At 35.8% G+C, this 71,534-nt stretch overlaps 6 protein-coding genes across 8 annotated transcripts in view; 1 reads left to right on the top strand and 5 right to left on the bottom strand.

Moving 5' to 3' along the window:
* Window positions 1-1,886, bottom strand: part of LOC112791557 (mitogen-activated protein kinase homolog MMK1) — a 4,032-nt gene extending 2,146 nt beyond the window's left edge. The window contains exons 1-3 of one of the 2 annotated variants that reach the window (XM_025834434.3): window positions 1,643-1,886; window positions 1,112-1,403; window positions 804-933 (exon numbers count right to left, since the gene is read on the bottom strand). In XM_025834434.3, coding sequence (XP_025690219.1) covers window positions 804-933; window positions 1,112-1,353 — 372 coding nt within the window. In that variant the 5' untranslated portion in view covers window positions 1,354-1,403; window positions 1,643-1,886. Of the gene's footprint in view, window positions 1-803; window positions 934-1,111; window positions 1,404-1,588 lie in introns of both variants that reach the window. The other variant, XM_072233519.1, reaches the window with a different exon arrangement.
* Window positions 1,887-20,651: 18,765 nt separating this feature from the next.
* On the bottom strand, window positions 20,652-21,194 carry LOC112782506 (uncharacterized). Its single transcript, XM_025824920.1, has one exon. It carries the CDS (start codon window positions 21,192-21,194, stop codon window positions 20,652-20,654), a length of 543 nt encoding a protein of 180 aa, XP_025680705.1.
* A 1,272-nt stretch (window positions 21,195-22,466) lies between these two features.
* LOC112791559 (uncharacterized) lies at window positions 22,467-25,660 on the bottom strand. The gene is made up of 7 exons (XM_025834437.2): window positions 25,105-25,660; window positions 24,946-25,015; window positions 24,600-24,759; window positions 24,326-24,407; window positions 23,621-23,837; window positions 23,401-23,465; window positions 22,467-22,891 (listed from the first exon to the last, which is right to left on the bottom strand). Exons 1-7 carry the CDS (start codon window positions 25,192-25,194, stop codon window positions 22,637-22,639), a joined length of 939 nt encoding a protein of 312 aa, XP_025690222.1. The 5' UTR covers window positions 25,195-25,660; the 3' UTR covers window positions 22,467-22,636.
* A 296-nt stretch (window positions 25,661-25,956) lies between these two features.
* On the bottom strand, window positions 25,957-27,012 carry LOC112791561 (uncharacterized). Its single transcript, XM_025834440.2, has 2 exons — window positions 26,518-27,012; window positions 25,957-26,437 (listed from the first exon to the last, which is right to left on the bottom strand). The coding sequence occupies exons 1-2, from the start codon at window positions 26,670-26,672 to the stop codon at window positions 26,176-26,178; spliced, it is 417 nt and encodes a 138-aa protein (XP_025690225.1). The 5' UTR covers window positions 26,673-27,012; the 3' UTR covers window positions 25,957-26,175.
* Window positions 27,013-27,229: 217 nt separating this feature from the next.
* On the bottom strand, window positions 27,230-36,926 carry LOC112791560 (probable phosphoinositide phosphatase SAC9). 2 transcript variants are annotated; one of them, XM_025834438.3, is made up of 13 exons: window positions 36,591-36,926; window positions 35,833-36,437; window positions 35,491-35,623; window positions 33,966-35,188; window positions 33,525-33,632; window positions 33,205-33,375; window positions 32,711-32,953; window positions 31,504-31,926; window positions 30,200-31,003; window positions 29,250-29,447; window positions 28,688-29,146; window positions 28,365-28,592; window positions 27,230-27,809 (listed from the first exon to the last, which is right to left on the bottom strand). In XM_025834438.3, exons 1-13 carry the CDS (start codon window positions 36,601-36,603, stop codon window positions 27,528-27,530), a joined length of 4,890 nt encoding a protein of 1,629 aa, XP_025690223.1. In that variant the 5' UTR covers window positions 36,604-36,926; the 3' UTR covers window positions 27,230-27,527. The 2 variants fall into 2 exon arrangements, with proteins under 2 accessions (XP_025690223.1, XP_072083464.1); XM_072227363.1 differs by having other exon boundaries at window positions 35,491-35,613; window positions 36,591-36,892.
* Window positions 36,927-59,903: 22,977 nt separating this feature from the next.
* Window positions 59,904-65,594, top strand: LOC112791562 (cysteine synthase). Its single transcript, XM_025834442.3, has 10 exons — window positions 59,904-60,408; window positions 60,651-60,760; window positions 61,146-61,203; window positions 61,319-61,582; window positions 62,335-62,472; window positions 62,710-62,761; window positions 62,861-62,940; window positions 63,933-63,992; window positions 64,470-64,550; window positions 65,197-65,594. Exons 1-10 carry the CDS (start codon window positions 60,136-60,138, stop codon window positions 65,287-65,289), a joined length of 1,209 nt encoding a protein of 402 aa, XP_025690227.1. The 5' UTR covers window positions 59,904-60,135; the 3' UTR covers window positions 65,290-65,594.
* Window positions 65,595-71,534: the final 5,940 nt, after the last annotated feature.

Here is a 71,534-nt window from a genome sequence, read left to right on the forward strand (position 1 = left end):
ACACATAAAGAATAAAAGAAATATTCGTAATGCTAATTCTAAAATTGTGAAATTTCCACTCATGAGGTTATCCGGTCACCCCCTTTCACCACCTCCTTTCCAGACACCTCCTTCCCGGATATATACGACAACCTATTTCAAACAGGGCTTTAAATCAAACAAGATTTAAACCACACGTGCTTTTGTTGTTACCGGAACCACAACTCGGCAAATGTTGGTAACCATGCAGTAAATGCGACATTCTTAACTGAATATCTAGAAAGCACATTGTTGTCACCTGGTGCCGCACGGGCAACAAATTAAATAAGAAACGCTTGTGTACATTCATTAAGACAGGGTAGTTATGGAAAGTAACGACACCGTGTTTGAGGATAAAACTCTAAGCTGTTCAATGATAACTACAGGATATCAAACAAGAACCCGAATCAACCAATTTGGATAAAATTCTGTCGTTTACTTGTAGCCATTACCCATTAAGAGTTATTAACTAACTAGCAGCCATTTTTGCGAAAACATGGTCATCAATGATTTTACTACTAGTAATCTAAATACCAGCCATGAAAATGATGATGTATAAACCAATTGGATCTTTCATCTTTAGTTACACATCCAGTAAGAAAAGTTGTTCTGTGAATAGCTTCAACAAGTGAAAAATTCAAAGCATCAAGTACAGAACACATTAAGCAAGATCTAATCGACAAGCAAATCTCAAACCCGAAACATACACACCCACACCAAACAACAAACAATAAAGGGGATTCATGTAAATTCAGAGATGAAAAATAAAACTATCATTCACTCACATTTTCATGATCCATGTGACGAAGCAGCTTGATTTCACGGAGGGTCCTCTTGGCGTCAATCTTGTTGTCAAATGCATTGGCAATCTTCTTAATGGCAACATGCTCATTCGTCTCCGAATTTAGAGCGGAACTACATACATATTACATTCACATTAACAAAACCCCATGACACAGAAATGGAAAGAAAAGATCAGATTTTTAATTTTTCCGATTTCCATTCCGAACCCAATAAGAAAGACCAATTTTTTATGGAAGGAAAGGAACAAATCAACACAAAAACGCAAACTTTAAGGGTTGGATTTGCTTACCAAACGATGCCATAAGCGCCTTTCCCGATGGGCATAATGGGGGGTTTGTATTTGGCGGTGACTTCGAATATGTTCCCAAATATGTTGTATTGGATGAACCTACCGCCGTGGCTCAGCGTCGCCGGAATATTCTCCACACCCGTGGGCGCTGCCGGCTGCTGGTGCTGCTGTTGATGGTCCTGCGGCGGAGGCGCCGCGTCGGACATGACAGCGTCAGCAGGTGGGGCAGCTCCTCCTTCCATTCCTGTCTTTCTCTCTCTTCTCTTTCTCTTCTCCTTCTTCTGTGCTATGCCTATAAATGGGGTTTTGGTTTTTTGAGACAACAGAAAACAAAACCAAAATAAGGGTTAATAGGTAATATCCCTTATCAAATGAATTGGTTTGTGTATCAAATATATATTAAGTATATACAAAGAATAAATGTAAAAATGGAATATCATAATATTAATATGTATTGGATTTTGATGAATAATATACGCAGGATGATGCAACTGCACTTATAAACATTGGGAGTTTGGTGTGAGTTGAAACCTGATCTTCTGTCTTGTTTTGTGTTTTTGGTCAAACAGATCTGTGATTTATCATATGCTTCTCTCTCTCTCTCTCTCTCTCTCTCTCTCTCTCTCTCTTATGTGTGATCTGCCCAAAGTTCTTCTCTTTATTGTAACGCATTGCTTAGTCCATGTGTATAACACTTCACTAATATTGTGATAGATTTTTAGCTTAATATATTTATGATGTGCATTCAAAATGAAAAGGAAAACATTGAAGGAGCATTTTTTTTCCACTGAAGTTTATATGGTGTTTGTAATAAATGAGCAGGAACTTGTATATTTGGTTTACTAAAATAGAATAAATTTTTAAAATATTATTTAATACAAATAAGATAATTAGATAAATATGCCAAAAATATAAATCTGCTAAATATGGCTATCTTGATTTATATGTAGATTCTAAACTTTAATGACTTACTAAAATGAGCAGGAACTTGCATATTTGGTTTATTAAAATAGAATAAAATTTTAAAATATTATTTAATACAAATAAGATAATTAGATAAATATGCCCGAAATATAAATCTACTAAATATGGCTATCTTGATTTATATGCAGATTCTAAACTTTACTGGCTTACTAAAAAAAATATCTTATTGCTTACCCAAAAGACACCTTACTAACCGTATTAAATTGTACTTCCTAGTACATTAAAAGGACAATTGCTTTGTAGTAGTTAACATAGTAAATACGTATCCTTTTTTTTTTCCTTTTCTTTTCTTTTGAGTTAGATAAGTACGTATCATAATTGAACGGCATTAATATCCAAAATACTGTACTAAAATAGTAAAATTAAATTTCTACCCATGTTATCGTGATTAGAAAAAATAAAAAATAGACATCTAATGTTTCATGTAGTTTATGTCTGTTTTTTTTTAAATGCATGAAGAGAATATTATTGGCTTTTTGATTTACTTCATTTTGCAACATATTTATTGGCTTCACTTAAATTAGCCACAGATAAAATTAAGTACTGTGCATTAATAATGGTGATGTTTTTATGTCTAGACATTTTTAATAATTTAAGTTTAATTAAGTTGGTATAAATCTAAAAAAAATAAAAACACGCGTTTATCACGTGATTTTTTGTTTTTATGCTTTTTTCAGCACAAAAGTTATTACAAAGAATAAATATTTTGTTATAAAATATAAATTTTTACATACAATACAAAAAATTTTATACATAACACGTAAATTTTTAAATATAACAAATTTTTGTACATAATACAACAATTTATTAATATAGTATATATATTTTTTATGGTGTGCATTAATTTTTTTGTATTATATATCAATTTATGTGCTTATTATATTTGTTGAATATATATAGAAAAAGAAGAGGAAGAAAAAAAAAAAGAAAACGATGATGATGGATGAAAAAAAAAAGAATAAATTAAATAATAAAAAAATAATAAAAAAAGATGATAATAATTATGATAACAAAAGAAGAAGTAACAATGACAACAATTTTGTTACTTGATTGAAGACTTAATTTAAAAAATATTTTAAAGGCTTAATTTTATTGCATTAATAATAAATTTGAAATGAGTAAGTGAAATACAATTAAATAAAGCGTCATTAACTCAAATTTTATTTTTGTCACTCTCATAAAGTGAGCAGAATAGTTTTACTTCTACTAGGGACATAGGGTGTGTTTGAAAATTCGTTGGCAATTTTTTTCTCATGAACGTAGAAGTGATTTTGTTGCCAAAACCACGTTTACAAGAAGCAACTATTTGTAGCTTCTGCGTTTTTTTAACTGGCTTTTAGCCATAGATACTAATAATTTATTTACTTTTTACAAACTTTATCCTGTATATATGTTATTGTATTATTTATAAAATTCTTGTTATTTCTATTTGTATGAGTTCTATTTTCTATTATTTATTATTTTTTTAACTATTTGTTTGACATTATACACTTTTATAATTATGATTTTTGTGGATTATGTTTGTTATTATATTTCTATAATATAATTTATTAATTCTATTAGGTAAAGTAAATTAAACAAAAAATTAACTGTAAATAATAATAATAGTAAAAATTATAACATACTAAAAAACGAGTACTAAAAATACTAAAAATATATTATATAAAAAGATCACCAAGAACTTTTAGATTTGTTTCAATCACTATAAAGTAAATATTTAATTTTTTTTATTATTTTCAATATTCTCTTTTATAATTGTAATTCTCGTATACTATGTTTTAGACTTTTAGTGTAATTTTTTATAATATAGATTATGATTTCATTAAAAAAAGATAAATTAAATAAAAAATTAATCATAAATAATAATAAAATCATAAACGTTGGATTCCAAATTAATATTAAGAATAAGATTATTGAGAGTACTAGAATAAGAGTACGATGTAAAAAATACTAAAATAACATTTAATACTTAAAAAATGTAACATATTTGATTAAATATTCTTTTATATATATATATAATTTATATTTTTTATTTTTATTTAAAAATATATTTTATCTATTTTTATATGTTATTTTTATTTTAGTAAGTAAATATTAATTTTATTATAAAATTAACTAATAAGATGTATTTAAATATCTAAATTAAAATAATAGGATAATATAAAAAAAATTTAAATTAATGTATATTTTAGTAATTTTTTATCTAAAAGTGATTTTGAATGGTATAAGCCAAATAATATTTATTTTACTATAATCTATTTTGATACAAAAATTACCAAATATAAATCACTTTAACACAAACTTACTTTTGATCAAAATCAAGTTTACAAAATTAATTTTATGCAAACTTTTATTTACAAACTGTAATCCAAACACACATAAATGTACTTCAGGGTAAATCTATTAGGGAATTTGGTGTCATTATTTATTAAGTTTTTTGGCGATCAACTGAATGACCATGGCACTTATATTTGTTGATAAGTTGACTAGATTTTAGTAACGGAAATATTTCAATTTCAATCATCTTGTCCTTGATTTTAAGGATTATTATTAGTCAATTTAACATATTCTTTTCTAGTGTATTTTTTTAGATTTGGCTTGAGCTACAAGACTGGCAACTCAACCATTCTTTCAAGTTTCAACGCCTCAAATGCATGCATTCAGCTTCAAATGAACAAATGATTCTTATTATTTTATATCATCTACTCCGAAATATGTAGAATTGGGAATTGCTCAAATATTTCAAAATGTTTACCACAAAAGGGAATTCGTTTGCATTTTTTTCCAATTAAAATATTATGTTACTTTCTAATATTTAAACTAAATATTAATTTTACTTGAATTAAATTTTAATTATATTTCTAATATTTAAAATATTTTATTTTATCCAATTTTTTCTTTTAAAAATATATTTTATCCGCTATTATTATATTCTTCTTTCTCTTATTAATTATTGTTTTGTCACTTTCACTATTAAATCACTATACTAACCGCTATTTAGAATAAAATGATAATGGAAGAAAAAAGGTGTTACGTTGGGTAGCCGGAGATTGATGGACTGGACTCGCGTGGTTGGCCCAATCGTTTTGGAAAGAAGGCCTTCAGGCTTTCTTCCGCGTTTGATACCTTCGTCCGACTTGTGTTCGGGGGAAAAAGGGAGTGGTACCTGCAAAGACACTCCGATGCCTAAGTCAGTAGGGGGTCTAAGTGAGTTTAGAGAGTATGAGAAGTTAGAGATAACTGAAGGTTGTCAGTGTACTTATAGTGGTGAACCCATAACCACCGTTGGAGTGGTTCTACCTTTTAAGGAGGATAACTGTCCCTTTATCTTAGGGAGGTTGAGGTATGACTCCCGGAAGTGGGTTGAGAGATTTTAGGAGCAGTTACTTATTTTGAATAAGTGTTATCTGCCAGCTAATCTGACTTCCGACTTCCTTTTAATGGAGTTTGCATAGAAACCGACCTCTTCGATGGAAGTCGGTCGCGAGCGGAGGCCAACCTTCGGATTGGGCCTCTTTATCTTATTTGGTCCTGGACCTTAGTGTTGGGTCAGGGTATGAACAGTGCCCCTACTCGAGTCCAAGCCATTTTAGGAGTTGGGCTCGAGTATACAACTCGGGGTTGTAGCCGACTTGCTGAAGAACCGATGTGATTTTCAGGAGCCGACGTGATTTAAATTTCCTTAACCGTCGCGTCTAATCAAACGTCGCGTTTCTTAGAGGTTTGAGCATTTATACGCGGGGGCAGTTACATTGGTAACGGTGCATCTCTTAAATGGTTGTGTCGTTTTACTTTTATGCCCCTAACGTGCTTATAAATACTTTTCCTCTTCTTCCCTTGTTTTATTTCTGAAAACTTACTTGCTCACTATGCACTAAAAGAAAGCTTCTTTTCTCTTTGATCAACTGCCTCTGATCCTTCGAAAGTAAAGGTCAGTTTTTTCTCTTATTCTTTTTTACAAATGCTTTTATTTGCATGTTTTTTTTTTAGTTTTGAGAGGAGTTCTGACCGTAGGTTTAATGATTTTGTTTTGTTGAGGATCTAACCCCAGGCCCCTTAGAAACCCTGTTTTTTATCCTTTTTATTTCCCCTTTGTAGGTTTCGCGATCCTTTTCTTTTTAGGAAAAAGATGTCTTCTGTAGAATCCCTCGCTCAATGGGTAGATATTACGGTTCTTGGGGAAGAACCCCTTATGGATACTGACTATGTTACCGATCTTCGTACGCATCATAGGATTTGTGCGTCTGATGAGGATGAGTCGAGATATGAACTGATAGCCTCGGGTCCGGAAGACTGGGTTTGCTTTGGAAGAGCTTCTGAGGGAGACCCCCATTTTATTTTTATGTATGAGAGTTTTTTCACCCGTTTGGGCGTTCTTCTTCCTTTTTCTGACTTTGAGATAGTCGTTTTATCTCATTGCCAGATAGCCCCTACCTAGGTTCACCCCAACTCTTGGGGTTTTTTGAAAATTTATCAATTCATCAGCCATGCACTAGATTTTTTGACTTCTTTGAGAATTTTCTGAAGGTTGTGGTAGGCTTAGAGAAGGGGAGTTGAATCTATACCTTCCTTTTAAGTTGCTATTATGACCCTTTTTAAACAAAGTTACAATTCTGATTCTGTTTGAACTCAGCAGCGAAAATTTATGAGACAGTTTATTTTTGTCTCATGAAAATCAAAAAACAGAACTCAGCAGAGAAGAGAAAAATGAACACCAGCATGTATCCTGGTTTGGTTGCCTTGTGCTATGCAACCTACATCCAGTCTCCTCCACAACTATGGAAGAATTTCACTATAGTTAACAGTATTACATATACCAATTTCACTCTCAAGTTCTAACCTAACTTGACATTGGCTATGCTAACACCTAACTATTCATTTTAGTGCTAACCCAACTAAGAAGGGGGTACCAAAAGGTACAAGATACAAGACACTTAACCAACCTAAAGAAATCAGAAAATAACTCTAGGCTTTTACCTCAAGTGTTTCACTCAGCCTTTTTCAACTCATGGCTTTTACTTGAGTTTTCTCACAATGCCTTTTCTCACAGAAATTACAGAAAGATAAACATAGAAAAGTACATTACAATCAGTAAAACATGAAGGAGATTGACTTCATCAGCAGCCTCTTTGCTATGTGCATAACCAGATTCGCAAACCTTAGATACAGTTCTTCAGTATTGGCCTAAGCATTATCCAAGTAGAGGAACTTCTCAGCAGAACACTGTTATCACTCTCTGGTTTTCTCTCCTTACCTTTGAATGAACAAAAATTCTTCTTTTATCTCCTTGCATGTTGCTAGGTTCTTCTTCCAAGGTCAACACCTTGAGCCTTGAGCTTCACCTACCCACAGCTTCACTCTTTCACCTTAATCCCCAGAGTAGAAACTTTCCCTCTGACTTTCTCATCTTGACCGAAAGTCACAAAGCAGCAACCATGGAAATCTTCTCATGGTCAACTTGATCTTAGCCATTGAAAGACTACTTGGTCCCCAAGTATCACTTGTGACCGTAAATGTGAAGCAGAATAGGGCAGAGAACAACTTTTTCTTGAATGCCATTTATGGATAGAGCAGAGAGTTGGAAAGAAGAGAAGAAAATTTGATGCAAGCAAGATGAGATGGATTACCTTTAACCTAAGCTTGATTTGGTTTGGATTTTCTGATTAGATTTCTGTGTGTCAAGCTTAGCTTTTCTCTCTCTTGCTTCTTTGGTGTTTTGCTTGGTGAAGAAGCTCTTTCTCTTTCTTACTTTTCTGAAGATTTGATTTGACTTGATTTGAGAGGAGAGGAACGTTGCTTTGGTTAGAGCAAGATGGTGGGAATTGAAAATCAATTTGGGCTTGGATCAGGTTCTTCTCAAGTTCAGCCCGTTGGTGCCTTGCCTTGCTTCTTTGAAGAGTTTTTTTTGCTTGAGATGAATGATTTTGGGCTTGTCTTTATTTTTGCTTACCATTCAGCCCATTAGCATATTTCATTTGTTTGATGTTGGGCTGCTGCAACACTTGTTTTTAGCCTGCATCACTAATCAAAGATAATCAAAAACTAATTGGGTGATTAGCCCACTAATCAAGTGTTTGTCATCATCAATTCTATTAATTAATTTCTTGACTCAACATTTTCTTCTTTCTCTTTCATATGACCAAGCCCTTTAGTGGGCAAAATAACAAATAGCAATGGGTGTCTTTCTGGGCCATACAAGGTCGGAGAGTTTTTACCCTTTTTGACGAATCTTTTCATCATTTCAAAAATTTCTTTTTTAAAGTGCGATCTGTTGAGGGTCACCACCCTTTCTTTCTGGACCAAAATTTTTCTCCTCACTTTCTCCTATACTGGCTGGAAGCATTTCCTTGTGAAAAATATAACTTGGACGATTTGGACGAGGTGGAAGTGGCCATTGTGGGGTTCCTCCAGGGGTCTCCGACCTTTGTCTAATCCCAATTAGGTAGTGTCCTATTTGTTTGTTTTTAGTCTGGTGATCGCCCGAGTTGTTTTACTCCGACTTGTTTATTGACTTTATTACCTAATGGTTTTTGCAGAGATGGCGAAGAAGAATTCTAGAGAATCTTACCAGAGAGTCTAAGAGGCCAAGACGAGGTCCCCCGCCAGGGCTGGCGGCGCCAAGGCTGCTGGCCCTCCCCCTCCTCCTGACAACCTGGGGACCCCCTCCCGACCTATTGTCATATCCTCATCAGCATCTTCTCTTCATTCCCCTCCTCCTCGACCTTCACCTGAGCTGGAGACGAAGAACTGCAAGACTTCAAGGTCTAGCTGTTCTTTTGAAGGTGAGGCTAAGTCTGATGCGCCTCAGTTTGTTCGGAATTATATCTATCCTCATACTCGTATAAGTATGGATGATGCTTCTGTTCGAAACCACCTTAATCTTCTGGTTCAGGGGAGTGTTAAGGCAGCGGGGGGTGTGACAAACCCCAAATTGACGGTTTATCTTGTATTGATTTTAGGGGATTTTATAACCTTTTACCCACATTTATTCAATGAAATAGCATGGTTTTGTATATTCTCCTTTAATTGTGCTTAAGAGTGAAAACATGCTTTTTAGGCCTTAAAATAGCTAAATCTAATTCACCTTGATTCCATTAGATGCCTTGATATGTTTGTTAAGTGATTTAAGGTTTAGGAGGCAAAGATTGGATCAAGGGAATGAAGAAAGAAGCATGAAAAGTTGGAGAACTCATGAAGAAATGAAAGAACCGGAAAGCTGTCAAGCCGACCTCTTCGCACTTAAACGACCATAACTTGAGCTACAGAAGTCCAAATGATGCGGTTCCAGTTGGGTTAGAAAGCTAACATCCGGGGCTTCGAAACGATATAAGATTTGTCATAGTTGCTACACGTATGGTGGCGCGCACGCGCCGTTGCTGCCATCTGGTTCACTTAATGCAACATGTGGCCAGCGATTTTAGAAGCCTTGTGGGCCCAATCCAACTCATTTCTGATGCTATTTAAGCCAAGGATTTAAGAGGAATCAACTAACTTTTAACCATTAGTCATAGTTTAGTTTTAGAAGTAGTTAGAACTAGTTTCTAGAGAGAGAAGCTCTCACTTCTCTCTAGAATTAGGATTAGGATTAGGTTTAGTTCTTAGATCTAGATTTAGATTCATCTCTTCTACTTCTATCTTCTCAATTTCTTGTAGTTACATTCATTCTTCTCCTACTCTTTTGGTGTAATCTCTTTTATGTTGTTCTTATATTTTGTTGTAGATCTAGTATTGTTCCTTCTACTTTCTTTCAATTCAATTCAAGGTAATTCATAATAATTGTGTTTCTTTTGATTGTTGTTGTTAACTTCTTTCAATAATTGTTGTTAGATTCTCTTCTTGTTGTCAAATTGCTTTGTTTTTCTTTTGTACCTTCCAAGTGTTTGATGAAATGCTTGGTTGGATTTTAGTGTAGGTTTTGTTCCTCTTGGCCTAGGTAGAGTAATTAGTGACTCTTGAGTTATCTAATTCCTTTGTTGATTGATAATTAGAAGTTGCTAATTGATTTGAATGCCTCTAAAGCTAGTCTTTCCTTTAGGAGTTGATTAGGACTTGAGGAATCAAATTGATTCATCCACTTGACTTTCCTCCATGGTTAGAGGTTGACTAAGTGGGAGCAATGGACAATTTGCCATCACAATTGAGGAGGATAACTAGGATAGGACTTCTAGTTCTCATATCTTGCCAAGAGCTTTGCTAGTTGTTAGTTTATTTTCTTTGCCATTTATATTTCTCGCCATTTATATTTCTTGTCTAAAATCTTAAAAAACACCAAATATAATTCACAACCAATAACAAGACACTTTATTGTAAATCCTAGGGAGAACGACCCGAGGTTTAAATACTTCGGTTTATAGATTTTAGGGGTTTGTACTTGTGACAAACAAATTTTTGTATGAGAGGATTATTGTTGGTTTAGAGACTATACTTCAACGAGATTTCATTTGTGAAATTCTAAACCGTCAAAAATCCAATCGTCAAAATGGCGCCGTTGCCGGGGATCGAACCCGGGTCGTCCGCGTGACAGGCGGAAATACTTACCACTGACGATTGGATTTTTTTTTTACCGACGCGTGCGCGTCATGCACGTTTATACGTCGATGGGTATATTGGTCGAAGGACGCGTACGCGCCAGGTGCGCGCACGCGTGCATCGAGTTAGTCCGGAGGCATAATGTCGGCCCAAGTCTGGCACAACTCTCGGGTAAAAGTACCAGGAGTGTGGATCGTGCAATCGACGCGCGCGCGCACAGTGTGCGTGCGCGTGCATTGCCAATTTAAGATCATGTGCGCGTACGCGCCAGGTGCGCGCACGCGTGCATAGACTTGTGCCTTAGGCCCAATGTTCGCACAGCGCAGGCCTAACTCTCGGGTTTTTGGCTGGGGTAGAATTTTTGCATCCACGCGTATGCGTACAGTGCGCGTCCGCGTGGGTGGTCAAAAAAATGCTCCGGTGCGCGTACGCGTCATGTGCGCGCACGCGTGGATGGTGTTCTGTTTTTTCAAAGAAAAATTTTTTTGCTATGTTTTTGCACCAAGCCAAGCATTCCAAACCTCCAAACAGCTACCAAAATACCATAAAACCTTATTTAACATGATAAAAAACTAATTAAACTCAACCAACTAATCTAAACATGCAATTAAACTAGTTCTACCAATATGTACAAAAGAAAGAAAATGAAAAGAAGTTACCATGGTGGGGTGTCTCCCACCTAGCACTTTTGTTTATTGTCCTTAAGTTGGACTTATGGGGAGCTTCTCTCAAGGTGGCTTGTGCTTGTATTCATCTTGGAACTTCCACCAATGCTTGGACTTCCAATAAGCTCCATCATTCAAGATCAATATCTCCAAACTTTGATGGGGTTCTTCACAAGCTTGTGGCTCCCAAAGTTGGTCTTCTTTTTGTGATCCGGGGTCCCACACTTTATTTTCACACCCGTCTTGAAGTTGATCATCATTATTGGTCCATCCGGGTGGTGAACAAGATGAATTCTCTATATAGTGGCCAACAATCCTCCTAGACCCATCTATTTGAGCACTACTCCAACCTTTATATCTCATGTTTGATGCATCAACCATAATGAGCCTTGATTTGCAACGCCCACCACAAAACCTTTTCCGCTTACGCTTCATCCCACAAACTTCCCTAAGTTGGCCATCCATTTCAAGTAAACCATATTCAAGTGGGATAATAAAGCTAATAGAAATGAATTTCACCCACTCAAATGAAGGTGTAGATGACAACCTAGGCAAAGATGCTTCAAAAGATCTTGACAAAGCATAACCAACCCCCGTTCTTCTATTTCTACGGACTTCCACCTCTTCACAAGATCTCTTAATCTCAATCCTTTGTTCAACAATTTTATCTAAACCTTTTCCTTTACTCAAATCATAATAGGGAGGGTGAGAAAAATTTACCTCCTTAACGCTTTCAAATCCAACCGGAGAAGGTTCTTCATGCTCAACGGATTCTTCACCACTAAGACTTGATGCTTGATCTTCATCACCAAAGGAACTCAATCCTTGCTCTATCCCATCCAAGTCTTCATATGGAGTATGCCTTGGAAGGTGTGCACTTTCCTCCCTAGCATCAATTTCAATCATCTTGGAGGGGTTTTCTTCAACTCTATGTTCCCATGGAGGCTCCGTATCTCCTAAGTCTTCTACCACTTCTTCCTTGTCTTCAACAATTAAAGCTTCCTCCAATTGTTCCAATACAAAGCAACTTCCTTCATTTCCCACCAAAATTTCCAATCTCTCCTTCATGCTATGTTCTTCATTTGATTCTCCACATGTAGCCATGGGAGTTCCTTGAGTGTTCAAGCATTGGGAGGCTAATTGATTTGTTACCGCATCCAAGGCGGCCATGAAATTTTGCACATCCCTTTTCATCTCTTCTTGCCCTTGAACAAGAACACCAAGGGTTTCATCCATTAGAGGTTGGGGTGGATGGAAGGATTCATCATGTTGGGGGAAGGGTTCATAGTAGGAAGATGATTGTTCTTGGTAGAATTGTGGTGGTTCTATGTTTTCCATTCTTTCCACTTGTTGCACAACACACTCCATGGTTGCTTGAAATTGATCCAACGCTTCTTTGAGATGATCCCTTGGCTCTTGTTCCTCTTGGATAATATGATTAGGATCATGTGGCTCTTGGTTCAATGGATATGAGTATTCTTCCATGGGAGGTTGTAGTGGAAAGTAGAATTTATCTTGTGGTTGAAAATTTTCATTTATTGAGGGTGGTTCATCTTGGTAATAATATGGAGGGGGTGGCTCTTGAAAGGGTTGATATTGTGGTGGTTCCATATATGGCTCATATAGCTCAAAAGTTGGTTGGTGTGATGGATATGAATTAGGGTCATATGAAGGTGGTTGGTAAGAAGGGGCTTGTGAGTATGGTTGAGAGTTATGTTGAAGGTATGGATCATAGGCATATGGTGGTGGTTCTTGAAAGTCACAAGGAGATTCACCAAAGCCATTTGATTGGTATGCATCATAGAATGGCTCTTCTTCATAGTGCATTGGTGGAGGTTGTTGCCATGAAGATTGATCATATGCATATGGCTCCTCCCACCTTTGGTTATCCCATCCTTGATACACATCTTCATTATAGTCCTCATCACCTACAACATAATTGTAATCACACTCATAGCCAAAATGAGAATTCATGATAGCAAGAGAGGGCAAAAAAAACAAAAAATAGGAACAATTAAAGAGAACAAACTAAAAATTAACAAAGAAGCAAAAAGCAAACATATTCACAATATTCACATATATACAATAACCAATAACACAACACCATTGCAATTCCCCGGCAACGGCACCATTTTGACGAATGGATTTTTGACGGTTTAGAATTTCACAAATGAATTCTCGTTGCAAGTATAGTTTCTAAACCAAGCAATAATCCTTTCATACAAAAGATTGTTTGTCACAAGTAACAAACCCCTAAATTTATAAACCGAAGTATTGAACCTCGGGTCGTTCTCCCTAGGAATTACAATAAAGTGTCTTGTTATTGGTTTGAGTTGTTTTGGGGTTTTGGATAAGAGACATGAAAGTAAATGGCAATGAAAATAAACTAGCAACTATAAAAGGCTCTTGGTAAGGTATGAGAACTAGAAGTTCTATCCTAGTTATCCTTCTCAATTGTGATGAGAATTGTTCATTGCTACCACTTAGTTAACCCTTGCTAATAAAGGAAAGTCAAGTGGATGAATTGACTTGAGCCACAAGTTCTAGCCAACTCCCGAGGAAAGACTAGCTTTAGTGCACTCCAAACCAATTAGCAATCTCTCCAATTATCAATCAACAAAGGAATTAGATAACTCAAGTGTCACTAATTACTCTACCTAGGCCAAGAGGAACCAAATCTACACTAAAACTAAAAGAGACATTTCAACAAACACATAAAGTGCAATGGAAGTAAACATTATTAAATGCAAGAATTAAAGAGAGATCTAACTACAAAAGCAAGAGATCAACAATAGAAAAGCAAAGAAGAACAATTATTATGAATTACCTCTTATTGAATTGAAAGAAAATGGAAGGAACAATAGTAGATCTACAACAAAGTATAAGAACAACATAAGGGAAATTACAACAAAGGAATGAAAGAATGTGAATGTAACAACAAGGAATTGAAAGGTAGAAGTAGAAGAAAGCAAAGATTAAAACCTAGATCTAAGAACTAATCCTAATCCTAATCCTAATTCTAGAGAGAAGTGAGAGCTTCTCTCTCTAGAAACTAATTCTAACTACTAAACTAAACTAATGGTAACTAGATGTCTCATCCCTCTTCAATCCTTGACTTAAATAGCATCAGAAATGAGTTGGATTGGGCCCACAAGGCTCCTAAAACCGCTGGGGACGATTTCTTTAAAGTGGGCCACGGACAGAATCGGCGCGTGCTCGCAAAGTGCGCGTGCGCGCCCCTGAACGCGAAGCAACATATGACAAAATTTATATCATTTCGAAGCCCCGGATGTTAGCTTTCCAACCCAACTGGAACCGCATCATTTGGACCTCTGTAGCTCAAGTTATGGTCGTTTAAGTGCGAAGAGGTCGGCTTGACAGCTTTCCGGTTCTTTCATTTCTTCATGAGTTCTCCAACTTTTTATGCTTCTTTCTTCATTTCCTTGATCCAATCTTTGCCTCCTAAACCTTAAGTCACTTAACAAACATATCAAGGCAGCTAATAGAGTCAAGGTGAATTAGATTTAGCTATTTTAAGGCCTAAAAAACATGTTTTCACTCTTAAGCACAATTAAAGGAGAATATACAAAACCATGCTATTTCATTGAATAAATGTGGGTAAAAGGTTATAAAATCCCCTAAAATCAATACAAGATAAACCGTCAATTTGGGGTTTGTCAGGGTGTGCACTAAGCTTCTAGATATTTTTTAGAAGACTCCCCTCAGCTCTTTGGGTTCATCCCTGAGGGTTGAGGAGCTAGAAGGGAGGATTCTTTTATATCAAGAAGGGGGGAAGAGGTTGAAGGAGGAGGTCGACGAGTTGGAGGAGGAGAGGAATCGTCTTCGGGAGAAGGAGAGGAAGCTGCAGGCCTAGTGTGCCATGACAGAGGGTCTGAGGGAGAAGGCGGAGCAGAGTTATACAAGTTTGTTCGAGGACCTCGTGGAAGTGAAGAAGGATTTAGTGAAAGCTCGGAACGCCTACGTGGAGATGGAGGACTCTATTGCCGAAGGGCCGAGGAGGCGTGGGGGATCTTCAAGAAACAGGTCGGGGTTATTGCTCCCGACCTGGATCTTTCTCCCGTGGATCCTGATAAGATCGTGGTCAATGGGGCTATTGTTTCTCCTCCCCAACCTGTGTCCGAATCCGAGCTGAAGACTCAGAGACAGAGGATAATAGAATCCCCTCCCCGACCAAGAGATGTCCCGAGTTCCTCGAAGGCTTCCGAGAAGGATTCCGACCAACTTGCCCCGTCTTCCGTTGATGTTGCCCCAACTTCTCTCCCCAGTCCTGATGGTGCTCCAACTGCTCTCCCTGGCTTTGGCGATTATCTTCCTCTTGGTGGTGGTGACCTTCCTTCTTCTAACTAATCTTATGATGGCTATATGGGGGCCCGGGTCCCCCGTTTTTAAACAATTTTTGTATTTATTATTTTTGTTGTGGTGGTTGTTTCCTAACATTTCTTGGCCCTTTGTGGCTGCAAACAAAATAAAAAATATCCTTTTTTGGATAAGGATTTTTAGGTTTACGTTTGCCTTCATGCTTTCTGTTTAGGTTTTGAAAAAACCTTTTTGATCTTTTTCCTTTGTTTTGGAAAATCCTTTGTTTTGGAAAAACTTTTACCTTGGTCAGCTGCCCTTTGTCTAAGTTATCTTGAACTTTTATTAAAGACTTGGGGACAGTTTCTGCCTTTGGTTTTTGATGGATTTTCCTATCTCTTTTTGGTATTCCTCGTACTCAATTTTCTTATTGAGTTTCTATAACTTAGGTTATTTCTGCGATGCATTTCATTCTTCTCGGACTCTACGACTTGTAAGTCGACTAGGTTCTGATTTCTTTCATGATCCACTTTTATAACCTCTTTGCACCGACTTGTACCTCGTTGCTTTATCCTGACGACCATCTAGGTCGGTTCATGGGATTTTCACGTTTTGTCGAGCTTAAGTCGGTGTGTTTCGTAGAATAATAACATATGAAGGAATTTCATAAAGAGATATTTTAAAGGAAGAGACCTTTTATTTATTTGCAGTGGTACCTTTTTGCTACTAAGGATTTTGACAATTTTGTTGCCCCTAGTCCCCACTTTGATGCCTCGTTAAAAACCCTACTTCAAGAAAACCCTTTCTTTGGGAAAAAACCATGAAGTGGGGAAAAGAGTACATCTGGGAGTGGAGTTCGCTTTTAGTTATAGTACCTTTTTATGTTACAAGCATGCCACGACCTAGGCAGCTCGGTGCCGTTTAAGTCGGTCACTTTATAGTAGCCTTTTCCTAAGACCTCTTTAATTTTGTATGATCCTTTTCAATTGGCGGAAAGCTTTCCTTCCCCAGACTTGTTGACTCCTATGTCATTTCTGATCAAGACCAAATCGTCTGGGGTGAAGCTTCTTCGAATGACCTTTTTGTTATATCTGTTTGTCATCCTTTGTTTCAATGCTGCTTCTCTAATTTGGGCTTGTTCTTGGACTTCGGGGAGTAGCTCAAGTTCTTCTTTGTGTCATTGTATGTTTCCAACTTCATCGTAGAAGCTCACCCTTGGGCTTTGCCCGTTGATTTCCACTGGTATCATGGCTTCTACGCCGTAAGCAAGTCGGAAGGGTGTTTCCCCTATGGCAGATTGAGGTGTAGTCCGATAAGCCCAAAGTACTTGTGGAAGCTCTTCGGCCCAAGCTCCCTTTGCGTTCTGCAACCTTTTCTTCAATCCTGCCAGTAAGACCTTTTTTGCTGTCTCAGCTTGTCCATTTGCTTGTGGATGTTCCACCGATGTAAACTGATGTTTGATCTTCATGCTGGATACCAGGTTTTTGAAGGTTGAGTCGGTAAACTGATTGCCATTATCGGTAGTGATGGAGTGAGGTACTCCGTACCTAGTGATAATGTTTCTGTAGAGGAACCTTCGACTTCTCTAAGTGGTGATGGTGCCCAATGGTTCTGCTTCTATCCATTTTGTGAAATAATCCACTCCCACTATAAGGTATTTTACTTGCCTCGGCGCCTGGGGGAATGGTCCTAGCAAGTCTAACCCCCATTTTGCGAAAGGCCATGGGGAAGTTATACTAATGAGCTCCTCGGGGGGAGCTGCATGGAAGTTTGCATGCATTTGGCATGGTTGGCATTTCTTCACAAATTCTGTGGAATCTTTTTGCAAGGTCGGCTAGTAGAACCCAGCTCGGATTATTTTTCTGGCTAATGACCTAGCCCCAAGATGGCTCCCACAGATTCCATTGTGAACCTCCTCTAGCACCTCGGTTGTCCTTGAAGTCGGGACGCACTTTAGTAGTGGTGTTGATATTCCCCTTTTATAGAGGATATTTTTCACCAGGGTGTAGTTTTGTGCTTCCCTCCGGATCTTTTTGGCCTCTTTTTCCTCTTTGGGGAGGATGTCGAATTTTAGGTATTCGACTAAGGGCTTCATTCACCTGAGGTCTAACCTGGTGACTTCAAGGACATCTTGAACAGCCTTTGTTTTGACCACAGAGGGTTCTAGGAGAGTTTCTTGGATTAGGCTTCTGTTGTTCCCTTCTGGTTTGGTACTTGCAAGCTTGGAGAGGGCGTCTGCCCTGCTGTTGAGGTCCCGAGTTATATGCTTGATCTCGGTCTCTTCAAAGCGCCTAAGATGCTATAAGGTTTTGTCTAAGTACCTTTTCATATTGGGATCTTTGGCCTGATACTCTTTGTCTATTTAGAAAGTCACCACCTGAGAGTCGCTGAATATCATTACTTTGGTTGCACCAACTTCTTCTGCCAGTTTTAACCCTGCAATCAAGGCTTCATATTCTGCCTGATTGTTGAAAGCTGGAAACTCGAACTTGAGGGAAACTTCTATTTGCGTTCCCCCTTCGCTGACCAGTATTATGCCTGCACCGCTTCCAACCTTGTTGGAAGATCCATTTACATATAACTCCCATGTAGTGGATTTTTCCTCTTGATCTCCGGCGTATTCTGCTATGAAGTCGGTGAGGCATTGGGCTTTTATTGCCATCCGAGTTTCGTACTTCAGGACGAACTCAGAGAGCTCTATTGCCCATTGGACCATTCTGCTCGTAATGTCCGTCTTCTGAAGGATCTGCTTCATGGGCTGGTTCGTTCGTACATTTATTGTGTGTGCTTGAAAATAAGGCCGTAGCCGTCGTAAGGCTACTACTAAGGAATATGCAAACTTTTCAAGTTTTTGATACTTTAGTTCAAGGCCTTGTAGAACTTTGCCGGTGAAGTACACAGGATGCTACCCGACCTCATCTTCCCGTATTAAAGCTGATGCTACAGCTTTGTCTGCTACTGACAGATACAGGACGAGTTCTTCCCCGACTATAGGTCGGGTCAGAATTGGAGGTTGGCTCAAAAACCTTTTGAACTCCTGGAATGTTTCTTTGCATTCCAGAGTCCATTCGAACTGGCATCCTTTTCTCAGTAGAGAGAATAGTGGAAGAGATCTTAATGCTGATCCTGGCAGGAACCTGGAAAGGGCAGCAAGTCGGCCGTTCAGTTGTTGAACCTCTCTCAGGCAAGTCGGACTTTTCATTTCTAGAATAGCTTTGCACTTGTCGGAATTTGTTTCGATCCCCATTTGTGTTAGCATGAACCCTAGAAATTTTTTAGCCTCCACTGTGAAGGTACATTTTATGGGGATTAGTCACATCGCATGTAACCTTACGGTGTTGAAAACTTGCAAGAGATCTGTCAAGAGGTCGATTTTCTCCTTGGTTTTTACTAGCATGTTGTCCACGTAGACCTCCATTAAGTTCCTGAGGTGGAGAGCGAACACCTTATTCATCAACCTTTGGTATGTGGCCCCAACATTTTTCAATCCAAAAGGCATGACCACATAGCAGTAGTTCGCTCTGGATGTGATGAATGAGGTTTTTTCTTCATCAGGCTTATACATCGGGATTTGATTGTATCCCGAGTAGGCATCCATAAACGACAAGTATTGATACCCTGAGCTCGCGTCTACTAGAGTATCGATACTGGGAAGTGGATATGGGTCTTTGGGGCATGCCTTGTTCAGGTCGGTGTAATCGACGCACATCCTCCACTTGCCATTTTGCTTTTTGACCAACACTACATTTGCCAGCCATGCCGGATACTTGACCTCCCTGATGAAGTCGGCCTCTAAGAGGGCTTGTACTTGCTCCTCCACCACTTGAGCTCGTTCTGGTCCGAGCTTACGCCTACGCTGCTATACGGGTCGTGATCCGGGGTGTACTGAAAGCTTGTGAGACATGAGTTAAGGGTCTATCCCTGGCATGTCGGAAGTTTTCCAGGCGAAGAGGTCAAAATTATCTCGTAGGAGCTTTATCAGCCTCGGTTTTAAATCTTCATCTAGACTAGCTCCTATGTTGGTATTTTTCCCTTCCTCTTCTCCGATTTGAACCTCTTCAGTGTTTTCCCCCAGGTGCAGCCACATCTCTTCTTTAGCTTTTACCCCCCGAGCTCTATAGTGTGAACTTCCTTGCCCTTTCCTTGGAGGTTCAAGCTTTCATTGTAGTACTTTCTTGCCAATTTCTAGTCTCCCCGCACCGTCGCTATTCCCTTAGGCGTTGGAAATTTCATGGTTGACACCATCGCCCCGAGCCGATTTAGGGTGGTCCTGCCAATTAAGGCATTATACGCCGACCCAACATCGACGACTATAAAGTCGATGCTCAGAGTTTTGGAATTTTTCCCCTTTCCAAAGGTCATGTGGAGGGGGATGTATCCTAGTGGCTTTATTGGCATGTCTCCTAGTCCATACAGGGTGTCCGGGTAAACTTTTAGCTCCCTTTCATCCAACCCTAGTTTGTCGAATGTTGGCTTGAAGAGGATATCAGCTGAGCTCCCTTGATCCACCAAGGTTCTGTAGAGGTGGACATTTGCTAGGATCATGGTTATCACCACCGGGTCGTCATGCCCGAGAATGATCCCTTGCCCATCCTCTTTGGTAAATGAGATGGTTGGGAGATCGGGAGTCTCGCTCCCGACTTGGTAGACCCGCTTTAGATGTCTCTTGCGAGATGACTTGGTAAGCCCTCCTCCTCCAAATCCCCCTGAGATAATGTGTATGTGTCTCTCTGGGGTCTGTGGTGGTGGGTCTCTTCGATCACTGTCATCTCACTTTCTTTTTCCATGACTGTCCGACCTTTCTACGAGATGCTTGTCGAGCCGGCATTCTCTGGCCAGCTTTTCTATCACGTTTTTGAGGTCATAACAGTCATTTGTAGGATGGCCATACATCTTATGGTATTCGCAGTAGTCGCCATGATTCCCCCCCTTTTTTGTTCTTGATGGGCCTAGGGGTGGAAGCCTTTCTGTATGGCGAATTTTCCTATACACGTCGACTAGGAAAACTTTCAGAGGAGTATAGGAGTGATATCTCCTCGGCTTTTCTACGCCGATCTCCTCTTTCTTCTTGGGCTCTCTCTCTCTTTCTCTTTCGCCAGGTGAGAGTGCCCAAGCCGCCAACTCGATTCTCGTAGTCTAGCGTTTTCCTCCATGTTGATATACTTTTCAGCTCTTTCCTGTACGTCATTTAAGGATGTAGGGTGCCTTTTTGATATGGACTGGGAGAAGGAGCCTTTCCCGAGTCCATTTACTAGGCCCATGATTACTGCCTCCGTGGGCATGTCTTGAATTTCCAAGCACGCTTTATTGAACCTTTCCATGTAGTTTCTTAAAGGTTCTCCGACCTCTTGTTTCACACCCAGGAGGCTCGGTGCGTGTTTAACCTTGTCTTTTTGAATGGAGAACCGCATTAGAAATCTCTGCGAGAGGTCGTCAAAGCTCGTGACCGATCTTGGGGGGAGGCTGTCGAACCACTTCATTGCTGCTTTCGACAAGGTGGTCGGAAAAGCTTTGCAGCGAGTGGCATCAGAAGCGTCGGCCAGGTACATCCGACTTTTGATGTTGTTCAGATGATGCTTTGGATCCATCGTCCTGTCATAGAGGTCTATATTAGGGCTTTTGAAGTTTCTTGGAACTTTTGCCCTCATTATGTCCTCACTGAACGGGTCGTCTCCCACCAAGGGCAAGTCTTTTCGGTCACTACGAGAGTTCCGGCTTTTAAGGGAAGATTCTAGCTTCAAGAGTTTTTCTTCTAACTCTTTTCGTCGCTCTATCTCTTCCCTTAGGTTCCTCTCCGCCTCTCTTTGTCGTTCTAATTCCTGTTCTAGCTGCTCCAAACATTCTTGGTGGTCGTGGACCAATCCCATTAGTTCAGCTGCATGGGGCGTTCCTTCCTTTCCTGATTCACGTCCTTCGAAAGAGTTTACTTTTGGGTTTTTTATCCCAGAGGTACCTTCTTTGTGTTGGTCATTTGCTTCCTGGTGGATGGTCATGTCCGCCTCATTGTTTCCTGTGTTCAGATTTTCTTATTCTGAATCAGTCGTGGCGTGGCCATCTTCGGGTGAGTTGTTCGCCATCAACGGATGATCTCTCGGGTCCCCGGCAACGGCGCCAATGTTACGTTGAGTAACCGGAGATTAATGGACTAGACTCGCGTGGTTGGCCCAATCGTCTTGGGAAGAAGGCCTTCAGGATTTCTTCTGCGTTTGATACCTTCGTCTGACTTGTGTTCGGGGAAAAAAGGGGGTGGTACCTGCAAAGACACTCCGATGCCTAAGTCAGCAGGGGTCTAAGCGAGTTTAGAGAGTATGAGAACTTAAAGATACCTGAGGGTTGTCAATGTACTTATAGTGGTGAACTCATAACCACCGTTGGAGTGGTTCCACTTTTTAAGTAGGATAACTGTCCCTTTATCTTAGGGAGGTTGAGGTATGACTCCTGGAAGTGGGTTGAGAGATTTTAGGGACAGTTACTTATTTTGAATAAGTGTTATCTGCCAGCTAATCTGACTTCCGACTTCCTTTTAGTGGAGTTTGCGTAGAAACCAACCTCTTCGATGGAAGTCGGTCGCGAGCGGAGGCCAACTTTCGAATTGGGCCTCTTTATCTTATGGTCCTGGGCCTTAGTGTTGGGTCAGGGTATGAACAAAAGGTATTTTGGAAAAGAAAATTAAACTAGAAGACTAAAATAGAAAAAAATATTAAAACAAAAATAGGACATTAACATTAAAGATAAAATTCAAAAACATCGAACACAACCAATACTTTCTTTTTATCTTTATTATTATTATTATTTTGGGAGGTAAGTTTAGTTTCAACTTTCAAGTTGTAATATAGGTTTGTGCATGACAGGGAAAAATCTTTGACAATAATGATTGATAACACTAATTTACAATATAATGTTGGAGTACATGAAGATTTGTACTTTGTAACAATGGTCAATAAATCATACAAAATCTAAAGATCACATTTTGCGACTCTGATAAGTGCAACAACAGTGGTTCAGATTCATTTGCCATGATGATCTTGATCTACCACGAGAATGAAGGCAATACATAAGATGGAAAAGCATCATATTTTGTTGCAAGTGCTTGCACAGAAGATGAATCTGCTACCTCCCCAAAACCATCGAGTCCAAGTTCGGTCGCGTGAATACCACCAGTGATAAATACTGATTCGATTCCGGTGGCATTGGCACCCTTTATGTCGTGATGGAGAGAATCACCCACGGCAATACATTCAGAAACATGTGTGCCAGCCATTGCCATGGCTGCTTTGTAGATTATCTGATAAAGGATGTATATGTCATGTTAATGCTAAACAAAAGATGATCTATTGAGGTCAACAAAATTGTTAATCCAGTTATCATATGCATGCATATGCTGAAGCTCAAAAAATTAAAATAATGTAGTATTTTCAATTATCTGTGAAACAATGTGCAGAAACGAGGGAAACTAGATTAAGAGAAGAATAATGTAGATAATTTATTCGATCCAATTAAAGTTAATGCACACAGCTTAGCTTGACCAAAATATTATTTAACACTGAATTCACTTTTGCATGTTAAAACTGCAAGCACATTGCAAGGACTTGTATATTTGTAATAACTGGATACAGTTAACATGAAAATCACTGTCGGATTAAACGTGCTGTTTAATCAATTTGGGAAGTAATTAACATTTTTGTTTGATACTTGTGTGCATGCAATCTTTAGCAGTCTAAGTGCTAAAAACCATTAATAACACAGGAGAAAACAAGAATCACAGCGAATTTATTTTGGCAGAAACATTGTCACCTTGCCAGGTTTGCCCATCCATTTCACTTCACCCCCAAGCTTTTCATATTTGGCTGCTAGTGTACCTATTAAGTTTAAGATACACGCAGAAGTATTGGTATCGAAAAGAAGGAAATGAAGAAACCCATAGCAATATCAAATTAAGAAATTTTACAGAAAATAAGCACTATTCAGGGGCTATGCTAGATTAAATACAAAGGAAAAGGGAAAGCAAAGTCACCCGGCATCACACGCAAGTCCCTTGCTTCAACAGTTACATAATCTGGATTGGCTACCACCATAGGGATTCCTTTGGAAGCACAAAGCTCCAATATTTTCTCGAGATCTTCAAGTTTCATTGAATGTGCATCCCCATGGGGACTCCCCAAGGCTTCTGTGCCATGAGCCAAAACAAACTCAGCATCTTCAACGTTTTCCACAACTTGCAAATCTAAGCCCTACATGAAGTTATAAAACACACAAAAGGATTTGAAAACCTTTGATGCATAGTATACCCTTTTGGCCATTATCTTTATATATTACATAATATAAGCATTTTGTACAAAAAATATACAATACATTATCCCTAGATTTATATTTTTAACAATTTGACAAGAAAAAAAAAGCTGACCTCAGTAATCTACAACAACATCAACAACCAAAGTATTTACCCATAAGGTGGGATTGTCAACATGGATAGTGCAAATCAAATTCTCCTAACTCTGCACACCTTCAATGAGGTTAGAAGAAAGGGAAACCTCTCTAAGCAGACTAATTAATTACATTGCAAACATGACAGCTCAAAAAAATAAAAGAATTAAAAAAAACAACCACTCCAAGAATCATACAATGTTATATTGAATAAGATGACTGATATTTTGCAAGCAGCTACTGAATATGGTGAATAGCTAAATGGAAGCCAAAATGCATTTTAGTTCAAACACACCTCAAGAGATATTGCTCCGCGGCCCTTCCATGTGAAATGAATGCAAGACCTTCCCAATGCCGCAAACCAAGGATCATCTCTCCTGCTTGAAAGAAAATTTCAACAGAGAGTTAAAACTGCATAAATAGTTAAATACATAAGCATGAAACTGTATATGATGAATAAGCATCTTTGAAGAAACTTAAAATCTGACTGCAAATGACCATCAAAGTACAACAGGTATGAATTAATGAAAGAAACTTTTCCAAGTGATGATGATATAGCATGCTACAACCTTTGCAAGTACTGATGAGTGAGCTCTCCGCTGGTGATGGCTCCGGCAAAAAGCGAGTCATCAAAGCCGAGACTCTTCACTTTTTCCATAGTGACAGATGAGCGCCTTGAGGAGTTGCTTATGATCACCATCTTACCACCACTCTTTGCTATATTTTCTACTAAGAAACATTACAATTGAAAAATAATAAGAACACATAACATACAATACATACACCATATTTGAACACCAATAAGGTTGAGGTGTATATACCTAGCCCAATTCAGTTTCAATAAACATAGAATACAAGAATTCAAGTGTTACAAAAACACAAAATGCATGTTGTGTGTAAAGTAGAGAAGAATACACGTAGGGATAGCTGTAGGATAAGGTTGTTTTCCATCGTGGAGGACTCCGAACTGATCCAACAACCAAACCTAAAACACATCATAAAACAAAAACGCTCATCAATCAAATAACGTGGAATTGAAACTGAGACTGGGGAAGAGTGAGGAGTGAGGAGCACCTTAAAACGACGCGTTTCAGCGAGCTGTCGGAGTCCATTCAAGCTCTGAAACTGAATCTGAGATGGCGGAACTGCGCATTTGGGAATCATTCTGTGAATCGATAGCTCGCTACTTCACCAAACCTGCACAGTGCACACCCTCATTTCATCTGCTTCGCTTCTCTCCCTCTGCTTCAACCAAATATTCCTCCTCTTTTTTTTTTTTCCATATCAGTTTTTAAATAGGCCCAATTAATTTTAAGAACCACAAAACACGATTATTTTGGGCCAACAGTTGACTTTACATTTTTACTTAAATCTTTAGGCAAGAAAAAAAAAACCAAGTTGGGTTGGTCTAATAGTTAGCTCAGTAGTCCGCTTAAGCAAGTGTCGGGATCCTTAAATGGACTTGTGCATGTAGCAACCCATTGATGGAGTTCAGTAACGCGACGGATGAGATACCGTGAGAAATAAAAAAAAATCTTTTGATTCAATTAATTGGTGATCGTTTATTCAGGAATTAATGAAATTATGTAACAGTTCACCTTGGATTAAGAAAATTGGTGAATTACATGGCAAGTAAATATGTAGTTTGGTACATTCAAATATATAGAATTATGGATCAAGGATGAGAGGTCATGACGTCCCAAGGAACCACCATCACATCATGTTGAACCTTTTATTTTCTTAGAATGCAAGCACAAAGAAAGAACCGAGTTTCTACATCTGCTTTCATTAGGACAAAATTAATAAAGAGACGTTTGAATAATTCGTATGAAATCATAATTTTAATTTCAGCACTATATATTTTTTCTTAACGGTTGCTTATGTATTAAGAAAGATAAGGGGCGTTAAACTTAAAATGCGTAAAGATGATAATTAAGACGTATTATTTATTATATTGAACATCTCAAACCATCAAATGATTTTCGATTATTACATAGTGACCTTCAACTATATTACAGGCGGGTTGATGTTGAATTTCTAACGTAGGGAAAATTGTAAAACGATAAAATGAGTAATTAAATTAAACAAGAACAGGATGAAAAAGGGAAGGGGTTAACATTTTGTAAAGTATATTTATTGATGGGTTCATTCAGGTTGAGGTGCAGGTGGTGGTGGTGGCTCTTTAATAATGGGCTTTCCTCGCTCTCTAAGCCTGGCCACTTCTTCTTTCATGGCTTCTTTCCTCCTCTTGCTAGCCAACACTTTTGCCTGAACACCACTCACGTTTGGATCCTTTCTCTCCTCTGGCGGAGGCGGCGGAGGCCTTCTTCCGGCAGCACTTGCTACGCGCTCGTCGCTCAAACTCAATCCCCCCAACACTAGTGCGCCACTTAACCCCATCAATGCCCTGCATCACCAACCGTGTAGTCATGCGATACTGCATTGTATAGAGGAATTTAGCTGATCAGAGAAAATATAGATAGTTACCTGCGCCGAAGAGAATGGTGGTCATGCTGATCAGAGATGAAGTGGCAGCACACTCGTCCCTTCGTCCAAGAATTTGGGGAGCTTTTCCGGGGTTTTGAGGAAAGGCCTATTGGGGCGGTGGTGGTAGTAGGAGCAGGTGTCAGCAAATGAGCCATGATTTGGTCGGTTTCAAAAACCAGAAACCAACTACAAGTTAGGTAATATGACTCTTTTTATTTTTCCGTTTTAGGATTAAATTGGAAATTAATGTTTTCCGTTCTCAGGGGTTATCTCAATTCTCATGTGTCAGGAGTCACGACACACATAACAGAAATGACAAGCAGCATAGCGGGGAGTTGGAATAGGAGTGGATATCGTTTCGAGTATCGGAAATGTGATTTGATTGTGGAAATTCATTGGTTCGTTTCGGATAAGGTTCAATCAACTTCGGTACTGTGGCCCCTCCTCACAGGCATTCTTGTTTTTGAGCATCCAAATGGAACATTCCCCCCTTTGGTAGCCAAAACCACCAATAAAACATTATATAAGCTCATTTAAGATCGATAACCTCATCCATTATCCATTCCTGACCAACTTTAGATAATTCATGAATGAGAAAGGATTGTATGATCAAACAAAACCACTGATAAACTGAAGATGTAAAGGGATTTTCTTTTATGATTAAGTGTCTGGAATGTTGCCAGTTCCACCATGATTAAACGATAAACTCAAATTGTAAAGAATCAAATTACACTCCATAATCAAAAATGAAATTCACCATTTTGGTAGACTAAGTACTGAATTTGAACCTTCAAACTCACCTTTCTGCCTAGTTGGTTACAAGCTAAATGAAAAGTGGGTAAATAGAAAAATAAAATCCATCAAATACCAAGGTACTAATGCCATTTACTAACAGTAGAATCCTACACTATAATATTACATAAATGAATGGACTTTACATGACATAATACAACAAAATTTGAAAAAGTTTACAAAATCGATATCAACAACCGAAGCACACTATCGTGTAATTAAACTGCTGAGAGGCTAGCCCATTTCCCAAGCTCATATGGATCGGCATAGTAATAGAGTTTAACTCTGTTGGACAAAGATAAGCCTGCTGCCAAAGGAGAAACTCTGTTGCCAGAATCATCTTGTTCTGAAGGGTCATCTGTATAAGCTGCAACGTCTCCAAGTAGTTTGAATGAAATCCTGCGAGTTTGTATTGTCCTAGGGAAATCGAAGTACATTGGTGTTCCCACCTTGGCCTCTGGTAATCGGTACTCGCCAATGGTCACCATGCTTTGATAATCCTGCAATTAATTCCAAACATTAGACTGTTTTCACCCAACAATGCAAATCGCATGCTAAGCCAAAATAAATAAAGATAACAGTTCTATCTTACACGAAAAAGATGCTATCTTACATGAGGATAAAATTAACAACGATATTGACTGCTATCCTACCAGATTCTCCAGTTAGAAGTTCATGTAAAACAGAGTGACATACTTTCAACAGAACAAGTAAAAGAAAAGTTGAACAGAAAAACAGAATGCAAACCGTATAAAAAGCAGCTTCTGCACATAATATACATATATGGAGAGAATCTGATACACAATGCATAAAAATTGATGGAAATTCACAGAAAATGAAAGTTATAATCCAACCCATCTTGCAAATGCATAACTCCCTTCTTATACGACTTCAGCTTTTGCCATCCACCCAACCCCCTTTCAAACTGAAATTAAAAGTCACTTCTTTTCCTGCCTTTCCTACTACATTGTACTTGAGAAATAGTAGTATCATCCTGGTTATACCCAGGCAAGAGAAAGATGACAGAATCAGTGTGATGATGTTTCAGTATATACCTGAAGAACAGACACTTGTATGTATAACACTGCAGGTGCAATGTATCTATCATCCAGAAGTGATGAAAAACTTTCACTTTGAACATCTGAAGCAGGTGAATGGGTGACCCTAGGCTTTATTGCACTAAAGCCATCTAGACGGAATCCAGCAAGCAAGGGAGAAGCAGCAGATAGATACTGCTCCAGGACAAGATCATTGTCCATTAATCTTTCAGCCTCAAGTGGAACCTAAAAAGAATCCAGGGTTCATCAATTATGATTGTGAGATGAAGTAAAAAATTTACGAAACAACATGGCTGTAAGGATTAAGCGAAATTGGAAACCTTAAATCTATTCAATTGTGGAGCTCTCTCCAACCATCCTTTCAGGTTCAACTGATCAGGGCTTTGCTGTGGCTTGAGATCAACTTCCTTTCTGCTGGGGCTACCGATGACTAAAATCCTCTTGGCATGAAGACAGGGTTCACTTTCAGTGGATCCTCCAAAAGAGGCCCGTCGAGTTTCTTGTGCAAAAGGATTCTCATCTAGAGACAACATATTGAAATCGTTTCCAATATTTATAGAACTTGAACCCGGCCGCTGAAGGCGTAAACTTATCCAAATTATGCGGCATCGAACAGAATTCTTAAAGGGAAACTTTAAATGTCTAGGAACTTTATGCTCTGTTCTTGATGTCTCAGGCCCACATAGCTCTGAGGAAGACTTGATCATAGATTGCACATCCCATTTTCCCATAAATGATCTTTCTTCCTTGTGTATTTTATCACTTGCCCAAATTTGCACCTGTACCAATATATCATAGAGTTCATTTCTTAATTCAGGGAATAGCGGGTAAAATAAAAAACAACAAATATAGAGCACAAGGCAAATTATAATGAGCACTCACAAGAGGAGCATCGGCCATAGAGTAGCCACATGAACTGACTATTAACATAACCCCTCTAACATCGGACATATTACCGAGGACAATACCAAATTCAACAGAGGTGGCACTAGATGGAGCTTTCCAATATGATAGCCGTGAACCAAAATTAAATGGAGCAAGCAACGACAAAAATGGGGCAGAGTTTGATGCTGTTTCAACCTGCAATAGCATTGCCAATGGTTGGTAACAAAGACCTTTTTATCTTGGAAAAAGAAAGATATGCAAAATAAAATGTAGTTTATACACTATAACAAAATGTGCATTTTAAGGGTCTCATTGTAGCACCGCATAACATGCACTCTGTCTACAAGGTACAAACACAAAGAACCACCCAGAAGCAAAAGTTGATTGAATCAGCAAAATAGGCCAATATTCGGTAGAAATCTTCCATTAGAACTATATATAAGTTCTCCTGGCATTTGCGAATATTTTTAAACTTTTCAAGACACACATCTTCTATATTATTTCAAGACTATGTTGGATGTCATATCGCTTGAAAATCAAATTTTGACAAAGTAATCCAGCAAAAAAGAGACCATCTAATAGTATTTATGCAGGAAAATCATTTAAATTCATGGAGTGTGTGCGGGCACGCATGCATGTGTTTATAGTCTTCACATGCCAACTTAAGCTCAAATTTTATGCGTTAGTTATATCCGGTGCTTCCTTTGCTCTGCTCGGCTGTCAACGGATCATCCAATACTGCATTCATGACTTATTTAAATATTTTAAATTTAATCCCACAATTGCTTTGTTGATACAAGTATTGCATCACAGGATAACATATTGTTGATAGAAACAATGGCAAGTGGATTGTTAGCTGCATTGATACCCCATGTCCCAAAAGAAAAAAAAAACAAAACAGAATGCTGCAGGGCCCAAAATCGAAACACATAGTTTAAAAAATATACCGGATGTAAAAAGCTGGCAAGAGGAAATTCAGCCACGGATTCATATCCATTTGGTATCAGCTGCATTGATTTGTCTGCAGACAGATTATCAGAGGCCTTATTCTTTTCTAGAAGACAATCCCAAGATGACCCAATGATTTGCTTCAGAGCATTGTAAGCTGCCTTTTCCACACGATCGGATCTTCGTAAGCTAATCAGAACTCTCACATAGTCCAAGATCAATGCATCAAGCACAATATCCTGGCAGCACCGCTTACAAATTATACCATCACGTGCTAATAGACGGTTTACAGGGAGGTCAACTTGACCACCATAGCTTGATGCACCATTATAACTCATAGGGTCTCTTGAGTTATAACCTGAAAGAAGAAGTGCGCCTCTCCCAGCACAGCAAACTCTGCAAACCTTCCTTTCACATTGAGAACACAAGAATACAGGTTCTGAAGGCCCGTCAGATGAATAAACTGCCTTTTTAATCTCAGCACGCACCTCACACTTGCCGCCAGAACAGATTTCCCCATTTCTGATAATATTCCAGAAATCTATTGCATTGTCATCAACAGTCCCAAGACCAATAGCAGAAATACGTTTATCTTCAAGAGAAGCTTCACCAAGCAGTGTGAGAGTGCTTGCAACTTTAGACAATCTCCCTATGTAAACTTCGTCGAGCAATGTATTTGGATTTATAGTTGCAGGATCCATTCCAACAGATAGCAGTGCTCTATCCCTTTCAGCAGCAGAGAGATTCAGCTTAAGACGCTCAATTTCAAGTTTCATGGCTTCCATGAAAACTAGTTTCTTTTGCTGAAATACCAGGCAAGATAAATCAAGAAGTATATATAAGTTAAAGATCTTACAACCAAAACAAGCAATCCATTTATGAGCTGACAAATCCAATGAAAAAATCACTTCACCCAAGAATGCCAACCAATTTATTCCAAACATTTCGTGCCTAATGCCAACCAATTTATTCCAAACATTTCGTGCCTACACATATGAAATGAAAAATGGGGAACTTAAGCTAGTCACGAAAACTGTGAAGAATCAGATCACACACAATAATCCCGAGTGAGATTTCAGTCCCCTTTTTGGGTATAAAGTTAATAGAAAAGCTAAGTTCATCTAAAAAAAGCAATGACTAAATCAAAATAATGGTGTGCAATGAACTAACTATCTTTGGCCAAAAGACAACCACAAACAGATGGAAGATTGTGGAAACACTCATATAGTAAAATAAAGTCTAGGAGGTGATGGGAAAACAAGATATAATGGTTCAGATCGACATCACAAAAATCATAACATACCAAACTTGGCCCTGCAAGAGATTTCAGGCATTTTAAATATTGTGCAGTACTAGAATCTGAATGTGTTGTGTCTTTTGAAGAAATTTGACAATCACTTTTAGCACCATGATATTCAACAGCTTGATCCAAAAACTCAAGGGGGTCACTTTCATAATGGACATGTTCAGTAACTGGTTGAGCAAGTGGGTGTGGTAGTGGGTCTTCCCCAGACAAGAGGTCAATCAAAAGGTCAGTAGAATTCCCTCCTTGCACAGGTGGTGACACATTTTCTGTAGATGAAGAGTTGAATTGATTCAGCTCTGAACCAGAGGAAAAGGGATTAAGCTCCTCTTGATACTTTTTGACATGCTCAATTAATCTTCCACCAAGGCCTTCATTTGTAAAGACGCTCTTCCAAGGAAGAGAAACTCCAAGGATCTCAATCTATAGCCAAATCATATCTCATTAGCTGAAAAAGAAGACTTACATTGAAACAGTATTTACATCTATGTTGAAAAATACAATAAAAAAGTGAATTGAAAAGGTGAGTTTCCATGACTATATTTATTACAAATAATTCAGAATCTCAATTTATCGAAGAGAAAAATCATTACAGATACATAAGGATGATAGAATTTTAACTACAGTTCCAAGATTTTAAATTGTTTAAGAATGTTAGCTTTTATATTTGGGTATATAAAAAACTAAGATATAAATGCACAATTCTGACTTGAGCAGGAATTTTAGCTTTGTTTCGCACAAAAATTTCTAAGTTCAAATAGTAAGACTTTAAAATTTAAAAGTTCTAATTCCTTTTATACCTCCATGAATCACAATGGTCTCTAGTGAATTATGATTCATAACCAGGAAAAACTCCAAATAGATCATTTTTTATTGCAGCCTAAGCCAAATGACTAACAAATATCCTGGCTACAAGAGGAAATGATTTTTTTTTAATAAGTAAAAAGGGTTATCTGAAATATTTCAAACCATAAATATTGGTTTAGTAATCATATTAAGATTCTATCCCTAGGATGGAGCAAAAGAAAATGCAAACTTATTTAGCTACACTATACACCATACTTGCACTATATTACTTTTACTGTTTACAAGACAAAACAGTACACCCATGCAAATTATATCAAAAAGCAACAAATAACTGCCATATAATATCATAGCTAGTCAAGCCATCATCAGTGTGAAATATCATATGCTTAAAAATATGTACCTCACCAAGAGTCAACGGGTTCCTTCCAGAAATGTTAGGATAAAAGGTTAACGCCACTACACGAGTAAGGAAATCCCACTCTCCCTCGAGTTCCTCGAAATCATACAGTAATGACAACGGTGATGCATCTTGGGCATGCAGGCGAGAGCTTGCTCCAGTTATAGCCATGTCTTCTGAACTAATTGCCCCAGGTAGGGGTATTAATAGGTTTGTTCCACTAGCACACCTTGGTATAGAAGCACCCTGCCATTAGATGCCAGGTGGGATCAGATTATATAACTAGATTTTCTAAAATCTTATATTTAAAGATATCACAGTATAACCAGAAAAGTGCTCCTTTTGGAGGGGGACAAAAAAAGTTTTCCTCACAACATAAAGTCATAAATAACCCTCTTACTGTTCAGCTAACATTATTAAGATCATCTCTTACTGCCATACCATCAAAAGCATAAATGAACATATAGAGTGGGGCAAAGTGAAGTTGTGATACAGACCTCCAATACAAGTTTCAGCCCATCCAAATTGCGTCCTGTCCGCACATCAACTGTTGATGGATAAGTTGAATCATCTGCACCATGGGATATTGTGAGAAGAAGCTGACAAACATGGCAAGGCTCACCAAGATAAATAAAGATTTCAACTACATCTGCAGGCTGTGGACAAATCTGTGAAAGGAAAAGGTGTATACTTTTGTAAGAGAAGATATTTAAAACTTAAAAACTTAAGAAGAATATTAATAAAGAATTCAAACATCAGAGAGTGTCTATAAGTAGTATAGGAGTATCCAGAAAATAGAAGGAAATATTTAGCATACCCAAACTAGGTTTTTTCCCTTGAAACTTAGAAGACTAACTTCACCACCCGCAATAGGAAATAAGTTTGCAACTGGTTTGAGACAGAATCCAGACGGCCGAGATGATACCTACGGTGATCACGTAGCTCAGTTATTGATAACTATTTTCGTTGAAAATCGCAAGGTTCAAAGGTGTAAGCAACATTGTCTAATTCTGATGTCCTAACACATATTACATAGACAACATTTAGCTGTGGAATCATTAAAAAGCATAAATCAAGAAACAAAGTAAAGACAGAGGCAGATTTGACATAAATTAACAAGTCCTTAAGACAGAAAGTGGATACAATTTAGTCACCAACATGATATTAATTATGAAACTGCAATCACTAGGCACTTGCTGTATGAAAAGAAACAGAAAGCCATCACTCATTTAACTTTGGCAGTTGACAAGTCACATACTTGTAGAGGTTGAAGAGAAATTGAGGGAAGATGCTTGAAAAGCCTCATTCCAAGAAACATTTCTAACTGCTTTTGACGAGAACTATCCACAACGGCATTCTTATATCTTCTTTGCAAAGTGATTTTCACATTCTGTGCAGCAGAAAACTGTTTAAACTTCCCTCCTGTATCTTCGTTGAATATGCTCAGAATCTGACTGTGCATTGCTTTAGACCCAGTGTAAAGAGTGGCATGAATATCCCCAGCAAGAAGAAAAAGATCAGCTAGTTGAGATACAGGAGATAAAATAGTTGATCTCTTGAACTCTTCAAATGTCATATCAAATCTCTTCCATGGTTTATCTGGACATGGATGCATCCATGTGGTAGTTCTGGTGTTATGGTCAATATAATATGTTTTTCCTGTAACTGCATCAGATCGCTTTTCCCACCCAGGTGGTAGTGGAGCAGTATATCCACCATAATGATTATTGGTTGACTGATAGCCAAATGCAATATCACTGTCAAGTGATATTGCCAGCCGTCTACATTGCTCCATGAAGACTTGGAGGGAACCAAAAAAACTAGCAGCATTGGTTCTATCAAGAGAATCAGCACAATTAAAACGTATTACCCCATTTTGACGTGTTCTTAAGCAGAAGGCACCATCAAAATCATCATTGTATATGACCTCACCTCTGCAATCATTTATTCGTTGTCGTGAGGGCAAATAATCTCCTTCAGAGATACCTATTAATATAGTGGGTGGTTTTAAAAGCTTCCATAACCCTTCAATTGTCTGTTGTTCACCTTTTAGTTTTATGCTTTGATGCCAGTCATAATGTATCAAATGGACCCGAGTATATGGAAGCTTCCCAGTTGATCTAATGAAGTTTAAAGACTCCTCAAAATGCTGAACCAAAATGGACTCTGATTTTCCTTCTCCATATCGAAGCAGGTTAATGCATACAATGGGAACCATAGCTTTTCGGCTTGGATTCTCACCAGCACTTATATTTAGATTCCGTGTATCATACCTCTTACTCAGTCTTTGATAATACTGCACACTTCCTTTATACGGATCAATATCGGAAACATAAATTTCAGCTTCTGCAGCAGTGATTTTCAGCTCTGCACCCCACCACATAGGAATTGTACCTCTTCGCCATACATATGTGTTGAAAGGTACACTTTGACCAGCTCGTTTAGGGACCCATACGAGTTGCTCACATTCCACTTCATTTCCTGTCAAATGGGACGTGATTATTTCATTAATGTTTTGTGCAGAGCTATATGAGGGCAAAGTTTCACCAAAAAGTTAATTTTGATTTGATGACAGATTGAAAAACTTCTTTTTGCAATTTTTGTAATTGTATGAAGATGCTGCCTGATACTAATACGTGTAAATTGGAAACAAAAGAACGTTCTGTGAATAAAATATAAAAATGGAAGTGGTAAAATCAACAGAAAAAACCATACTTATGTTCATAGTTAGTTCAATGTAGATGGAAAATTCTAAGTTCGATACTTGTTGGTAGGTTCCTTACCTGTACTGTAACATGAATTTATCCCCCTCGCCAAGTAACGAGTACCCGGGTGTAGCCTGCTCCGCCGTGCTATGAGAGCAACAATACCTTCTAGTTGACCAGAGCTTCCAAAACTCCGACATTCTGCAAATCCCTACACATTAAGACCAAGTAAGATAACAAAATACACCAATGCAAATTATTTCTCTCTCACAAATCCTTCTCCACGTTCACATTGCCAATCCATTGGCAATGCTGCTAGTGCACATAACCAATACACAAACAACCACACATTACAAATACAAAAAGAAATCACGAAAATGGGATGTGCAGCCATGAAAAACGCCAAGCACAAAGAAAAACCTGCAGGAGTGTGACACAATGCCTTGGCAATCCAATGTTCGCAAAAGGCTGCGAGAACCACCCGTTCCAAACGAACTCCTGGTCGGGCTCCCCGACCCGAAAGTGACTCGGAAACGGCCTAGTGATATCCCTTGTCTCGCAGAAATAATGCTTCCCATCAATGTCGAGCTCCGTCAACTCCTGGATGTTCTTAACCTCCCCTTTCCCCTGCAGCTGTGCATTCTGCAGTGAAATCTTGATCCACTGGCTCTCTGTCACCGTGTAAATGCACCCTCCACCGGGCAAATAGGATACGCTTGCAGTTACCCTTGTCGCCAGAAGCAACAACGCGTAGTTCCCCAACGCAGCATAGCCTAAGATGGCCCTAGCGTAGGTCTTGCTCTTGAATATGGAACGCAATCCGTTTGTGACGAATTCGAGAGCTTCGGTCTGAGACCTGAAGAGATCGAACCCTAACTTCGCAGTATAGCGGAGGGAACCAGTGGTTGGATCAACGTAGATAACCTGAGTGTCCGTTCGAGTGGAGAGGCTCGCAATGATGTAGACCTCGTCAGAGTCCAATGTCAGCACGATCACCGACGTGTCCCTCGGGGTTCCACCAGCACCTGAAACGATAAAAGAAACAGGAATTAAAACAGAGCGAAGGAGATAGTGGAATCGAAATCGGAGCAAGATCGATTGGGGAATTTGAGAGTTGGTGTGGTGTATTGAGCTAGGATTGATATAGTATAGATTCGGTTAGTGGTGAATGTTGTCACCAGATGATTCCATCAGTTAGGGATGAATCGGCGGCAGCGGCAGCGGCAGCGGCAACGGAAGCTTGAGCAGCGTGGCATAAAGGGAGAACGGAATTGAATTGAAATGGAATTGCAGAAAGGAATTTGTGTCGGGAGAGAGAAGAATGATGATGATAATGGAGGATGGTTCGGACCCTGGCGGATCCGGTCCGTCCTGAAGGTGGTGCTTGTGGGGAAGAAGGAGGAGAAGAAGAGCGAGGAAGTTCCGTGACCGATGTTTGCAGTTTGCTTTTCCACTCGACTTTGGAAATTTGGAAAACCAGTTTTTTTTTTCTGCTTAAAAAACAAAAATAGTGCAAAAACACAGGATTTTTTAAAATAAATATATTATTTACGAAAATAAACAATTTGCAGCATTTTTACGAAATTGCATCTTATTATTTATTTCGTTTATACTTATCAACATATTTCGTTAATAATATAAATGAAATAAAACTGACATGCTGAGATGTGTTTATTTTGTTTAAGTGTAAATAAAATACGTAAAATATTATGACGTTTACAATGTAAACGATACATTACGACAAATTTTTAACTACTATAAAGTATGTATAACTCTTTGTATTTTTTACACCAAATTTACTATTTCTTCTAAACCTTTTTCTTTCACAAATTAGTCATAATGTCTAGTAATAGTGGATATTTAGTTGTGTGTATCCCAATTGCCTTATGAAAAATGGTGATAATGGAGTCGTTTTTTAGCGTGAGAATCCCGTGTTGTTGCGTACACGGCGAGTTGCCTTGTTGTCAGAGTTGAAGAGTTTGATATTGAGTAACGTTGCGGTAGTGGAAAAAAAGTGATCAGATGGGTAGGGTATAGGCTGCTAGCACTGATAGGAAATGGAGTTTTTCGGTTTCGTTTGTTTTGGTTGCAAGGCGACAAGCATGTGCGGCTGATGTTTGACATCCATGGGAGAATCATGGTCGAACAAGTGATGGAATTTTCTGCGGAAGTTGGTGATGTTGGTGGCGGTGAATCATGGTCGAACAAGTGATGAAGCTTTCGTCAGAAGATGACGAAGAGGAGGAGTTCGTGTCGGAGACTCCAGTGGAGCCATTACGTCGATATCTTCTGCCAGCCATGCACCCAATTCCAACGTTGTCATCGGTGCCTAGTCACTATCATACATTGGACATGGATGCGATGCAAGAGGAAAATTCATTTTCCAACACAGGTGAAGACGATTACAACTTAGACGGTGGTCTGGAGTTCAAGGTAGGTCACAGATTCAAAAGTAGAGATGCAGTATTGCAGGGAGTGAAGAATTACAGCATCCGTAAAAGTGCAGAGTACCGAGTTCTAGAGTCGGATCGATTAAAGTACCATGTACGTTGCCGACAACACAAAGCAGGATGCCCTTGGAATCTCTGAGTTGCTCTTCGACAAAATCTCGGATATTGGTAAGTTTAACCATCATATATATTCTTAGTTATTACTTTTATGGTTGGTGTACATGTGAAACATGGTTGTTTTACTTGTTTAGTGAGGTTCGTAGGGTGGGAGGCGCGCATACGTGTCTATCACCCACCATGTCTCTGGACCACCAACAGTTGGACAGCAGTCTCATTTGCCGTGTCATCCTCCCGTTGATACAATCCAACCCGTGTGAGGATATCTACCCTACAGGGTGCAATTAGGCAAAGTTATCACTTCAAATCCTCATACAAAAAGGTGTGGATGACGAAACAAAAGGTAATTGCTCAAATATACGGTGATTGAAAGGAGTCATACAACAAGGTGTCGAGATTACTACAAGCACTGCAGAATTATTGTCTCGCTATAATATGTGATATCAGTATTATACCGTACTATAATGATCATCTTTTAGTACGTGAATGCAGTATGTTTGACAAGATATTCTGGACCTTCCCTATCTGTGCGGAAGCTTTCAAGCACTGCAAGTTGTTCATATTCGTCGATGGCACGCATCTGAGACAAGTTTTTAAATTTTTTTCCCAAAATTTTAAAATTAAAATATAGATCAGACAAAGAAACACATATTTTATTTTATTTTTTAAACAAAAAAGTGAAAAACATTAAAACAATGATAATAGCGGTAATTTGAATGTGGTAATCACGGATTTTTTTTAAATAAATAAAATAAATATTTTAATTATGAAAATAGGTAATTTGTAGAATTTTTACCGATTTTCATAATCTTATTTATCTCGTTTACAGTATAACAAAATAAATATAACCATATCTCCTTTACATTGTAAACGAGATAAAGCACAAACTTATTTACACATATCACGTTTATACATGTATTATGACACAGACTTTTATGGCTACATTTATTTCGTTTACACTGTAACTAAGATAAGGTTAAGTCGCATGTATAAATAAAACTCGTGCCTCCTCACCTACTCTCCATCCCCCTTAACCCCCTATCTCTCTTTGACACATGCTTTCTTGATATTTGTGAGTTTCCAGTAGTTATGGCACGCGGACGCACGAGAGCTTGACATCAACCACCTGAACATTAGTTGGCACATTGCAAAAGCAATAGATTTCGAAGTTATTGTCATTTTTATCGTTTAAATTAATAAGAGTATGTGATTATAGTTAGGGTGCTTTTATAGATTTATTCTTTTAACACATGAGTATGATGGATTATATTTAAGTAACATAGAATAGGTTAGTTGGCAAGTTATTAATATTTGGTAGTGTATAATTTATTTATAGTAAAAGTTAATTTACTAATTAATTTGGTTTAATTTACGTAAACTCCACTCTTTTTCACGTAACACATATACAAACGTAATACATGTAAATGAGTTTGTGTCTTATCTTATTTACAGTATTGTAAACGAGATATGGCTATACTTATTTCGTTTATACTATAAACAAAATAAGAAAAGTTACGAAAATCGATAACAACTCTACAAATTATTTATTGAGTAAAGTATCGTTTTTGTCCCCAACGTTTGGGGTAAGTCTCAAAGTTGTCCCTATCGTTTGAATCGTCCTATTTAAGTCCCTAACGTTTCAAAATTAACTCAATGTTGTCTTGCAGTTAGGAATCCATTAACGAAATTAACAGCGGGATAAAATTGAGACGATTTTGAAACGTTAGGGATTTAAATAAGACGAACACGTTGGGGGCAAAAACGATACATCGAAATAAATTTTAATTTTATTATTCGATAATATCAATTTTTTACGGTACATAGTTATTCAGTTATTTTTTAATCACATATAAGTAAATTACACTTAATCACATTAATTTTATTCTAAATAAATTTATTTTTTTATAATTTTAGTCTTAAAAATTTTTTACTCATCATAAAATATTTGTAGAATGACTAGTACATAAACTTGTGGGGAAAAATAATACATATACAATAAAGTAATGTGATTCTAGTCATTTTTATAAACATTTAATGATAAGTAAAAATCTTTAAGAGAAAAATTATAAAAAAAAATAAATTTATTTAGAATCAAAGTAATATGATTAAGTGTAATTTACTTAAATGTGATTTAAAAATAATTGAATAACTATGTACCGTAAAAGATTGATATTAGTGAATGATAAAAATTAAAATTTATTTCTATGTATCGTTTTTGTCCCCAACGTTTTCGTCCTATTTAAGTCCCTAATGTTTCAAAATCGTCTCAATGTTGTCCCGCCGTCAATTCTGTTAACATATTCCTAACGGCAGGACAATATTGAGTCAATTTTGAAACGTTTCGGACTTAAATAGGATGATTCAAATGTTAGGGACAATTTTGAGACTTACTCAAACATTAGGGACAAAAATAATACTTTACTCTTATTTATTTTTATAATTAAAATATTTATTTTATGTATTTAAAAAAAATCCTAGTAATAATAACATAGCATAAAAATAAATGAATAACCAAAATAAAGTAAAATAAATAATAATAAAAAGATATAGAATTTTATTTTTTGTTATATAGTACAAAGATAATATAATAATATAATAAACTGTAATATTTTGATAAAAAAAAAACATAAAACTTAATATTATCCTTTCCAGGAGTTCTCTATCTTTTTATTTTAATTTTGTTAAAAAATATTAATATCATTTAATTTTAAATTTTGACTCTCAAAATAAATGAAAAGATATGATCTTTTATATATTAGATAATTTAAAAAATTTAGTATAGAGGAAGTTAAAAATATTAAATATGAGAGAGGGAATTTTTTTAATCTATTAAATTTAAGTTATATCAAGTGATGATTAAAAAATGAATTAAAATTATAAATTTAAAATATTTTTTTTGTTTCTCTATATATAATGTTTCACTTTAAGTAACTATTTTTTATAAACGGTGTTACGATGGGTAACCGGAGATTAATGGGTTGGACAAGTTTGGTTGGCCCAATCGTCTGAACGATGAGATGTCCAAGTGGGTTTGTGCTTCGAGACCCCCGTCCAACTTGTGTAAGGGAGAATGGGGGGTGGTACCTGCAAAGACACTCTGATGCCAAAGTCAGCAAAGGGGTAAAACAGGTCTAGAGAGTATTGGGCTTCTGAGATACCTGAGAGGTGTCAGTGTATTTATAGGGGTGAACCCATAACCACCGCTGAAGTAGTTTCGCCTTTTGAGGTGGATAACTGCCCCTTTATCTTAGGGAGGTTGAGATATGGCTCCTGGAAGTGGGTAGAGAGATTTTAGGGGCAGTTACTCATTTGAATGAGTGATTATCTGCCAGCTAATCTTTGTCCCCGACTTCTTTAGGGTTAGTCGTGGTAAGAACCGACTTCATAGGGGGGAGGTCGGTATAAGATGAGGCTCAATCTTTTTGGATTGGGCCTTTTGTTGGGACCTGGGCCTTATCATTGGGCCAGGGTATGAACAGTGCCCCCTACTCGAGCCCAATTTCTTTTAAGATTTGGGTTCGAGTATTCTACTCGGGGTCATAACCGACTTGTGAGGGAACCGACGTGATTGTTTGCAACCGACGTGACTTTTGATTTTCACAGTTACGTCTAATCAAACGTCGCGTCCGTTAGGGGTATGTGTAGGTATTAATTACCTTGGTAACGGTGCATTCATTAATGTCTGCTTCCATTTTTACCATTATGCCCCTAAAGTGCTTATAAGTGCTTCCCCCTTCCTTCGTTGTTTCGTTTCTTCGATTTTTCAAATTTTTCCTTTCATCTGTTCGTGGAGCACTTTCGTCGAAGGCTTTCATCTTCCTCTACCCCTTTTCCGGTAAAGGTTGGTTCTTTCTTCCCTTCTTTTATTAAGTACTTTTGCATGCCTTTTATTTTCTTTGGAGAGGGAGAAGGTGACATCGTAGGCTTCTGTTAAATTCCATGCTCCCTTAGGAACTCTCGTTTTTTATTCTTTTTCTTTTTCCTTTGTAGGTTTTCATCGTACCTTAGGAAAAATGTCTTCTGTAGAAGTTCTTGCTCAATGGGTTGATGTTACGGTCTTAGGGGAGGAACCCTTGGTTGATGCCGAGTTTATCACCAATCTTCGCACTCATCACCATATTTGTACTTCTGAAGAGGATGAGCCAAAGTATGAATTGGTGGTCCTGGGTCTAGAAGACCGAGTTTGTTTTGGGAGGGATACTGAGGAAGTCCCTCATTTTTTCTATATGTATGAAAGCATGATTACCCGTTTGGGTGTTTTTCTTCCATTTTCTGATTTTGAAATAGCTATTTTACGTCACTGCCGAGTTGCTCCTACCCAACTTCACCCCAATTCTTGGGGTTTTCTAAAAATTTACCAGTTTATCAGCCACGCCATAGATTTTCCGACCTCTTTGAGGATTTTCTTCTATCTTTTCCACATGACCAAGCCCTTCAGTGGGCTAAATAACAAGCAGCAATGGGTGTCTTTCTGAGCCATACAAGGTCAGAGAATTTTCACCCTTTTTGATGAATCCTTCCATGACTTCAAAAATTATTTTTTCAAAGTTCAAGGTGTAGAGGGTCACCACCCATTTTTTTCTGGATGAAAATTCTGTTCCTCGCTTTCCTCTGTACTGGTTGGAGGCCTCCCCCTGTGAGAAATATAGTTTGGACGACTTGGATGAGGTGGAGGCAGCCATTGTGGGGTTCCTCCGAGAAGTGTGGGGGAGGGCCCCATATCTGGATACCAAAAAATTTCTCCAGGGGTCGCCGACCTTTGTCCAGACACAATTAGGTAGCCTTTGTCTTTTCTGCTTTATTTTCGACTTGTTTTCCCGACTTATCTAACTTTTTTGGCTACTAATTTGTTTTTTGCACAGATGGCGAAGAGGGATTCAAGTGAATCTTACCAGAGGGTCCAGGAGGCCAAAGCGAGGTCCCGTGCCAGGACCGGCAGCGCCAGGGTAGCTAGCTCTCCTCTTTCTCTTCCTCCCCCTTCTTCCCAAAATTTGGGGACCTCTTCTCTTCCTATTGTTGTTTCCTCCTCGGCCTCTTCTCAGCCGCCCCCCTTCCCCTCGATCTTTTCCTGAGCCAGACAAGAAGAAGCGCAAGACTTTAGAGTCTTCCTCTTCTTTTGAAGGTGAGGCTAAGGTGGATGCTTCTGCATTTATCCGGAAACACATCTATCTCCATACCCGTATAGGTATGGATAATGTTTCTGTCCGGAACCACCTCACTATTCTGGCTCAGAAAAATATCAGGGCGGCGGCAGTGTGCACTAAGTTTCTTGATATTTTTGAGAAGACTCCTCTTAGCTCTCTGGGTTCAACTTCGAGGGTTGAAGAGTTGGAGGAAAGGCTTCTCATGTATCAAAAACATGAGAAGGAGTTGAAGGAGGAGGTCGCTAAATTGAAGGAGGAGAGGGATGGCCTTCGGGAGAAGGGGAGCAAGTTACAAGCCCAATGCAATATGGAGGAGGGCTTGAGGAAGAAGGCGCAGGAGAGTTATTCGAGCTTGTTCAAGGACCTCGTGGAGGTGAGGAAGGACTTGTTGAATTCTCGGACTGCTTACGCCGAGTTGGAGGACTCTATTGCTGAGGGAACCGAGGAGGCTTGGAGGATTTTTAAGGAGCAGGTCGGAGTTCTTGCTCCTGATCTGGATCTCTCTCCTTTGGACCCTGACAAGATTGTCATTGATGGGGCCATTGTGTCTCCTCCCCGACCTGTGTCTGAGTCTGAGTTGAAGACTCGGGGTCAGAGAATCATAGAGTCTCCTCCCCGACCAGACGACGCTCCGAGTTCTTCCAAGGCTCCCGAGACTTCTCTTCCAACTTCTGTGGGTGCTCCTCTCCCTGGTCCTGGTGGCGTTGCGGCTAATCTTCCTGATTCTGGTGGTGATTCGACTACTCCTGGTGGTGATGCTTAAAAATTTGTTGGCTATATGGGGGCCCAGCCTGTGGGTCCCCTCTTTTTAAACTCTCTCTTTTTTTTATATTGGTGGTGGTAGTTGACATTTTATTTGGCCTTTTAAGGCCGTAAACAAAATATTTTAGAAATACCCTTTTTTGGATAAGGGTTTAAGTTATCTTTCGTGTGCATGCTTTTCTGTTTTTGATACTTAGAAAATTTCTTCGACCTTTTCTTGAAAAACCTTTTTCTTTGGCCTGTCTGTCATTCTGAGCTTTTTTTGCTTTGAGGACTTAGGACAGTCTTTTGGCTTTTTTAATAGGTTTTTCGATCTCTTTTTCACTATTCCTTATACTCAACTTTGCGGTTTATTGAGTTTTTATGACTTAGGTTATTTTTGCGATGTGTTTTTTCTTCTACTCAGTTTTTCATTTCGATTTATGGGTCGAAGTATTTCCGAGTTTCTCTACTCGGGTTTTCATTTCGACTTATGAGTCGGAGTGTTTCCGAGTTTCTTACGATCAACTTTTATAACATCTTTACACCGACTTGTACCTCGTCGTTTTATCCTGACGACAATCTAGGTCGGTTCATGGGATTTTCACGCTTTATCGAGCTTAAGTCGGCGCGTTTCGTAGAAAAAGAAAATGAATAAACGAGAAGGAATTTTTTGTAAGAGATGTTTGTAAAAGATCTTTATTTATTTGGAAAGGTACTTTTACTGCTACTAAGGGTTTTTAGCAATTTATTCCCCTTAGGCCCTATTGTGATGCCTCGTTAAAAACCCTTCTTCAGAAAAAACCCTTTGTTTTTTTTGGGAAAAAATCGTGAAGTGGGGAAAAGAGTACATTAGGGAGTAAGGTTCGCTTTTAACTATAGTACCTTTTCATGTTGCAAGCATGCCACGACCTTGGTAACTCGGTGCCGTTTAGGTTGGTCACCTTATAATAACCTCTTCCTAAGACTTCTCTAATCTTGTATGGTCCCTTCCAATTAGCAGCGAGCTTTCCTTCCTCAGACTTGTTGACTCCTATGTCATTTCTAATCAAGACCAAGTCGTCTGTAGCGAAGCTCCTTCGAATGACTTTCTGGTTGTATCTGTTCGCCATTCTTTGTTTTAATGCCGTTTCTTTAATATGGGCTTGTTCGCGGACTTCAGGGAGGAGCTCGAGTTCCTCTTTGTGTCCTTGTATGTTCCCGATTTCATCATGAAAAATCACCCTTGGGCTTTGTTCACTGACTTCCACCGGTATCATGGCTTCTATGCCATAAACAAGTCGGAAGGGTGTTTCGCCAGTGGCAGATTGTGGCGTCGTTCGATAAGCCCATAACACTTGTGGGAGCTCTTCTGTCCAAGCTCCCTTTCCTTCTTGTAGTCTTTTCTTCAGCCCTGCCAGTATGACTTTGTTGGCTGCCTCGGCTTGTCCATTGGCTTGTGGATGCTCCACCGAGGTGAACTGGTGTTTGATTTTCATGCTGGCCACTAGGCTTTTGAAGGTAGAGTCGGTGAACTGGGTTCCGTTGTTTGTAGTAATGGAATAGGGTATTTCAAACCTTGTGATGATATTTTATAGAGGAACCTCCGACTTCTTTGGGCTGAGATGGTGGCCAATGGCTCTGCTTCTATCCACTTTGTGAAGTAGTCTATTCCAACGATCAAGTATTTGACTTGTCCTGACACCTGGGAAAAAGGACCTAACAAATACATTCCCCATTTTGCAAAGGGCCATGGAGAAGTTATGCTGATGAGCTCCTCGGGGGGGGGGGAGCCACGTGGAAATTTGCACGCATCTGGCATGGTTGTCACTTTTTCACAAATTATGTGGCATCTTTCTCCAAGGTTGGCCAGAAGAATCCAGCTCGGATTACTTTTTTGGCTAATGACCTGGCTCCGAGATGGTTTCCGCAGATCCCATTATGAACCTCTTCTAGTACTTCCGTGGTCCTTGAGGTCGGTACGCACTTCAACAATGGTGTCGATATTCTCCTTTTATAGAGAATATTTTTCACCAGAGTGTAGTATTGTGCTTCCCTCCGGATTTTCTTAGCCTCCTTTTCCTCTTTGGGGAGGATGTCGAATTCTAGGTATTCGACCAAAGGATTCATCCATCCGAGGTTTAGCCCAGTTACCTCAAGGACATCTCGTTTGTCTTCTTCTTTTACTACAGAGGGTTCTTGGAGAGTTTCATGGATCAGGCTTCTGTTATTGCCTCCTGGTTTGGTGCTTGCTAACTTGGAGAGGGCATCTGCTCTGATATTGAGATCCCGATTTATATGCTTAACTTCGGTTTCCGCGAAGTGCCCTAAGTGTTCTAGAGTTTTTTCCAAGTACCTTCTCATGTTTGGGTCTTTGGCCTGATACTCTCCATTTATCTGGGAGGTCACCACTTGAGAGTCGCTGTATATCATCACTTTCGTTGCACCGACCTCTTCTGCCAGTTTTAACCCTACAATTAGGGCTTCATACTCTGCTTGATTATTTAAAGCTGGGAATTCAAATTTGAGGGACGCCTCTATTTGGGTTCCCCTTTCATCGACTAGTATTATGCCCGTGCTGCTTCCTGTCTTGTTTGAGGATCCGTCTACATAAAGTTCCCATGTAGTTGGTTTTTCCTCTTGATCTCCCGCGTATTCCGCTATGAAGTCGGTGAGGCATTGGGCATTGATTGCTGTCCGAGTTTCATACTTTAAGTCGAACTCGGAGAGCTCTATTGCCCATTGAACCATTCTCCCTGCAACATCCATCTTCTGGAGGATTTGCTTCATGGGTTGGTTCGTTCGGACTCTTATGGTATGTGCTTGGAAATAAGGTCGTAGCCTTCGTGAGGCTATTACTAAGGAGTAGGCAAACTTCTCTAGTTTGTGGTACCTTAGTTCAGGCCCTGTAGAACTTTGCTGATGAAGTAAACTGGACGCTGTCCGACCTCGTCCTCCCTTATCAGGGCTGATGCGACAGCTTTATCTGATATTGACATATATAGGACGAGATCTTCCCCGCTTAGAGGTCGGGTCAAGATTGGTGGTTGGCTCAAGAACTTTTTGAACTCTTGGAACGCTCATTCGCATTCTGGAGTCCATTCGAATTGGTATCCCTTTTTTAATAAAGAAAACAGTGGAAGGGATTTGAGTGCTGATCCTGCCAAGAATCTGGAGAGGGTTGCTAGTCGGCCATTCAATTGTTGGACCTCTCTTAAGCAAGTCGGGCTCTTCATTTCAAGGATGGCTTTACACTTGTCGGGATTTGCTTCGATCCCTCTCTGTGTTAGCATGAATCCTAGAAATTTTCCAGCCTCTACTGCGAAGGTACACTTTGTGGGATTTAACCTCATCCCGTGTAGCCTTATGGTGTCGAAGACTTGTGAGAGGTCTGACAAGAGGTCGACTTCTTCCTTGGTTTTTACTAGCATGTCGTCTACGTAGACTTCCATTAAGCTCCCAAGGTGGGGGGCGAACACCTTGCTCATCAGCCTTTGGTATATGGCCCCTGCATTTTTTAATCCAAATGGCATGACCACGTAGTAGAAATTTGCTCGGGGCGTGATGAACGATGTTTTCTCTTGGTCTGGCTCATACATAGGGATTTGATTATATCCCGAGTAGGCATCCATGAACAACAAGTATTGATTCCCCGAGCTAGAGTCTACTAGAGTATCAATAATTGGGAGTGGATAAGGGTCCTTGGGACACGCCTTATTTAAGTCGGTATAGTCGACGCACATCCTCTATTGGCCGTTTTGCTTCTTGACTAGCACTACATTTGCTAGCCATGTTGGATAACTTCTCTGATGAAGCCGGCTTCTAGGAGTGTCTGTACTTGCTCCTCCACCACTAGGGCTCGTTCCGGGCCGAGCTTGCGCCTCTGCTGTTGTACAGGTCAGGATCCTGGATACACCGAGAGCTTGTGGGATATAAGCTCGGGATCTATCCCAGGCATGTTGGAGGCTTTCCAGGCAAAGAGGTCAGAATTGTCTCTTAGGAGCTTAGTCAACCCTTGCTTCAGGGTTTCCCCTAGGTTGGCTCCTATGTTGGTATTTTTTCCCTCCTCTTTGTCGACCTGTATTTCCTCAGTTTTTCCTCCTGGCTGCGGTCGCAACTCTTCTTTGGCCCTTGCACCGCCGAGTTCTATGGTGTTGACTTCTTTGCCTTTTTCCCTTGGGTTCAGGCTTTTATTGTAGCACTTTCTTGCCAATTTCTGGTCCCCACGCACCGTTGCTATTCCCGCTGATGTCGGGAATTTCATGCAAAGATGGGGGGTAGATACTACTGCTCCTAGTCGATTTAGGATAGCTCTGCCGATTAGGACATTATACACTGACCCCACGTCGATGACTATGAAGTCTACATTCAGAGTTTTGGATTTTTCTCCTTTTCCAAAAGTAGTGTGGAGGGGCAGGAAACCCAGTGGTTTTATTGGCGTATCACCTAGCCCATACAAAGTGTCGGGGTAGGCTCTCAGCTCCCTTTCGTCGAGCCCTAGTTTATCAAACGCAGACTTGAAAAAGATGTTTGCTGAACTTCCTTGGTCCACCAGAGTTCTGTGGAGATGGGTGTTGGCTAGGATCATGGTTATCACCACCGGATCATTGTGTCTGGGGATTATTCCTTGCCCATCTTCTTTTGTGAATGAGATGGTAGGAAGGTCGGGCAATTTACTTCCGACCTGGTAGATTCGCCTAAGATGTCTTTTGCGAGAGGACTTGGTGAGCCCCCCTTCCGCGAATCCACCTGAGATCATGTGTATATGTCTCTCCAAAGTCTGCGGTGGTGGGTCTCTTCTGTCCGCATCATCTCGCTTTCTCTTTCCATGATTGTCCGACCTCTCCATGAGATATCTATCAAGTCGGCCTTCTCTGGCCAACTTTTCTATCACATTTTTGAGTCGTAACAGTCGTTTGTTGAGTGACCATATATTTTATGGTACTCGCAGTAGTCGCTGCGACTCCCCCCTTTTTTATTCTTAATGGGTCTGGGAGGCGGCAGCCTTTCAGTATTGCAAATTTCTCTGTATACGTCCACTATGGAAACCTTTAGAGGAGTATAAGAGTGATATTTCTTGGGTCTGTCGAGACCGAGGTCTTCTTTCTTCTTTGGCTCCCTCTCTCTATCTTTTATCAAGGGGAGGTGTCCAGGTCGCCAGCTTGACTCTCTCAGTCTGGCGTTTTCCTCCATGTTGATGTACTTCTCAGCTCTTTCTTGTACATCACTCAAGGAGGTGGGGTGTCTTTTTGATATGGACTGTGAGAAGGGTCCTTCTCTAAGCCCATTTACCAGCCCCATAATGACTACCTCGGTGGGCAAGTCTTGAATCTCTAAGCATGCTTTGTTGAATCTTTCCATATAATCCTGTAGAGGTTCTCCGACCTCCTGTTTTATTCCCAGGAGGCTCGGTGCATGCTTTACCTTGTCTTTCTGAATGGAGAATCGCATTAGGAATTTTCTCAAGAGGTATTCAAAGCTGGTGACCGACCTTGGAGGGAGACTATCAAACCACTTCATCGCTGCTTTCGATAAGGTGGTCGGGAAAGCTTTGCAGCGTATTGCATCAGAAGCGTCAGCCAGATACATCCGACTTTTAAAATTGCTTAAATGATGCTTTTGGATCTGTTGTTCCATCATAGAGGTCCATGTCGGAGCTTTTAAAGTTTCTTGGAACTTTTGCCCTCATTACGTCCTCACTAAAGGGGTCCTCCCCTCCTGGGGGCGACTCTTCTCGGTCGCCATGGGAGTTCCGACTTTTGAGGGAGGATTCAGTTTTTCTTCTAACTCTTTTCGTCGTTTCATCTCCTCTCTTAAGTGCTTTTCTATTTCCCTTTGTCGCTCCCGCTCCTGTTCCAGTTGTTCCAAGCGACCTTGGTGGCCATGGAATAGCCCTATTAGTTCGGTTGTATGGGGTGGCCCATCCTTTTCCGATTCACGCCCCTCGGAGGAGTTCATTTTCGGATTTTTAAATCCGGAGGTGCCTTCCCTATGTTGGTCGTTGGTTCCCTGGTGAAGGGTTAGGTCTGCGTTATTATTTCCGGTATCTAGATTCTCTTGTTCAGAATCTGATGCCACATGACCATCTTCCTGTGACATGTCCGCCATTACTGGTTGATCTCTCGGGTCCCCGACAACGGTGCCAATGTTACGATGGGTAACCGAAGATTAATGGGTTGGACAAGTTTGGCTGGTCCAATCGTCTGAACGATGAGACGTCCAAGTGGATTTGTGCTCCGAGACCCCCGTCCGACTTGTGTAAGGGAGAATGAGGGGTGGTACCTGCAAAGACACTCCGATGCCAAAGTCAGCAAAGGGATAAAACAGGTCTAGAGAGTATTGGGCTTCTGAGATACCTGAGAGGTGTCAGTGTATTTATAGGGGTGAACCCATAACCACCGCTGAAGTAGTTCCGCCTTTTGAGGTGGATAACTGCCCCTTTATCTTCGGGAGGTTGAGATATGGCTCTTGAAAGTGGGTAGAGAGATTTTAGGGGTAGTTACTCATTTTAATGAGTGATTATCTGCCAGCTAATCTTCGTCCCCGACTTCTTTAGGGTTTGTCGTGGTAAGAACCGACTTCGTAGGGAGGAGGTCAGTATAAGGTGAGGTTCAATTCTTTTGGATTTGGCCTTTTGTTGGGACCTGGGCCTTATCATTGGGCCAGGATATGAACAGACGGTATTTAAGTGATAAACAAAATAGTAAGAAGATTCGTATTAGATTATGAAAATTAATGTCATCCTTATAGTACGATCGCATGATTTTAAAACATTCAAAATAAAATAATAAAGTATAGTTTAATTAATTTGCACAATAAAATAAACGGAAAATTTATATACAGCAATCAAATGTAAAAAAGTAATGATAGCCTTTTATTCCAAGGGACTATATTAATTTGCAACTTAAATTTATAATTATTAGTTAACAATTTATAATAATATACTATTTTTTATTATATTAGTTAAAAATAATATATTTTGAGATTATTTTTAAGAATTACTAACATCAAATTTTGATAATTTGAGCAAAAAATTTGAATGTTTTATGTCGTAAATTTTTTAATAGAATAATAAGACTACTTAACACGCACATAAAAAAAACTATTGTTTTCATACATCTACATATTCAAAAGATACAAAAACGAATTCTTTTAACACTTCAACGACTAATAAAAGTTAACACAACGGATTATTATAAATCAAAGTGATAGACAAGATTGAAAGTTACAAAAATGATACTTAGTGATCATTAATTACGATCAGGTGAAAAGAAGATGCGAAAAGAAGAAAAACATGAAAAAGAAAAACAAGACAATAATAGTGTGTGATAAAAAATAATAGTAAAATAAAATAATAATGTGTGATACAATAAGAAAATATAATAAAAGTATAAAATAATAATTTAAAAAAAATAAAATTAAAGATAATTAATAAATTAAATATAAAATTAAAAAATAAAATAATTTTTATTTATTAAAATTATACATAAAAATTAAAAAATATTTTAAATATAAATTTATATCTTTATTTTAAATTAAATGCTGTTTAAAAAAATAAATTTTATAATATTTATAAATAATTACTTTGTATATATTTATCTTAATTTTATTATACATAATAATAATATAATGAGTTTTTTTAATATTTTATTTAATTTAAATTTATAATTTTTATATGTTCTAAAATTAAATAATTTATAAAATTTTTATATTTATTTTTAAATATTTGTTATTCTTCATTTTTAAATTATTTTATTAAATTTATAATTTTAAAAATAAAAATATAAAAATTATTTTTTTAAAATAATAGAAAACTGCTCAAAAATATTATTAAAAATAAAAACGATAATCATCTCATATTAAAATTCTTAATGAATAATGAATAATATGATGGCGAATACTACGGTGTAGAAATGAAATCATTTCTACACGTATAGAAGGACAAGTGTCAATGCATTACTAATTCACGTAGTTAACTCTTAGTTGGAGAAGAATTAACTATAGCATACAATTATTAATTTCTTTGACTTACAGTAAGAAAGAGAGTGTGTGAGGTGTGTTTGTGCTATAGAGACCACTTATTAAGTTTTTTTATTTTAATAAATTAAATAAATATTTTATTTATTGAAATAAATAATTTAAAAAATGATTACGAAAATTGAAAAAATACATATATTTCGATACGGACAAAATTATCTTGTTTACAGTATAAACAAGATAAGAAATACTGATATATTTTTGTAATCATTTTTAAAATTATTTATTTTAGGAAATAAAATATTTATTTAATTTATTAAAATAAAAAGTTCTCACTTATTATTTTATTTATTGTTAATAAATATGTGTATCACTAATCAAATTAGAATTAAGTCCATTATATGAAAAAAATTTTGAAAAAAAATTCTTTTAATATTAACCAAAATATTTTTCATAAAATTTAAAAAAGTAAAACATTTGGAGACTAACTTACTTTTACTCTTAAAATTATTACTATTAAAAATGAAAGAATGTATAATTTAGGTAATAAGTAATTATTACTATACATTTACCGTGGTTAACAAATTTAATTTGTTTTTATAATTATATGTCCTAAATATATTACTAATTATTTTTATATATTTAATATTTTACATGTTTTAATTTATAAATTGAATTGATATTTTACTATTATTAAAGGTATTCCATTTTTTTAGAAGAAAATATTTAATTTTAAACATAAGACTAAATTAGAACGACATAAAATGTTTTAGACGAAAATAAAATATTTCAAACATTAAGGATAAAATTAGAATTTAGTTTAAATATTATGGACCAAAACAATATTTTTTTAGTTGTAAATTGTTATTTATTTTCAAATATTTAATAATAGGGTAAAATATACTTTTGTCTTTAATGTAATTTCTTTTAAACTATCTCTAATTTTTTATTTAATTTAATTTTATCTCTAACGTTTTCGATTCATTCAATTTTATTCCTAACGTTTTCGATTTGTGTCAACACTATCTTTAAAAGTTTTTAATTTTGTCCCTAATAAATACGTTAGAACAAAATTAAATGCAACTAAACATAAGAGTATTTTTAAAAAATATCATAAATATTAGGACAAAAAATATATTTTATTTTTAATAATATTATTGAAAAATAAATTAATTTTTTTTTAAATTAAATTTCATATAAAAGATCTTAACGTATTATAATAAATTAATAAATATATTAAATTATTTTTAATTTAATTAATTAAATAGGTAAAACTATAATAGAAAGTAGAGACTGATATTTGTCTCTTATTGAAAAGAAAAACAGACACCTTTAATAATAATAATTTATCAATCTAATTTATAAATTAAAAGTTTAAAACATGTAAAGTAATAAAAATAATTAGTAATGTATTTAGGACATATAATTCGAAAAACAAATTAAATTTGTTAACCACAATAAATGAACAGTAATTACCTATAACTATACATTCTCCCTTTTTTTTTTAATAGAGGAGTGCTACACATACAAGTCATTTGGTTTACAAGTCCTACAAGTTGGGAGAAACTTAACAAAAAACACGCTAGCCCATATACGATTTTCATGGCGTGCTTCGCGTTCCTCCTTCTCCTCCTCCCCCTCTTCCTTCTTCTTCTCCTACTCTTCTTCTTCTTCCTCCATGAAAATGAGTTTCTTGTTAAATTTGTTCGATCTCCTTCATGCGTTCTCTCTTTACCTTTTCATTCGTTGTTTTATCTGCGTTTATCATTGGTATTCTTGCTTCGTTTTTTTTTATTTTCATGGTTTCTGAAATCAAGTTTTGAAATCGTTTTGAAGATAATGGAACTTCAGAAATACACCCAAATGATTACATAAATACACTCAAACGGTTACAGAAATACACCCAAACGGTTACAGGAATTTACCCAAACGATTATAGAAATACATCCAAATGATTACAGAAATACAACCAAAGGATTTAAAAAATACACCCAAAATTCGTTGAAGTACACCTTATGCATACTTCTCTTTTTCTTCCTCATCTTGTACTTATTCTTCTTCTTCATTTTCTTATTTCATATTCTTATAATTCTTTTTGGGAAAAAAATCAAACAAAAAAGAAAAAAATACATAACGTTGCAAAATCAAAAGAAGAACGAGGAGAAATACGACGATGAAGATGAAATACTTCAAAAACAAAGAAGAAGAGGAGGCACGGAAAAAGAAGAAGAATGAGAAGAAAAATAGGAGGAATAAAGAAAGAAAAAGAAGATGAAATAAATGACTTGTATGAGAAAACGCTTGTATGTGGAGAATTCCTCTTTTTAATAGTGATAACTTAAAAGGGTAAAGTACTAAATTGGTCCTTGCGTTTGGGCGTAATTTTGTTTTGATTTGTAAGGTTTAAAGTATCCTATTTGAATCCAAAAAAGTTTCATTTAGCTTCAATTTAGTCTCATTGTAAAATCAAAGTTAAATAATTAACAGAATGTCCTACATTACAACAGTATAAGAACAAGATCGATAATCTGGATAACAAGCATAAGCTCCAGAGGCACAAAATCAACCGTGGATGCATCAATACATTTATTTATCATTTTTTATAATTTAAATGAAATATTTTCTATAGAACTAAAAAAAATGATAAATAAATGTATTGATGCATCTACGGTTGATTTTGTGCATTTGGAACTTGTACTTGTTTTTTAAATTATCGATATTATTTTTATACTGCGGTAATATAGGATATTTCAGTAATTATTTAACTTTGACCGCACGGTGGGACTAAATTGAAGTTAAATGAAATTTTTTTGGATTCAAATAGGACACTTTAAACCTTAAAGACTAAAACAGAATTCCGCCCAAACGTAAGGGATCAATTTAATACTTTACCCTAACTTAAAAGAGTGAAAGTAAGTTAATTTTTAAATATTTTTTTCTTTTTAAATTCTATGAAAAATATTTTGGTTAAGATTAAAAAAATATTTTTTATTTTTGTTTTTTAAAATTTTTTTATCTAATAGACTTAATTCTAATTTGGTTAGTAATACACATATTTATTAACAATAAATCAAAATAAGTAGTCTTTAACACCAAAAAATAATAATAAGTAGTCTCTATGGTACACGGTACAGAGTCACAGACTCTCTTTTTTACTGTAAGTCAAAGGAATCAATAATTGTGTGCTATAATTAATTCTTCCCCATCCAAAAATCAACTACGTGAACTATTAAGGGTGTGTTTGATTTTGCGTTAGAAAGAAGACAAGCACGTTTGAGTGCATTGAATGCTTTCTCTCTTTGTTTGGATACTTTTTTTTTTTCTAAACGCCAACATAACGTGCGTTTATAAAAAGCTGGAAATTGTAACTTCTGCGTTTAGAAAATCACGGTAGGAGTGAATTTATTTTGTTTTATCAATTCTACCCTTTACTTCTTTACTTGTAGTCTCTTTAGTATTCAAATATTTTAAATATATAATAATATTTTTTATTAAATTTTTACTTTTGATTTTGTATAAAAAATATATATTTTTGTTTGGCTTTGTTAAAATTTGTAACTGTAATTCTTGTACATTAATTTATTATTATAATTTTGTTATAATATAAATTATTGATTCCATTAAAAAGAACAAAATAAATAAAAAATTAATTATAACTAAGAATAAAGTCATAAATAATTAAAATTTATAATTTAAAATAGTATTAAATAAAAGAATATCGAGAGTATTAAAAGAATTATAAGTAATATAATTTAATAAATTATATTTTGATATATTTTTCATATATTATTTTTGCTTTTGATGTAAAAATATATTGTCAATTTTTATTATAGTAAGTAAATATTAATTTTATTATAAAATTAATTAACAATATCTATTTAAATATTTAAATTAAAATGATAGAATAATATAAAAAAAATTATTTAAGTTGATGACTATTTTAATAATTTTTTATCTAAAAGTAATTTTAAATAGTATAATCAAAACAATATTTATTATACTATAATCTATTTTGATATAAAAATTATCAAACATAAATCACTTTAACATAAACTTATTTTTCATCAAAATTAAGTTTGCAAAATCAATTTTACATCGACTCCAATTTATAAACTGAAATTCAAACACTCCTTGGCTTCTACACATGTAAAAACAATTTTATTTTTTACGCCATAGCATGCGCCTAATATGTTAGTATGATAAAAACATATCACCACATTGGTGATTGATTTTAGATTGCATGGAGTTTTTGTAAGATAACTGGGCCTAAGCCCAAAAAATAAAATACAAACAACCTAAAACACTCAGCACTAAGGGGATTATAAACAGGAGTCACTCCTGTAACATCAATCAGGATTTCACGTATCTGTCCCCTGAATTCATGGAACTTTGCTTAGCGGGCTACAGAGTAAGCAAGCCTATATAAATACCTTCTGTCCTAAGCCTTAACTCTTCAGCCCAAGGTCAATTTTGGTTGAAGGATACCCAACTTTGTTTCAAAACAACAACAACAATAATAATAAATAAATAAATACAATGATACATTAAGAGTTTGTTTGGATGCAAGAACGGAAATAAAAAAAAAAGAAAATAAAAAAAAAGATAAAAAAAAGAATTTAGATGGATTTTAATTTTCTTTTAATATATTTGGATGAAGAAAAAAGAATATTTTTTTTTTGCCTAAAGACTTACTTGACTTACTTTTAAAATTTTAAAAATAAAATAATTTATACGTATACCTGTAAGGATTAATTTAATTTTACATAAATTTATAATATGTCACTAGCAAGTCAACTAATTATTGTGTTATTTGCATTAACTTGTTATGTCATTGTATCATTTGGTATGTTTATATCGTTCTCTAGTTAACAAAAAAAAATCAATTTAACTTATAATTATATTAGTTTAATTATTCTGTTAGTCTTTATAATTTTATTAAATTTATAATAGGATTTTTGTATTTTTTTTTACTAGGTCCTTAAACTATTTTTATTTTTTTAATTATGTCTTTATCGTAATAAAAATATTTGAAATAATAAAATATTTCATTTCCATATTAATTAAAGATACCATGATTTATTAGTAAATCCCTAAATAAATAATGATGTTTTGTCAGTTGTGAGTTGTGGCGGCCAAAGACACAAGTGGCCTTAACACATTATGTGAACTTAGAAGTTAGAAAGATGTTGGAGTAAAAATCAGTTTAGGTATATAGGCTTATTGAGACATTGAAGAAGGCCTTAAAAAATGCTATCAAATTTTTGTTTCTAATATCTATATTACAATCATCTACTGCAGCTTGTGTAAGCAAATTTTGTCGGAACTGTGATGAAAAAGTTACATACATCAACAGTTTTAGATTCTTTTGGATTTTATTGAAAGGTGTTTATCTCACAATGAGAGAAGTTGTGGCTGACATTTTATTATCCCTGAAAACCTGAGTCTTAATTGTTCATAAATGGTATTCTAGGACGCAAGAAATAAATATTATAAAAACCATCAAACTTTTGGAACCTTTGGAATTTTTTGCATGCTAGAGGTGTTTTTTGAGCTTTTGAGACAATCTAATTTCTTAGTATCTTTAAAAATTATAAATTTTTTAAAATAATTACAAAGTTATATATATTATTTAATATTTAATAATTTATTAATAAAAAAGAAAAATTGAGAGACTTAGCCCGCCAATTTATCATTAAACAGGATAAAAAAAGAATTTAAAACTGTATCGTTAGGCGAGACAAGACCAATTTGATTAATTCATTTCCTATGTATTTATATATTAGATTTAATAGTTAGCGTTATACTTTTTACTACTTTGGCAATTTTGGCGTTTGTTTGAGAGAAAGTGCATCTAAAAGAGATGTTTTGATGATTTAATTCATATAGAAAAATGAGTAGAGTTTGTAATGGAAGAAAATAAAAACAAAAAAGAAATAATGAAAAAATGATATTAAGTTTTTTTTTTTTAAATTTTGTGCAATATCTCATAGGTTAGGACTTTATTTCAACAAGTAATAGTAAAATTAAAAAAAAGAAGTATAGGAAGTCAATGAAAGTATCTGTATAATCTGTATAATAGAAGTTTAGAGATATTCGATTCAGTAACATATCAGATGTTTATTATTTCTCGTATTCAAATGGTTATTTTAAATATTATGAGTATATTGTGTTTGGAAAATTAATAGTATTTTATTATGAATATTTATTTTTTAACTCATATTAAATCAAATAAATAGTCCATTGTACATGTTATACAAATACTCTATCGACTCTACGACGAAATTAAAAAATATACAGAGGAAGATCAACGAGCTACCTAAAAAAGTAAAAATTGGAAAACTATGTCAAAAAAGAAATGTATCCATCATCATCGACCAGAAGCGAAAGATAAAGGCACCACATGCTTCTTTCCCTCTTCTTCTTCCCTTTTTTCTTCCTCATCATCCTCAAATTTATCAACATAAACGATAAACGATGGTGATAGAAAGAGAAGAGGAACAAAGGTGGCAGAAAATGAAACAATGGTTAGAAAAGAACCAGAAGCCTTCAAAGGAGTGGAACGGCAAAAGAGTACTCTAACCTCATTAGTGACAAACTGACAATGAAGTTGAGTGTAATAGTAAATTCACAATTTATCATTTATTTATTTTTTAATGCTTGCCAATTATAAGAACTACTCGAATAATTTAATTACATATTTTATGGACCAATTTAAATTTGATTTTTTTATTATTAAATTGGTAATTTTTTTAGATGATTTTGATTATTAACCCTAATTTTACACTTATATATGTGGTTCATATTGACTCGGTGGTTGATTATTACAAAACGCAAGATGTAGTCAGGTTCTGCTATGGTCGCTTGTAAGTTAAGCAATGTTTCGTAAGTTTTTCAGTAGTTTTGAAAATTATAGTTAGACAAGACTCAAACATCCTGGGAAGCAGGAACCAATGGAGCAGAAAGTGTGAAGAGGCCCACAACCAAAAAGTCACCACCAGTGTGAAACAAGATAAGCCATTGCCCATTGGCACTCTATTGCTTCCACAAAAGGCTTTTCAGAAACCCAAAGGTCGGAAAACAACTAAATTAGGAATATATTTTGATAAAAATTTCGAGTAATATTACACTTCCAAATTTTTTTATGTTCTTCACAGTTCTTGGAAATAATACACCAAGAATTCTTGGGAGACATTACGATCATTTAGAAGAGGAATTTTCAAGAATACTTTAAAATGAAATGTTGTTCACTCATCAGAAAGAACTTGGAGAAACACTACAAGAAAATGATTGCTAAATATTATCTTCTTAAAAGAAATAATAATCCGCCACTTAAACAAGTCTTTATCGCATCCTTGCCGGATGAACTCCAGCCAGAGCTACATACTTAGATATATAACTTTTTTTAAAAAATTCTTCAGCCAACACCGCACTGCAAATTAGGAGAAGACAGAACTTCGTATCGCACACTACAAGAAGGCCTGCGTTAGTCGCATCTAACTATATATGTTTTACACTTTTACCACAAAGTACATTTGATTATGGGCAAGTATGATACTCTTCTTTTTTTGAGAAAATGATGCTTCATAAACTTTTATGTATATTTATAAATTTTTTCACAAAATGTTTATTTTGAAAAAGTCAATAGGTCCCTTTCTTTTTTTATAAGTCAATGTCTTATTAGCCATTACCACGCTAGTCACCATAATATCATTTCGTTAGTTCCATTTTATGTGGCAACAAGGAGCACAATCAATCAATTATTCATTGAACTTGGACATTTTATTGATAAATTATTAGTGACCTAAATTGCTTCAAGATATTATAAATTTTTAAAAAAATATTTAGATAATTATTTGAAAAGCTTACAAAAAATTAGACTAAACTTTAATTTAATTTATTCTCTTTTTATTTAAAAAATATTTTGATCTTTGATAAAAAAATATTACAAAAATATTTACTTTATATAAAATTATTAAATTTTAAATATTAAAATATCTATTATTTAAATGTATTAATTTTTACTTTTATTATATATTTTAAATAATAAAAATTTTTAGGTACAGCTACTTCACCTGAAGTTTATACGGATAAAATTATACATAAATACTTTTACGGGGTGTTTTGATAATTTTCATGATCTGAAAATAAGATTATTACAGTGAGTGAGTGTGAGTTGGAGTTGGAAAAATCCAATGAGGTCCCAGCGCAACTGATTCGATTTCCACCAACAAATATCTTTATCATCATCATCGTAATTTCTTCATTCCATTTTCATATTCCACTACTTCTGCTTCTCCTCTTCCTCTTCATCATCAATGGCTTCTTCTGCTTCCCTATTCAACTCGTTGACTTGCCCTTCCCGTTCTCCTCTTCGCTACTCTCTTACCCGCACCGCCGCCACCCCCACTTTCCTCAGACCGGCTTCCTCACCCTTCTTCTCCACATCCACAAGCCTCTCTTCTTCTTCTTCTTCTTCTTCTTCTTCTTCTTCTTCTTCTTCTTCTTCTTCTTCCGTTATCTGCAAAGCTGTATCTGTTAAGACCCAAACCGGGATCGAAGGTCTCAACATTGCCGAAGATGTTACCCAGGTTATTGCTCTTGTTTTTATATTTTATTTCCTTTCGATGGTCAATTGGAATATCTACAAGATTTGATGCGTTTTATTTGGTGTACTCTCTCAATTTGGCGTATTTTGATAATCTAAATGTGTCCGTCGATAAGTTCTTGTTGCAAATTTTGACTCCTTTATGATTCACCTTGTTTATTCTTTATGCGTGAGAAATAAGCATTCTATAGCATCTTGATATATATATATTTTGAAATGCCACAGCTTATAGGAAAAACCCCAATGGTTTACCTGAACAATATAGTGAAAGGATGTGTGGCCAATGTTGCTGCCAAGCTTGAGATTATGGAGCCATGCTGTAGTGTCAAAGACAGGTGAGAACTGAGAATCTGAACCATTGCTTGTGAGGTCTAAATATCATATGCTTGCATTTTTTACTTGTTTTCCATTTTCATGAAAATATCTGGTGAAGGATGTGACTCTGATGAAAATGATTCTTGTGATTTTTCCAGTAATCTCTTTGTTAGATTATATTGTTTCAATCTTCGTTTTTAATATAGATGAAAATTATTACATAATAAGATGAAGGTGACAGTAATGTCAATTAACTGTTAGCTCTATAAGAAACTACAAAAATAATGAGGTTGATGTTAATATTTCTGTAAGACTGCATTCTGTATATGACCTTATGAGCTATGCTTATTGGAGATTGAATCTTTAACCATTTTTTTAAAACACTTTGTATTTTTATTCTTGCAGGATAGGGTATAGCATGATACTTGATGCTGAGCAGAAAGGAGCTATAACACCTGGGAAGGTAAATCTATTATAGAAATGATTTGTGTTCTTTCCTTGCAGATTAGCCATAAAAGCTATTGCTTCAAACACACTATTTGTTGTTCTCAGTTAACTTGTTTCTTGTGTGCTTTCAGAGTGTTTTAGTCGAACCTACTAGTGGAAACACAGGAATTGGTCTTGCCTTTATAGCGGCTTCAAAAGGATATAAACTCATTCTGACAATGCCTGCATCAATGAGTTTAGAAAGACGAGTTCTTCTGAAAGCTTTTGGGGCTGAGCTTGTTTTAACTGAGGCAGCAAAGGGCATGAATGGAGCAGTTCAGAAAGCTGAAGAAATTTTGAAAACTACACCTAATGCATACATGCTTCAACAATTCGATAATCCGTCTAATCCTAAGGTAAACAGTAACAGTCCATTTTATGGTAAAATATATTAATCCAATTTTTAGGACGTGCGTTGTACTGAGCATTTTATCAAAACCCATGCTTCAAACAGCAGTCCAAACTATAGGTTAGAAGAAATACAAAAGCAAGTCAAGTCAAAAGGTTAGGGATAAACATTCTTTGCTGTTCGTTTTCTGAACATATCCACCTTAATTGATTACAAGTAAATGCTCATGGGTCTGATGGCATAACCAAGATTCCCCACATAATTCAAAGAGCTTACTTAAAACTCTAAAGTCCTTATCTAACAGCTGGATTATGAAGCTTTAACTATTAACTGTGTAGCTGTTTTTGAAGGTTGGTATCCCATTACACAAAACTATCTTGAATGAAGTTTTGATTAGTTTATGCAGCTACAACACAGGATTAGGGTTAATCCTATTGAGAACTGCTTTCCAAATAAATGAACTACCTTTGAACCCTAGCTAGTGGCAATGAGGACTTAATCGAACCAGTCCTTGGGTTACTCTCTCCCTGGGAATCATGACCTTAAACTTAGTTTGTTAGGTGTTAGCCTCTAAATTGATATTTTTTAATGGAAAAGGGGGTAATTGTTCAAATTGTAGTTTGTAAGCTGATATTTGCTTACCCCTGTTGTGTGTAGTTGAATGGAAGATGTTGTACGACATGTCATAAATTGAATTCTGTCTCTACCATAGTGAGCTGTGGTATGATCTGATATATGAAGTTGGATTCAACTATGCAGATACATTATGAGACAACTGGCCCTGAGATATGGGAAGATACAAGAGGCAAAGTTGATATTTTTGTTGCAGGAATTGGAACTGGTGGAACCATTTCCGGTGTTGGTCAATTCCTAAAACAGAAAAATCCAAACGTAAAGGTAAACGTCTCAATTGGCATTATCAAATTGATGGTGTCTCTCAGTTTTTTTAACTTCAATAAACAAAATGACTAACATTAATTGTCCCTAAATTTAAAAATACTTGATGTACATGGTTCTTTTTACTCAATCAATGAACTAGTCATGTCTTGTTACCCCTTGGAGTAATAATTTGAGTTTGAGGGAAGCTCTCTAATAAGTTGGATTCCATTTAGCATTTTCTTCGTTATGTATCAGGTTATTGGTGTAGAGCCTACGGAAAGCAATATACTTTCTGGTGGAAAGCCTGGTAAGAAAGCAGAACAAGTTCTACATACTCTGACTCCAATACGCTAGTTTTTAAGTAATCCTTTAATTGTATGTTGTTTCTCTTTCCTCTTAACCACAGGACCTCACAAGATTCAGGGTATTGGGGCTGGTTTTGTGCCCAGGAATTTGAACCAAGATATACTTGATGAAGTTATAGAGGTCTGTTGTTTTGTTTTCCCATCTTCTTTCTCCTCTCTTCCTTTTTTTGTATAAAAAAAATAATAAACATAAAAACTTTTTGGAGTTATAATTCAATATGTCCTGTTTAGTACTCTCCATAACTCGGTTTATAAAAATAAAATAAAATAATTAATTCTTTTATCAAGACATGGCAGTTGCATGACTTTGTAACGAGTCATTATGCTTCATTCTTTTAGTACAGGGTTCTTTCTTTAGTACGGAATTCCTTTCTGCCTACATCCATATCTAATTACCATGTCCTTGTTGGGTTGATCATTTGCTATCAAATTGGGTGGATGTTATATTCTGTTTAGAACTGGATCAGTAAATTCGGGAACATATTAGGGTATTGATGGAATGATTGAACAGTGTTTCTAAAAATCCTAGAATCATGTATTAAAAGTTTGAAACACAGGAAGTTTGAAGGCTGTTCTCTCTTTTCTCCAAATCTTGTTGAATATGTAACTGACTGATGAATCCCCTGCTCTCCATATTTATATTCAACTAAGCATCATATCATATCCTTCCTGTCATTTTTTAATTTAGATGATGTTTAGCAACTTTCGGCTTTGATGGGGAATGAAAATGTCATTTCTGTATCTCACATACAGCATTTAATGCTCTGATTTGCCAATTGTTTTTGTGGCAATTTTTTCATAGTTGATATTTATATTCAGCTTCAGATTCAGTTTTATCGTTGGTTACTCTTTAATAGCTTTTGTCATGTCTAACGACATGGGGAAACCATATTGACCAGTAGTAAACCTTTCTTCATACGCTGGTTTATTGTTTCCTAGTTCTTGCCTTTGCTACTATTTTTCTCAATTCAATGCACATCTGAAGCTTTTTTAGGTGGTTTACTTTATATGTATGTGGCATAGGAACAACCTAACAGGATAAATAGTGAATAATTAAACATCCATTTTTCTTTCTGTTCTATAATTGATTCCTATCCCATGTGAATACGGCAGGTATCGAGTGATGAAGCTGTTGAAACTGCAAAGCAATTAGCACTCCAAGAAGGCTTACTGGTTAGTGCCATGTGTCATCTTTTAACTGTTTCTGTCATTTTAGTTGCATGATTATTTTTAATTGTTCATGCAATATCCCATGCCTTTTGCATAATAGGGTACAATGACGTCTTTTGATCCATATAGCTGATCCCACCTAGTGGGAAAAGGCTTTTTCAGTTTTTTTTTTAGTGTTGTTGTACATGCAATATCCCATGTACTGACGCAGTTACACAACTCATGCCAAAGTAGCTTGAAAATTGAAACGATCTAGCACAAGATAATGGAATTTGACATAGTTACTGTGTTAATTTAGTTGTATCATGTGCATGAAGAGTCCTATTATGTGGACATAAAATTTAATCTTCTTTGGAGTGCTTGTCAAAGCTAACTCTTTAAATCTTACAACACCCCAGTAATTTTCTGGCCCAAAATGAAGAGCAAGATCCATTGATGTTATACTTTAAAATTTTCATGCTCACTTCAATTGGAATGCAGGTGGGAATTTCTTCTGGAGCTGCTGCAGCAGCTGCAATAAGGGTTGGAAAGAGACCTGAAAATGCAGGGAAGCTTATTGCGGTAAGTGCATTCCCTCAAATAATAATAAAAACCAACAGATGGATATGTTACAAGGAATTTAATCCGCCTCAAATAGGACGTATGTTTACTGAATTTACAAAAACATCATTCAGATTTATATACGTATGGTTCCTTTATTGGAACGTAGTGTTAAGTATCCATCTGCTTGTACGGTAGCATAATGTTATTTTTTTTCATGGGAGAATATGCTTTTGTCCTGCTATTTTGGGTGACCAAGTTTCTTTTATATTGCGTTGTGTGTCCACAACTTGGCAAGCTGCAATTTTTTAGTCTTTAATTTGGGTAGAACCTTTCTACATCATGTTTTTGTGATGTTTGTCTCTTTCTCACCTTTTTTCTTTTGGTTCATATAACAAATTTATAACAACTCACCCACACTACACACTACACACTTACACACAACCCTATAAGGGGTTCACATCCATTTTGTCTCTTTCTCACTTTGTTGCAAACCTTTTACATTGCCGGTCCCAAGCTCAAAGAGAAGGGTTGTGTTGGTCTTTTAGGAATCAGTATAAAATTTTGTTGAAATTTTATCTAGGGACAAGACTTTATTATTGTTGTTGCTGTGATCTCATTCCCACTTTAAGCTAATTACATTTCACACACTGTTTATTTATTGCAGGTTGTATTCCCAAGCTTCGGTGAAAGATATTTGTCTACTGTTCTCTTCCAATCAATTCGAGAAGAAGTTGAGAAAATGCAACCAGAGCCCTGAAAAGAACAACTTTGCTCTTGTTATGGCTTAACTTTCATCATCATCCACCTTCTTGTAAAACATGGCAACACATGTCAACGTGTAGCTCTTTTTTTTTCCCCTCAATTTTTTACTTTTAAGAATTTAGAGAATTCTGCACGCCATTTTCTTACTATTTTAAATTTTAAATTTTAATTTTAGGGATAAACTTTCCAGATGTGTATTACTATCATTACTCTTCTAGTCAACTTCATGTATTTGTATTGACTGCAAATAAGTCTCTCGATCGTGTTCCTTGTTTTAAATAAAATAATCGATCAAACAAACCTGTTCTCCTTGCCCTTGTCAAATCATATCGCAAGTGAAATCATTTAGTGGCCCACAAGTTTTATGGTCAATGATCTTTGAACTTAAATGTGACAATATTGCTAATAAGTCATTTGTGCTTGAACACTTGAACCTGTTGCAATAATATAATACACTGGACCCAAGAATGATTTAGTTTGAAAGATTCTGACTCTAATCTAGTTTTAGTGCAAAACTATTCTTATGAAATTCTAAAAGCTATACTTAAGTGCTGTTTATATCGATAACAAAAAAAGTACCCAATGGGGCAACTGGGTTCGCATATAAATTTTTTTACCCGCAAATGTCAGTGGGCAGTGGCCCTTCTTTTGTATTTTATATAAATTTATTAGGTCGTTATTTTTATTAAAGGATTAGAATGTGGCTTCCATCAGTGAACTTTTTAATTTTAATATGGAGAGAGGGTTGGTATACGAGTTATGAAGGTATATGATGTTTCATCAGGATATGAGGATTGCACAAGATAAATCGGACCGTCCGATTAGAGGTACTGAAAACTTTGGGTCTGATTTGTGTACTGACAGAAAATTCTGGATCCGATTTCAGTATCCACGAAATTCTGCAATGAAAATCTTGGGTCCGATTTGTGTCTCTCTCTCGGTAAGGAAATTAGACAATCCAATTTTTTCCCACTAAAACAAAAAATTAAACACCGTCACAATTGTGTATATCTCCTCAATATTCCATAACTCAGCATAACTCACATGTAAACCTCGTACTAAATAAAAATTAGCCTTCCATCAGTTCCATAGTTATTGTGACTACTAGTATTTTTTATTATTTTTTATTTTAATAAAAAATTATAATATATATATATATATATAACGATTAATAAGACTTATTTTTTATAAAATAATTAAATATATTATATATCATAATATTTAAACATAAATATCTCAAAACTAATATCAAATATTATAAAAATAAATTATTGTATTTAAAATCTATAAATACTAGTATTGATATAATTTTAAACTACTTTATTGAGGAGTTAAGATGTTGATGTTTGATATCTTTAAGTATTAAAAAATTTGGTCTTGATCTAATAATAATAGAAATATTTTTATCCTTTTGGCCTGTTTTTTTTAATATTTATTGTTTTCATCTTATCTATTGTTTAAATAAATTTCTATAATTAAGATTTTATAGATAAATATTATATAAGTTAACTAAATCCTAAATCATATTTATAATACCATGGATTTTTATTGGTTGAAAATTAATAATATAAAAGTCACAAACAATTAATAATGAGAGAAAAAATTAAAAAATATATACTAAGTTAATATTATCATTATATAATTATCATTTTTAATATTTTTTAAAAACTTAAATTGTCATTATAAACTAGATAAATAAATGAATAAAAATAATTAAAAATTAACTCAAAATAAAAGGAGAAAAGTGACGTGAATAAATGAGAAAGAGAGAAGAAAACAAAGTTTATATTTATATATATATATATATATATATATATATATATATATATATATGGCTTTATAAAAAAAGGTTAAACTTTGAAATTGTATACGAAAAAGTATAAAAAGAACATTATTATCCTTTGATTTTTCTTATGATGATTAATTGATCATGACCCATGCTCATAGAGTCTAAAGAGGGGAGCCATCAATATTTTTTTGAGAGGTCACTCTTAATTATTTTATTTTTTCACATACGATAATTTTCTTTTGGCAGGGGCACTGTCTCCTTATGAATACATAAAGCTTCGCCCCGTGATTGTAAGGAAAATAATCCATATATATGATGTTTCATTTTTTATTTTTTTATTTTTATTCTAAAAAAAATAATTTTCATTATTTATTAAAAGATACTCTACGCTGTAACATTACCTATTATATATATTAACTAATACATGATTCATCCTAAGCAAAATACAACTGAACTTATTTTAAATATAATATATGACAAAGACGCTTTAATTAACTCATGTAATTTATCTCACCTAATAAAATAAGATGTTATAATTTTTTTGTTTAGTTATCTATGATATTTTTTAGCCCAATATTTATTTAAACAGATAAGTGAGTTGACTCGAACAATTTAAGTTAGTTTGTTATTGTTGTAATTGAAAAGTTATGTATGTGGATAGAAATAAAAGGGCACGCAGTTGCATTTTTGTTATTCACATGCCCAAGAAGCTTGTTAAAAGGCAGTCTTTCTTCTTCCCATTCACAGAGCAGTGTAAGCGGAAGAAGAGAATAATATGAGGTTCCCTTTATAGGTGCCAAGCTATCTATATATAATAACGAGTTAGGTATAGAGGCATGCTCCTATAAATAAAGAAAAGGAGAAAGCACACACCAACAAGTAATAAGAGAAAACTCTCTTTTCTCTCTTTCATACAATTATACCTACCTTTCTTCCTATTATATTGCATGTAAATATATATAAGTCGTGCTTTGTGTGAAGTAGTGGAGTACAATTTCTTGTATAATTTAAGTGTACTGGTACACACTGGTGTTTTAGTAAATTTTAACGTTGATTTTAATTATAAAAAATATATATAATATATATAATTAAGATTAATATTTAAAATTTATAAGTATACCGATGTATCGATATACTTAAAAGTTTTTAAAAAGGAAAAGTGCTAGGAAATTAATAAATTTTATTATTTATATTCATTAATTAGTTATTATTAATATTTTTAATAGTATAAAATTTTATCTAATAATATAAAATTATTCATTTTATTTTTATTGATTAAATATTTATCAAATTTTAGTAAAAGTATTTAACTCTAAACTTTTTCTTTTAAAAAAATATATATACGCTTTTCAAGTATGAAAGGCTAAACGCACTACTATATCATGTTACTGTGGATTCCAACTATGCAACGCATAAACATGGAAGATGTAGGGGACCATCACCCTATTAAAGATTCTTGTATTATTATTGCCTATAATGTTCAAACATATCATTAATTAAGTACATACTATTATTGGATATTGTATATGAGTCATCATTTACATGTTTTTACATAAAATTAATAGTTAAAATTATTAAATATAATTTAATTAAAAATTTTAAATTATTTAATAATTTTTAAATATTAATTTTATATAAAGATAACTGTACGCAAATTTATATTTTGTATATGTTTTTATTTTGAGAATACTAATAACGATAAAATTAAAAACCAAAAAATTATAACTCAAATTATATAATTTTTTTATACTCATTTAAAAATTGTAAATTTAAATTTATTTATCTTTAAAAAAAATGGTAAAATTAAAAAAAAAAGACAAGGATAAGACATTTTGCATAAAAAAAAGGGAGGAAATTTAATACATTATTATGAAAAACGAGACTTTGCTTCATCATCGTTGTCACTTAGCTTGTTTGAATGTGAGGAAATGACAGAAAATAGGACTAATTAAAGGGCTATATATATTATTATAATGTACACATGATAAAATTTCAACTTGAAGTCTTGAGTCCTTGGTTCTCTACACCGTTAAATAAATTGAATAATTCTTTCTCTACTCACATGTGAAATAAATAAGAAGTTATTTCTTATTCCAAGAAAGAATTTCAGCAGTTTATACCTTTTTTTTTTTCTATTTGTTACTTATTCATTTTATTTCTCCTATTCCTATGAAAAATAATAGTTGAAATAAAAAAGTCTCTCTCAAAGTCTTGCATTTAAGTTTGCTGTATGAACAAATTTCAGCTATCATATCCGACCGGCAAAAATAATTGACTTATCGATCTCCTAGTTATTTTGTTATTTATTTTTTTAAATTAATTACAACTTCAAGAACGTAGCTAGATTGAAATTTTACCTATATAATTTTATCTTCTATTATAATATATTTCTATTAAACCCTATGCAAGCAAAATTTTAGAGCCTTTTTAATTTATTTAATTTTCTTCTCTTGATTTTTTTCTTCAATCCATATTTCAATTCAGTAACTTTAATTCCTGCATTTACATTCTTAAAATTTATTAGTTGAACTTTTAAATTAATATATATTATATATTTAATATAAATGCTGAACCCAACATATTTAGCTTGATAAGCACAGTATTATTTTCTTTTTTCAAAAAATATCAATATTTTCATAGAACAGTATTAAATGTTATTGAAGTCTCACACCCAAAGTTGCTAGCTTTTTTTTTAAAAAAAAAAAAAACTGGTTTAAAGAAGAGCATTATATGTTTCAAGACTAGAAGCTTCTCAAAGTCAATATATGTTCTTTCACCAAAAAATGAAAAAGTCAATCTATATTCAGCAAAACGAAAGAAAATTGAAAAGTGAAAACTACTTGAATTTTAGCATACCATTCAACAACTCATGTTCTCAATGATTAGACTTTATAATTGGAATGATAGCTTAATAAATTGCTTGAATCACCAGCTAATTCAAAAAGCGTAAATACAAATTCAAATGAAGCCTCAATGAGTATTGATTTTTAATAATTTTATTATGTTCATTTTTTTTTCAAAAAAAAAAAGAGTCCTGGTTATTGGGATGGAATATTGGAATTTATTATATATATATAGAAATAATTATCCGCCATTTAAAAAAGAAAACTGAACGATAATTTTTTTTTTCATTAATATAATCATGAATAAAGGAGATGTGGTAAGTAGATAGGGAGAATATTTATAATAGTTATATAATATAAAATATAACAGATTAAATTATATATAACCGCTTCATGCATGAATAAAATATATTAATAAATATTGTAAGGGGATGAGGTGAGATATGAACTCGTAGTGCCCACAATGATAGACTTAACTAAATTATGCAAAATCACATGTTGCATGTTGCCACTCTGTTTTAGTTCTTGTTAATTTATAACTTATTGGTTAGCGATAAAAAATTTATTTTTATACACTTGTGTATTGGATTCATTTTCTAAATTCTTTTATGTGAACGCTCGGGTATAGATTGATAAGTTGCGGCTACGAAGTTAAATAATTAACATTCGACGGTTATACAAAGTATTTTATTTTTATCCGTGTCACGAATATTTAAAGTAATAATAGTGCACACCCTATTTTGCATATACAAATAAAAATGTTAATTATATATTAAAATTAATTATTAATATATTTATATATTATATAGTTTAATTTATTTTTAATACAACAACAACAAAGTCTTGTCCCACTAAGTGGGGTCGCCTACATGAATCAAACAACGCTATTGTGCTCTGTCATGTATCATGTCTACAGAGAGACCGTTTACATGTAAATCTCGTTTGACCACCTCATGGATGATCTTCTTAGGTGCGTATGACTACTCATCTTTTCCAACTGAGATGCGATTCAACCATCTTTTCCACAATGGGTGCTACTCCAACTCTCTCCCTTGTATATTCGTTCCTTATTTTATCCAATCGCGTATGACTACTCATCCATCTCAACATCTTCATCTCTGCCACACTTAACTTATGTTCGTGCTCCCCTTTAGCCGCCCAACACTCCGTACCATAAAGCATAACCGGTCTTATAGTGGTGCGATAGAATTTACCTTTAAGTTTTAAAGGCATTTTTTGTCGCATATAAAACCAAATGCACTCCGACATTTTGACCAACCTGCTTGGATCCTATGATTTACATCATGTTCAATCTCTCCATTATCCTGTATGATGCACCCAAGATACTTAAAACTTTTAACTTTTCGTAGGATGTTTTTTCCAATCTTCACCTCTATATTAGGGTTTTCCCTTGTCAGATTGAACTTACATTCCATATATTTCGTCTTGCTACGGCTTATGCGCAGACCATACACTTCTAGAACTTCTCTCCATAAATCCAACTTCTTATTTAGGTCTTTCCTTGACACTCCCATAAGGACGATATCATCGGCAAAAAGCATGCACCATGGCACAGGCTCTTGGATGTGCTTTGTGAGTACTTCCAAG

Source organism: Arachis hypogaea, chromosome 3, assembly GCF_003086295.3.
Source record: "Arachis hypogaea cultivar Tifrunner chromosome 3, arahy.Tifrunner.gnm2.J5K5, whole genome shotgun sequence".
Taxonomy (NCBI): domain Eukaryota; kingdom Viridiplantae; phylum Streptophyta; class Magnoliopsida; order Fabales; family Fabaceae; genus Arachis; species Arachis hypogaea.

Excerpts from the sequence above, each read along its gene's own strand:
- LOC112791561 (XM_025834440.2), bottom strand. The coding sequence starts at position 26,672 with ATGGCTCATTTGCTGACACCTGCTCCTACTACCACCACCGCCCCAATA. Across the intron at positions 26,438-26,517 it reads CACCATTCTCTTCGGCGCAG|GGCATTGATGGGGTTAAGTG; the intron begins GTAACTATCTAT and ends TTGGTGATGCAG.
- LOC112782506 (XM_025824920.1), bottom strand. The coding sequence starts at position 21,194 with ATGGATCCAAAGCATCATCTGAACAACATCAAAAGTCGGATGTACCTG.
- LOC112791559 (XM_025834437.2), bottom strand. The coding sequence starts at position 25,194 with ATGATTCCCAAATGCGCAGTTCCGCCATCTCAGATTCAGTTTCAGAGC. Across the intron at positions 25,016-25,104 it reads CTGAAACGCGTCGTTTTAAG|GTTTGGTTGTTGGATCAGTT; the intron begins GTGCTCCTCACT and ends GATGTGTTTTAG. Across the intron at positions 24,760-24,945 it reads TCCTACAGCTATCCCTACGT|TAGAAAATATAGCAAAGAGT; the intron begins GTATTCTTCTCT and ends AATGTTTCTTAG.
- LOC112791562 (XM_025834442.3), top strand. The coding sequence starts at position 60,136 with ATGGCTTCTTCTGCTTCCCTATTCAACTCGTTGACTTGCCCTTCCCGT. Across the intron at positions 60,409-60,650 it reads TTGCCGAAGATGTTACCCAG|CTTATAGGAAAAACCCCAAT; the intron begins GTTATTGCTCTT and ends GAAATGCCACAG. Across the intron at positions 60,761-61,145 it reads TGCTGTAGTGTCAAAGACAG|GATAGGGTATAGCATGATAC; the intron begins GTGAGAACTGAG and ends TTATTCTTGCAG.
- LOC112791560 (XM_025834438.3), bottom strand. Across the intron at positions 35,189-35,490 it reads AAATTCATGTTACAGTACAG|GAAATGAAGTGGAATGTGAG; the intron begins GTAAGGAACCTA and ends CCCATTTGACAG. Across the intron at positions 33,376-33,524 it reads AGGGAAAAAACCTAGTTTGG|ATTTGTCCACAGCCTGCAGA; the intron begins GTATGCTAAATA and ends TTCCTTTCACAG.